The sequence below is a fragment of the Theobroma cacao genome, chromosome 4 (genome assembly GCF_053813885.1).
Source record: "Theobroma cacao isolate CCN51 chromosome 4, ASM5381388v1, whole genome shotgun sequence".
Classification (NCBI taxonomy): Eukaryota; Viridiplantae; Streptophyta; class Magnoliopsida; order Malvales; family Malvaceae; genus Theobroma; species Theobroma cacao.
Window position 1 is genome coordinate 24,264,060 of NC_142642.1, and position 72,089 is coordinate 24,336,148.

Consider the following 72,089-nt stretch of genomic DNA (forward strand, 5'->3'; position numbering starts at 1 on the left):
GGAGACTCCATATTTGACTATCACTCTTTTATTTATTATTAATTCTTTTTAAATAAATATGAAAAATAATAAAATAAGAGTTATTATTTAATAAGAAGTTTTATTTTATCAAGAATTCTAAATGATAATTAAAAAATTAAATTATTATTCTTTAATTTTAATTTTGATAATTATGGAGCATGTTCGATGCATCCGTAACTCTAAATGGATGGTCAAGATTGATTCAAAGGTATTTGATTTTGATTAAACCTTTGAGGCAAGAGTTTTAATAAAAAGAGAAGAGATTAGAAGAAAACAAACGTACATACTTTTTCTTGAAAATGTTTCAGCCGTCACTTCTCTCCTCCTCCTCCAAAACTTTGCCGAATCTTTCTTTCTCTCTCCCATTCTTGATTGAATTTTTTTGAAAGAAAATAGCCTTTAATTTTTAAAAGAAAAGAGAGACAAAATCAATTGTCATCTTGTAATCTTGCATTCCACACCTTGTCTACTCAAGGTTCAAGTTGAAAGCATTCTTGAAAAATAAGTAATAAACTTGTTTGATCGAGAAATCATTCATTGGTTTAGTAGTGTCCAAAATAAGAATCTCAAAATAAAAAGTATGTTTTTTTCTTACTTAATAGATTTTTATATTTTTAGAATGTGATTATGTTACTTACAATAAGAATGATGTGTATTTCCGCTTGTGAAATTGTATTGCTTGCTTCTTTTATGAAAGAAATTTTTTTGAAATTCATGATTTACACAATCACATCAATTCACTAAGATCTAAATCCAACATAAAGTGATTTTAGCCTAGTATTGTAAAGCAAGACGGTTTGATGAAGCCAAAAAAACAGTTTTCCAAATGGTTAAAAATGGTTTCATTGAACTTTCTTCCTTAGAGGATCCACTTTCCAAAGCATTTGTAGTGTTGGGACTTGATCCATTAGCTGTAAAGTTGAGAAGGGAAAACAATGTGGGATTTCCCATCGTAGAATTTTTCGATGATCTTGGAAATGGACTCTATTTGGATACAGACGTGGGTGAGTATGAGAAAAAGTAAGCAAGGTTCTTAAGGATTCTATAAGACTTGATTTTAATTCTCTTATAATGAATGAATGTAGTTCTAGAAATTTTGTAAATGCATTGGGGTTTGTAAATGAAATGATTCTATAGGGACAAGAACTGTCTATTTCTATCTTTATAGCATTTTTGAAGGGGCTTGGTGCCTCCCATTCTCATAGCAAGGCAGGTGCCAATCTTTTTGAAAAAATGCCCAAGTTCGTGAATCAGTTGGATCGAGAGACGCTAAATATGCTCGTCCAAGCATTCTGCTAAATAGGATTAGCTTACAATGGGATAAGTTTATTTTGTCAAATGCTTCAAAAGGACTTAATAGTCAACAGTGAGACTTACACTGCTGTACTTAAAGGATTATTTAAGAAAGGAATCTTGAGTGACCTTCATGGGTTCTGGAATGTTGCTCGAAATAGCAAGTGGTTCTTAGCATTGGAGGATTGCGATGCTCTTTTCAAATGTCTCTATCATTAGGACATGCTGAAAGAGGCACTGAAACTTTTTGAAGGCATGCTGGTCTCTTACCCTCAATCAAAGTTAAAAGTTTTCCATATCTTCCTCGAGAATCTGTGCATCTCTGGTTTTACAAGCATTGCACATGTGAAGGTAGAAAAACTTCCAAGGAAGGTTGGATTTTGAATCATATGGCTTATAGCCAACTTGTAAGAGGGCCATGTGCTGAGAAAAAAAATTCAAGTGCCATTAGAGTTTTGGACATTATGTTAGGCTGAGGAGTTAGTCCCATTCCTAGATGTTTCTTTGACACTAATTCCTCCCTTGTTTAGAGCTGACAAATTTGAAGAGGCTATCACAATGGGAAAGATTAGTTTGAGAGAGCAATCTACATTTTCTTCTGTCCAGAGTGCTTTACTTAAAGGATTTTGTATGAAAGGGAAGCTTAGAGAAGCAAGACTTCTGTTTCAAGATATGTCATCAGAGGGTTTGTTTGTAAATGCTAATATTTATGGTATGCTGGTTCAAGGGTGTTGCCAAGCTAACAATTTGAGATTATTTGAAGAGTTACTTGGTGTCATGATAAGGAAAAATATATGCCTTTCAATCTCTAGTTATGGTAGTTGAGTGTGCTTAATGTTTTCTGTTGGAAGGTAGTTCTCCGTATTAAGCCTGAAGGAGTTTATGCTAGGACAAAGCCAATCTGACAGCCTAATAATTTATAATATTCTTTTTATTCTATCTTCTCTTAGTTGGAAATATTTTGGCTGTGAATAAAGTTTTAAATGAATTGCAAGGGAAGGAATTGCTACCTAATGAAGCCACTTATGACTTTTTTGTGTATGGATTTTCCAAGTGCAAAGAGATGTCAAGTTCTGTGCACTATTTGTTTACTATGATTTCCAAGGGACTTAAGCTAAGTAATCGCAGCTTAAGAATAGTAACAAGCCACTTGTGTGATATTGGGGATCTTGAAAAAGCTTTGGAGTTAAGTCAAGAAATGGAATCAAGAGGCTAGCTTCATGGTTCATTTCTTCAATACAGAATTGCTGGAAGCCTCCCGTCTCATGGTAATCCTAAAAAAGTAGAAAGTTTTTTGGGAAGAATGTTAGATAAAAGTCTTTTACTAAATACAATCAATTATGATAATCTGATTAAGCAGTTTTGTTTTTATGAGAGACTGAACAAGGCAGTTGATTTTCTAAACATAATGTTGAAGAGGGGAAATCTTCCAGATTCCACCAGTTATGATTCTATTATCCATGGTTTTTGTGCATGCAATAAATTGACCCGAGCTATGGACTTCCATTATGAGATGCTGAATTGGGATCTTAAGCCAAGTATCAATACATGAGACATGTTTGTCCGTTAAAGTTTCCAAGATGGATGTACTGTGGAAGCAGAAACTACTGATTTCTAGGGCTCAATTAGGACAAACTCCAACCGGAGAGATGTACACCTCTGTAATCAATAGGTATCACTCTAAAAATAATCTCAAGAAAGCATCAGAGCTAATGCAAATGATGCAACAAAGCAATTATAAGCAGGAATTTAACACACACTAGTCTCTTATAAGCAATTTAAGCAATTTTAAAGACAATAAGAACAACAGCTGGGGTTTTCTATCAAGGTTTCTCTCTATAAGTGGATTTACTTGGAAAAATCATTTCGAGACCGGACAACAATAAGGCAGCAATATAAAGATTGGACTTGTAAGTTAACAAATGGATCTTTTTGTACAATTTAAATGAAAGGTTTGTACTTTTGCATACTCAATGTATGCTGGTTTAGTTATCTTTAACTTGTCTATATGTATACACCTTAAAATTTTGAACTATACTCAATGGGAAAAAGAAAACAAAAATGAGATTCCTATAGATGTTTCATTTTACCTTGCCTGTGCTCAATTCTTCTTCAATGTGCATCATAAAGCATTTGTGATTCCTATTTAGTCTTATCCAATCATTTACAGTTTTGACATTAAAAAGGAGTATTTAACTGGTAAAGTTTCTTTAGTCGTATGTTATTGGAGAGTTATCTGGTTTTGGGTTTAAAGTAACAAGGCCAAAGAGAAAAAGACCATGGTCATCCTTTTCTTGGATTGATCTTGTAAAGTTAACTATAGTTGGGCTAACTTAATATCTACCTATAAGTAAAAGGAAGTCCCAATGAAGCTCTCACATTTGACCACGTTTTTAACCACCTTGAGTATCACGTCTTGGGTGTTTCTAACTGATATGTGGTGGTGGGAACAGTTAACAAAGCTTCCATCATCAGTAATTTCTTTGACGTGTTTTGCATTGATTATAGGTAAAATAAACTCACATCATGGGGTGGAGTTTGGTTTTTCCTATGACCCAACAAAGCATCAATTCTGCATATTGTAGATACTAGATTTTGGTTAATATTGTTACTCTAAAGAATTATGTTACAACATAATATTATATAGAGAACAACCAGAACAAGTGAAGTGTTACTTCACGTAGAATAACTAGAACAAGTGAAGCGTTACTTCACGCAGAACAAGTGAAGCGCTACTTCACGCAGAACAAGTGAAGCGCTACTTCAAGTATTACTTAAAGCAGAACAATTAGAAAAAGTAAAGTATTACTCCATATAGAATAACTAATACAAGTAGAACAACCACTTTGAATAGAATAACCGTTTCACTTGGATGACAGTGAAAGTAACTCAGAATAAGTGACAGGGTTCATGGGTTACTTTCATCTTGGGATGTTTCAGAGAGTTTGGCTTGGTGGCTGAGATATGAAGGTAGTTAAGAGGTCTTCCTCTTAACCCTTTCCTGAAGTACAAGTGTTTCACCCTCTTATCTTGTTCTCGTATACTTATTCATGTACAGCTTATTCTCTTGTACCTATTCTCATACAGCTTCTTCTCTCGTACCTATTCTTGTACACCTCTTTTCTATTACCTTTACTTGAGAACAAGTCTTACTACATTCAATTACAGTAACGGTTACTTACATTAATATTCTTCATAATAATGTCATTCATTAGGCGCATTAAAGCCTATTCTTATGTAACCGTCACTTTTAACACTATATATAGAGCCTCACAATTCATTTGAAAGGAGTCTTTTTTCCCTCTCCAAGCTAACACATTCTCAACCTAAATTCTCTCTCTCTAAATTCTCTCTCTAATTATCTTGTACTCTCTAAGTCTCTTTAATTCTTTTCTTATTGTCTTCCACCTGTCACAGCACTTAGTACTTCAGGAACTGCTTCAATCTTCCTCTCTGCCTCCTCTGGCACATCCTTTTACTTGTTTGCAATACTTCCTCTCCCTATCACAAGAACCCCCTTTACACATATAAATCCAATGTGCTGATGTCCCCACTATTTTTCAACACTTATTTTTTATATAAAACAAATATCCTATATTTTTCACCAAATAAATACTAATCTTCTTTGACGTATTTAGGTCAAAGCTTGGATTTCACATGAATAAATTTGGTTTGTGTTTTTTTTTTTTTTTTTTGCATTTGAAGGGAACAAAATATGCATGGGATTATGTCTTGGGAACGAAAAAGCTTTCAGCTTTAGGTCAGACGTTCAGTTTGGGAAAGAAAAAGTTTTTAACCTTGGGTTAGACATAGGTTTATGTGTTGCTCTATCTTGGTTTTCCAATTTTTTGCCCAAGTATTATAGTCACATGTGTGCAATGGTTTTAGTCCACATGGGTATTTTCAAAAGTAGTTTTTTTTTTTTTTTTGTGGATATGTATGCTTGATGGTTTCGCTCATTGGGAAGTAGTTTCAACCGATTTCCTTTGTATAGTCCGATATGTGGGTGGTGGAAATTGGAGCTTTGTTTGTTTTCAGCCACTCGATGAAGTATCATTTTTTTCCAATTATTTCATCTGTTTTGTCCCTCGATTTTGTCCATTTGGGTGAGATTATTTTTGGCTTTTTCAAAGTTTTCTTCCATCGTTTTTTGCTTTCAATTGTTTGATCTTACCTTATTTGCTCAACTCTTCATGCTTTTTTCCGTTCTTTACAGGGTTGTTTATGGTTTCTTTTTTCTTCAGCTCACGGTGGTTTTGCCTTCAAAGGTCATTCTTTGCCGCTTCTATTGTTAATAGATTTTCGTTTTGTGTGTATTTGAAACTGAAATGTGAGTAAATTGTTTTGTTGTGTTTTGAGTTTATTAGTTTGTGTTTGAAAACAACAGATTGTTTATGTGTGTATTTGAAACTAAAGTATGAATAAATTAGTTTTGTGTGTTTTGAGTTTACTAATTTGTGTTTGGAAATGACAAATTCTAATTGTGCTTCTTAAGATTTGGTTTTCTTTTCTTTTTTGGGCTTGAGGAGTTTGCTAGTTTGTGCTTATCTAAGATCCTGTCTTAGTTTGTAAACAAGAAGGATAAAGATTTTTTTTTTCTATTCTTTTTTGGACTTAGGGAGGGAATGGGAGAAATAATCTGCTCAATTTGTCTTTAAAATCTATGTTAATCTTGACTGATGTATTCATTATTTTAGAAAATCTAAAACATTAGAACTAGCAAAGATATCTAATTATCCAAGATTCTGTCTCAGTTTTATAGATCAAGGATAGAAACCCAGTCCAAATCCTTTCCAAAACATTTGGTTAGGCTCGTAAAAATATATATTGTAATATGGAATCAAATTTTTTACTGTGTTATTTGTCCTAAGGCTAGTAAAAATGTGTATTGCAATATGGAATCAAATTATTAATATAGTTTGCATATTGATTTTCTTTTTGTTTTTATTTAATCCAGCCTTTTAAATTTAATTATTATTATCTTATACATTAACGATGGAATTTATATAATTATGTCAACTTCAGTCTATATATTTAGTTGAGAAAGAAGGTTTAAGATAACACTTAGATCTCTATTATTAATATAGTTTGCAGATTGATTTCCTTTTTTTTTTAGTTTTCTTTCTAAGAAAATATATTATCTATAGTAATAATAAAATTTAATTTAATATTTATAATTCTTTTTAGAGAAGTTTAAAGTTCAAATCTTTTAGTTGCGAAAATCTTTATATAAAAAAATAAAATTTATTATATATTTTAAGGATGACAAAACCCAATTCAACCTTTAAATTTTGTACCAATTTGTCCATTTAAAATGTTTATTTTAAAAAAGCAAAGGTTGGTGATATATTTTATTTCGTAAGCCAACTCCACCCACTAATACTACCATTTTGTATTTTTTTGTTTTTCTTAAACTATTTGATTTTAAATACCCTTTATATGTATATACTTAGAGACTTAGTTGATTTGTAGAGCAACAATTGGAATAAATATTTAAAGGTCTTAGGTTAAATTGTGATTGTGGTTGATTTGGTGTGTATCTGGGATCGAAAAGAATAGTAACATAGAGCGTTTTGATGGCAAAGTCAAAATTGTGCTCAATTCTACCAATGTACTTCATCATTAAATTTGTTGCATGCCTGTTATGTATACCATTGACAAATGAATAAATATTTTAAAACCAAACCCAGCCTGATTGTACTAACTAGTTATATGGTTGACTAGTATCAAATAATGCACTGTTTAGATTAAATTGGTAAAGAAGTGCTATTTTTTTTATGTAATTTTTATCGTTTTGTTTACTATTATTTTTTCATTTTCTTACTTATTTTTTATGCTCTTTTCATGTGAAGAAGATTTGAATTAAAAGGTTGCTTATCTAGGTGAGTTTTGACGTTAGTTAATTTTTTTAGTTGTTTTTTATTTTTCATGAATTATTTTGTTTTGAGGATAATTTTTTGCATGCCTGTAGTTGATAAGAAGTCTAGAAATTTAATTGCCATCTATATTTTAGAAGCTTTTTTTTTCTCAAGGTTGTATAGTTTATGGGATGACAGTAACATGGCTTTTATTTATGTTTAGAGTATGAACTACATTTTTCTTAGTAAGGTAGGAATAAATGTATAGACTTTTAATGCACATTGACTATAGGATGCAAAACAAAGTCCCAAAATGGCATGGAGAGCACAATAGGTAAAATATTTGAAAAGCTGCACATATAAAATTTTCAATTTTTTTATCATAAACTATTGGTATAGATGTAGTACAAGATTATTACTTGCATCAAATTTTACATGAATCAATATTTACATGCAAGTATCTACAATTTAAACTTCTCAAACATGCCAATAAAAGATTTATAATTCAAATATTATATATATTATGCGACAAATTATACATAGACATAAATTTCAAGATTATTTTTAATGATCAATCATTGTCTTAAAGTTTTTCATCCTTAAAATTGATGAGAAATATCTACAAACATTAAAAAAAATTATATATGAATTCTTGACAATCGACATAAACTTCCACTTTATAGAACTTTTCCTTCTTGAAAATGGAAGTTCTTCCAACATTAGGTTCGGCCTAGATTTGCTTTTTCTCTTGACCCAATTGGTTTAAGCCCAAGAAATGAAGAGACAATTAAAAAATAAAACACAATAATAAAACATTGTAATCATCTCAAAATAATAAAAAAAATTCAAATATAATATGAAAATTTGTTAATAAAATTGAAACACCAAGAAAATTTTTTAAAAAAATTATCAATACTTTAAAATAATTATCTTTGATTTATTACTACTATTATTATTTATAATTTTTTAATTTACAATTATTTTTTCTTATTATTATTATTATTAATATTATCATTATTTACAAGATTTTTCTACTAAATATCATTGATTTGTAGTACTGCTACAATTACAAGCATAATGATACAGTTTAAATCATTATACTTGATATCCTTGATCTGTAATACTACACTTTAAAGTCTAATGCTTGATATCCTTGATCTGGGGTACTATGCTTCCAAGCATAATAGATGATATCCTTAATATTGCTTAATTATATCATTGATTTGTAGCACTATGTTTTCAAGTATAATGCTTGATATCCTTAATCTGAGGTGTTATAGTTCCAATTATAATACTTGATATCTTGATATGTCATGATATCTACTTGATATCCACTGCGTAATTAATTATCCTTGATCCGTAGTGCTATTATTCCAAGCAAAGTGCCCAATACCCTTGATCTAGAGTTTCATGGTTCAGGAATGGCTCAATAACCTCAAAGGTCTAAAGCGAAATATTCAAATGAAGCCTTTTTTTTTTTAAATTAAGAAAAAGAATTTTATTCTTTTGGCTTTTTGAAATGCAAAATTTTTAATTAAACTTTTATAATGAAGTTATTCTAATATTTCTTTAATAATTTGTGATTCATTAATAATTTCTGATTAATTATTTTTTTATTTGAAAAAATTTTATCAAGTGCTCTTTTTGATATTGTATTAAACTTTCAATTTTTCTTTTTTTTAAGCTTTGAATAACCAAATTCATATTTTCTATTTGACATATTCAAATATTTATTTTGAAGTACAAAAAATATTTAGCTATTATAATTATCTTATACTTTTTAAATGGCTACTATAGAATTAATAATCAAAATTTCTAATTCAAATAAATCAACTATCATATAAAAATAAACACAATATAATAATATAATGTAAACCATAAATGAGGCTCACGACTTTATGAAGATTATAACATAATAAACTTCTTACGTATTTTTTGGAGAAAAATTAAAGTTAAAGGAAGAAAGAAGAATTCAAAAGTGGATATTATAAATTGAAAAAAAAATTGGTTTTATATATAGGAAAGAAATAGCTGTTGAAAATATTAAATATATATTACCATTAGTTAAGTAGAAATAGGTGAGCAAAAAATAGCTGTTGAAAATATTAAATTCATATTACTGTTAGTTGATTGGAAATAGGAGAAATAGGTAAGAAAAAAATAACTGTTGAAGATTATTAAATAGATATTATCGTTAGTTTATTGGAAATAGGAGACATAGTTGAGAATTAATAAATTGGGAAGTGATAAAAAATGAAGATTTATTAGGCACATAATTAGGAAAATGAGAGAATATGTCATTTTATTAATTATCTTTAACTTTTATATGTTTTTAATAGGAAATGAGATAATTAATTGAGAATTAAAAGAGATGTGAAAACACTACAACAAATTTAACTTAAGACAACACTTTTTTAAAATGTGCTACTAAAAATATTATTTATAACACTTTTTTTATGCTTTTTAAACATTTTTGTAGATATAACTTCACTATATAAATTTTTATATGTATTATGAATAAAATGTAACCATAAGAATTGCATACATTAGCAAAAGCTGCACTTTTTTATATTACTACTAAATGTGAAAAAAGTGAAGTTAAAAGCTTAAATAGCAGCACTTTTTAAAATTTTACTATACAAAAAAAATATGTCGTATAAAAAAATGTGATTAAAACTCAATTTTGTTTTAGTGAAATGAGAGAAAATAAATATTTATTTGGTATGAGAGAATAAGTAAATATTTTATTAATTATCTTAATTTTTATATATTTTTAATATAATTAATTATATTATTATTATAAAAAATGGGACCTCTCCAAATTTAGAGCCTAAAACCCTTACTTGGGTGGCCTTACCCAAGGGCTAGCCCTACTATGGTTGCAAGCCCAACATCAGTTACAATATTATAAAATTATCTTATTCTCGTGTAATCTTATTATGCCGATCTAATTTTAACCAATAAATTATATATATTGTCTGAACACATCGCGCGGGTATCACTCTAATTTCATATAAAGCCTAACGCCTTTTTTTTTTTTTTCTTTTTGGGTTGTGAGGTTGGTTACTATATTATTTAACTCAATCCACCTTAAAGACCTGCTCAAAGAACACTTCCCACTTCCTTTTTTGTTCAAGCTAGGAAATTGGAAATTGTAGCAGGGATATACCATTTTACCTTGGAGAGTGGACACTTTCAAAATTACATAAAAAAAATTACTCTTTTTAATTATCTTAATTGATCTCATTTTAAGTAGACTTGACAATTCATGTTTTTGTATTTTAATTGTGTCGGCATAATTAAGACACGAAATATGATAAAATTAAATACAAACACGACATGAATACTTATTTGTGTCAGCATCCTAAACACGTATATAGATATGTTTAACAAATGTGTAACACAACATGACAAGATTATCACGTTTATTAAACGTGTTAGGATTTTTTATACAATATAACACAATTAAACGATTAACATAATATTTTCCTAATAAGATTAACATGTTTAACACGATTAATTTAAAATATTTATTATTAAATATAATTTTATTATTCAAATTTAAAATCAATAATTATAAAAACAATTATAACAAAATAATAATAACATCAAATATAATAAAATTTAATATAAACAACATACATAAAATTTATTATTATACTAATAAAATCCATCATTAACATTAAAAGTGTCATTTAAACATGATAATACAATTAATTAAGAGTGTTTTGAATGTATTAACCATGTCTGACAAAGTTGAGACACGAAATTTGTCACTACCCGGTACTCCCCTCAAGCCCGTGACAACTGCCTCAGTGTCCCGGTAGACACTCATTACCCGGAATGTCAACCCGAAACCCCGCAAAGCTTAATATCAGTTTCTCATTTTCCCTGTGAGCAACTGTTGCCAAATATCCTATTCTAAAAGATTTTAAACTGTTTTCAACTTAAAACAAATAAAATAATAATTTTCTTCCCACATGGGTATTTTGGTCATTTTTTTCAAAAATTTCGAAACTAGCTAAAATATAGAATACAAGTACAAAACACATAATTCATGATTAAAAATAAGTTTTAAAGTCTAAAATCTTCATTTAAAACGAAATTACGATTATTTGGATAAAATAATAAAATAAAAGAAATATTAAGTAAAATATTATATTTTCTTATAAAACAATATTTATAGAGTTATACGTAAATAATTTTTATAGCGTAAAAACTAAAAAATTCATACATACTGTAATACAGTAAGTCAGAGTATTTAATTTAATTTACAATAAGAAGTGGACCCCCCGAATAAATAAAAGTAAAGAGGATTGTGAACCTACAGTTTGGAAAATGCAATTCCAACGATAGTCCTCGATGAGATCAGCTATCTATAACCTATTCTGAATCTGAAATGGGTGGAAAGGAGAGTGGTGAGATTTTATAATCCTAGTGAGTAAACAAACATCATTCAAAAGATCTAAAGTCGAGTAAAATGAGACTATTAAAATATTTCATCTAAATATGTTTTTCATAACATAAATACTCATTTTATTTAAATAATCAACATGGCTTATGAGTATTTTAAAAGCTTGGCTCCTGCCAAAATCATTCTCGGGGATACCTTGGCCGAGGTGAAATGCCCCATACTTTGATATGGTGATAAATAAAGTTGATTGAATGCGAATTGAGGCATAATAAGGAACTTTGGAATCCAAAAAGACAAGATAAAATTTTTAAAATAAAATAATATTTTATTAATAAAATAATATTAAAATATTAATATTTAGCCGGATGTTGAAATCAGACATGAAGAAGGATCATATGGTTGATTCAAGTAGGGGAAAAGATGTCAAGCCTGACTCTATAAAATACTTGTCATGACATACATGTGATGGATAGCATGTTTGCATGCTAGAAGAGTCCCGAAAAAAATTTACAAAAGTCAGTATTATACCTAGAGGTACAACAAAGTTGATTTAAGCCTCGAACTAGATCAAATAGAGAATTTAAGATGAAATTAAGAATATTTAAGTCTCAGAATGGTTTAATATGGTAATTTGGAGTTCGATGATCAATTTGGAGTCAAACCGGAATTTTCACTATCTAGGGGTAAAATGGTCATTTGCCAACTAAGGACAAAATGGAAATTTTTAGAAAAGATTTTTGAACCCATTTGACTTATTAGAGTATGATTTGAGGATTAAGAAGTGAAAAAAATTTATTCTTGGTATTTTTCAGAGCATAGGGGCAAAATGATAATTTTACCACCCTAGGGGCAAAATAGTAATTTTCCACCACCAGGACATTTGTCCAGCACATGGTTTTCCCTTATTCTCATTTTGACCATTGACTAATTGTGTGGTGGAGATAAAAAGGATTAAAATTTTTAAAGTTTTAAAAACGGGCCAATGACATGATGCCACGTGTCATGCCTTTATTAATTTATTATTTTCCTTTTTAAAAGGCACAAAAATCAGCCCATCTTCCACCCCATGGCCGGCCAAACCAGCAAGAAGAGAGAGAAAATAAAAACAAAACCCTAGAGAGAGAAAATCAAAGAAAAAGTGTGAATTTTCAAGGAAATTAAATGAAAAATGTGAGATTTTTTCTATTAAGCTTGAGTTTTCTTATTCCCAAGCATTTCTCCTTATTTTCCATGATTAAATTGCATGTTTTCATGGTGATTTAATGGCTGGTCATATGGGTCTAGAGAGAGAAAATTGTTGGATTGATTTGATTTTGATATATGTTAGTGTTTAGTGTTAGTTTAGCATGTTAGTAAACAAAATATGTAGAAAAACATTCATTTTTCCCATTACCTAGCCTTAGCTGAATTTTCAAGTCAATGGTGAGGAAGAATGTGATGTTATTTTAGGTTATTTGATTATGAAATCATGGTTTTTGATATGGGAATTAATGAATTATGGAAAGAAAATCAAGTAGGAAAAATTGTGACAATGATGCACCATTTTTGCCGAATTTTTCCAAGAAGGAATATGAATGTGGCTTTGCTGATTTTTGGGTTATTTGGCTGGACATTGGTGATTTGAAGCATTAGAAAAAGAAATGGGATCAATTGGAGCTAAATTGGATGCGTATTTCAATTTATCGGGTAAAAGATCGAAATAGGTCAATACGGTGTTTAGGCAAAATTTAGACCTTTTGCATTTCATACCATGCATTAGTGATCTAAATTAGTTATTTCAATTTAAGGGCAACGTAGTAAATTCTTTGATTTTATACTGTGTCAAGGTGGTGTGCCCTTCGACAAAGGTAAGGAAATTACGCCTGGGGATCACTAAGCTGAGTATACCCGAAATTTGAACTTTTGAAATATGTGAGTAAACCTATTATCGTCTGAATTATCTAAAGTAGTTTTTATTCAATTTTGTGATTTGTGAAAATTATTTTAAATGATGAATTTCATGTTTTATGAGAAAAATATGAATTTATAAAATAAATAGAATTATAAAATAAATTGAAATTTTTATAAATTGATTTGAAAATAGAATGTTGGATTTGAAAATTTGAGTAATTGGAGACCATGTGATTTATTGTAAATTATGATTTGAATTAAATGGCTTGTGATAAATTGGCATGATTGGCTGAATTTATACTTGTGTTGAAAAATATGAACTGTCTATTTTGCCTTTATAAATTGGTTAGTAATGTAATTGCCATGCTATGCCATCGAGATTTGATCAATCGGTGGATTAAAGATTAACTACTGCAGTGGCGGGGTTCCGTGGATCAGCCTATTAGAGGGGCACGGTAAACTCTTTTATATTCTCACCTCGGTCGTAGAGGAACGTAGGGTATCTCCTGAGGTGGGCTTTTTGAGTGCACTTCACATTAACCACCACTTGAAGTGAGACTCAGTCAACGCCAAGGAACGGCTGTTTTTTTTTTAAATAAAAACAAGTTTTATGATTATATAAAATTTTTCACAGCCTTGGCGGACTCGGTTAGGTACCCTTGGTCCAGGTGTCCCCAAGTACAGGATTTGGCAAGAACCAAGTTTTGAGAAATTCACGAGCCATATTAATTATTTGGTTGAAATGAATATTCGTGTTGTGAAAAATTTGCTGAAATGAATTATTTTTAATTGTCTCCCTTTACTCGCCTTTAGATTATTTAGATGGTGTTTGTTTACTCACTAAGATTTTATAATCTCACTCTTTTTTTATCCTATCATTTCAGGCCGAGTTAGCTTGTAGATAGCAGACATCGTCGAGAACTATAATTGGCCATACTACTTCAAAAACTATAGGTTTACTGTCTTCACTACTTTTGTTCATTTGTGGGCCCACGTAGCACTGTAAATTAAATTTCATACTTTGCTTTTCCATATTATAGTTTGTATAAATATATTTAACTTTACGCTACTAAAAATCATTTCCAGAACACTCTATAAATATTAATTTGTAAAAAAAAACTAGAATATTTTGTCGAATATTTTTATTTTATTTAAATGGTTATAATTCCATTTTAAATCACATTTTAGACATTCAAATTTAATTTCGATTTCGAAATATGCATTTCTCGCTTAAGTACTACATTTTGGTCGAATTTGAAATTTTTGACGAAAAATGACCAAAATGCCCTTGTGAAGTGAAATTTATTTTTTCACTGTTTTAGATCAAAAAAAGGCTTAAAAGCCTCTAAAATACGACATTTGGTAACGATTAACCACAAAGGAGATAAGAAACTGATATGAAAGCCTTGCGAGGACTCAATATGGTATTCGGGGGATGAGTGCCTATCGAGACATCGCAGCGGTTGTCACGGACTCAAGGATGGTTTCGAATCGTGACACGAGGCATTTAACCGAGTCCGCCAAGGCTGTTAAAAATTTCGTATATACGTAAACAAATTATTAGTTTGAAAAACACAATCGTTCCTTAGCGTTAGCGGAGTTCATCATAAAGAGGTAGTTCGGCGTGACGTGAACTCTATCCATACCTCAGAAGATACCCTACGCACGTCTCCGATCGAGGTACATATATATATATATATATATATATATATATATATATTCGGATTTCGTGCCCCTCTAATACGCTGGTCCACAGAATCCGCCTACCGCAGCAAGCTAAACCCACCATACAATAAAATTTTGACAGCATGACAAGGCTAATATTTTACTACCCAGCCTGCAAGGTAAAATAAAACAATTCATACAATTCATAAAACACAGCCCAGCCAGTCATGCCAACACAATAACAATAAAACCTAAGCTATCAATTTCCAATCATAAATTTACAACATACCGGTGGTCTCCAATTACTCTATTTTCAAAATCGTTATTTCGTTTCAAGACAATTTATAAAATCTTTTCATTTAAACATATTTTTGTTTATAAAACCTAAAATTTGCCATTTAACTCATTTTCATAAAATTTCACCAAAACCGAGTTAAAAGATACTTTAGATAATTAAAATGATGATAAGGTTACTCGCAATGTCTAGAATGGAGATTTTCGAAGTACTCAGATTACTGGTCTTTGGGTGCAATTTCCTTGCTTTTATCGGAGGACTCACCACCTTAACATAGTATAAAATCGAGAAACTTACTTCATTGGTACTAAATTGAATTTAAACTAAGTTAGACTACTAATGCATGATATGAAATGCAAAGTGCACTGGTAACCATCTAATCCCCGGTATTGGCCTAATTCGACTTATCACCCGATTAATTGCTAACACGTCCAATTTAATCCCAAATTACTCCATTTCTTTTCTAATGCCTCAATTCACCAAACATTATTCAAATAACACTAATTTCAGCATCAAAACTGTAAAACCTGACCCTATAAACACATGTCATGACATACATGCACTGAGTAGCATGTTATTACTCTAGAAAAGCACTTAAGAATAAACGAAACCCGATATTGTACCTAACAGTACACTTAAATTGATTTAACCTCGAACTAGTTCAAATAGGAATTGTAGGATGAAATTTAATATTTTGTAGTCAAGGAATGACTAAAAATGATTGTTCGGAGTTCGAGGGTTCATTAGGGGTAAAATCGAAAATTTTGATGTTCAGGGGCAAAAGTCTTCATTTTGCCACCTAAGATAATAATTTGATCAGGGAGTGAAATTTTTGACCAAGATTAAATATTTGGAGTATAATTTAATGATAGGAAGTGAAAAAGTTTAATTCTGGTGGTTTCTGGAGTGTAGGGAAAAAATCGTAATTTTGTCACCCACGGATAAAATTTGAGATTTTGAGAGAATTTAGATCAAATTTGACAAATTTGAGAATGGTATGAGTATAACGGATAAAAAACATGTTATTATAATCTTGCAATGAGAGCAACCGAGAATGCTAACTGAGATTCATAGTTTCCTTAGCTTAGCTGGTTATTACCGGAGATTTGTTCAGGGATTATTTTTTATAGCAGCTCCTCTGACTCGTTTGACTCGTAAAGGAGTTAAGTATGAGTGGGATGATGTTTGTGAGAATCGATTTCAGGAGCTAAAGAACCGGTTAACCTCCGCTCCCGTCTTAACACTTCTTGTTAATGGAAAAGAATTTGTGGTATACAGTGATGCATCTAAGTTGGGATTAGGGTGCGTATTGATGCAAGATGAAAAAGTAATAGCTTATGCTTCCCGACAGTTGAAGAAGCACGAGACAAATTACTCTACTCATGACTTGGAGTTAGCAGCAGTAGTCTTCGCATTGAAGATTTGGAGACATTATTTATATGGTGAGCGTTGTCAGATTTTTACTGATCATAAAAGCTTGAAATATTTGCTCACCCAGAAAGAGCTTAATTTGAGACAGAGACGATGGTTGTAGTTGATTAAGAATTACGACTTGGTGATTGATTATCATCCGGGAAAGGCAAATGTAGTAGCAGATGCCTTAAGTCGTAAATCCTCATCGTCGTTAGCAACACTTCGGAGTTCTTATTTTCCGATGTTACCTGAGATGAAATCTCTAGAGATCTAGTTAAATAATGGTGAGGATGGAACCCTACTTGCTAGTTTCGTTGTGAGACCTTCATTGTTGAATCGGATCAGAGAATTGCAAAAATCTGATGATTGGTTGAAATAGGAAGTTCAAAAGCTGCAAGATGGAGAAACTAGTGAGTTTAGACTCAACGATGATGGTACTTTGATGCTTAGAGACCGAATTTGTGTCCCTAAGGATGATCAGTTGAGACAAGCTATTTTGGAGGAAGCTCATTCTTCAGCCTATGCTTTACATCCCGGAAGCACCAAGATGTATCGGACTATTAAAGAAAGTTATTAGTGGCCGGGTATGAAACGAGACATAGCAGAGTTTGTAGCGAAATGTCTCACATGCCAACAGATCAAGGCAGAGCATCAAAAACCGTTAGGTACTCTTCAACCTTTACCGATTTCGGAATGAATGTGGGAACACGTGACTATGGATTTTGTTTTGGGACTATCGCGGACACAGAGAGGAAAGGATGCAATCTGGGTGATCGTAGATCGATTGACTAAGTCCGCTCACTTGCTAGATGTCCATAGTACATACTCTATTGAGAAGCTAGCTCAGCTCTATATAGATGAAATTGTGAGGCTACATGGAGTTCCCGTTTCTATAGTGTCAGACCGAGATCCTCGATTCACTTCTCGATTCTGGCCGAAATTTCAAGAAGCTTTTGAAACCAAATTGAAATTTAGCACTGCTTTTCACGCACAGACGAATGGTCAGTCAGAGAAGACTATCCATGTCACGACCCGGAACTCCCCATCGGGCCCGTGACAACCGTCGCGAGGCCTCGACAAACATTCTTCACCTCGAATGCCGATTGAAACCTCGCAAGGCTTAGCATCAACTTCCGCATCTCCCCAGTGAGCAACAGTTATTAAATCTCGTATTTCAAAAAAATCATAAGTCATTTTCAAATAAGAACAATAAAATATTATTTTCTGGTTCACAGGGGTATTTTCGTAATTTTTCGTCAAAAATCTCAAAACTTGCTAAAAATGTAGTAGGTAAGCAGAAATATATATTTAATGATTTAAAAACAATTAAGTATCTAAAACGTTCATTTGAAAGTAAATTGTTGACAACTAGTACTATTCAAAAATAATAAATAAGATATTCTATTTTCTCATAAAATAAATTTTTATAGAAATATTCGTAAATAATTTTTCGCACATGAAAGTAAAATAAAAATTGTATGAATAGAAATACAAATAACCAAAATATAAGTTTTGATCTGCACTGACACGTGGGCTCCAATTGACCAAGAGGATGTAAGACTGTGAACTCTTACTTTTTATAATGCAGTTCTGAGCTTAGTTCTCGTCCTACTCGACTATCTACAAACTGTCCTGAGCCTGAAAAATGTATAGGAAGAAGAGGTGAGATTTTATAATCCCAGTGAGTAAACAGATACCATCTAAACTATCTAAAGTCGAGTAAATGGAGACAATTAAAATAAATCATCATACTGTAATTTCATTACCATTCAACTCATTTCAACCAAATAAAATCAATCCATAAAAATCGAGTAATCAACTTGGCTTATGAATTTCTTAAAACTTTAGCTCGTGCCAAAACTCATACTCGGTGATACCTTGCGCAGGGCATCTAACCGAGTCCGCCAAGGCTGTTAAAATTTTGTGTACACTTAAAATATATTTTTGTTTGAAAAAAAATACAGCCGTTCCTTGGCGTTGGCTGAGTTCCCCTTCACGTGGTGGTTTGGCGTGAAGTGAACCCTAAGCTATACCCTAGGAGATACCCTACGCGCCTCTCCATTCGAGGTAATAATATAATGGAGTTTACCGTGCCCCTCTAATAGGCTGGTCCACGGAACCCCCTCTGCAGTAAATAATTAATATATAATCCACCAATCAATAAAATTCATTCTAGCATGTCATGGCAATTTATCACAACCTAGCCTCTCAAGGCTGAATACACAGTATAAATAATTATAACACCAAAATCAGTTTAGCCATTCATGCTCATTTATTGTCATAAGCCATTCAATTCAGAACCATAAATTTGCAACACAAACTAACAGTCTCCAATTACTCTATTTTCAAAACTAATATTCGATTTTTCAGAAAATTTATAGAATCATTTTATAAAATCACAATTTCTCTTAAAACATAGCAATTTACCATTTAAACCCATTTTTCATAAAATCACACAGTTGTATAAAACTACTCTAGATAATTAAGACGATAATAAGTTCACTCACAATGTCTAGAATGCAGACTTTCGAAGCACTCTGTCTACTGGTCCTCGGATGCAATTTCCTTGCCTTTATTGGAGGACTCACCACCTTGACACAATACAAAATCGAGAATTTCACTAAGTTGGTACTAAATCAAAATTAAACTAATTTGGACTACCAATGCATGATATGGAATGCAAAAATGCACTGGTAACTATCTAAATCCGGTATTAGCCTAATTCGTCTTATCACCCGATTAAATTCCTAACGGGTTCGTTTAAACTCCAATTTAATTCTTTTCAGTTTCTATACCTCAATTGCACCCAAATTAACTTAATGTCCCTCAGTGTGATGCAAATTATCAGTCCCAACAGCAAATTACGAAAATACCCCTAGTGGGTAAAAATTCGTATTTTTGCTCCGAAAATTCCCATTATATTTCTAGGCTCATAATTCATTATTCCTTAACCAATTCTCCTAGAATAAAATCAAACTCATCCTCACTCACTACATGGTAAATTCAGCCATTAATGGTTGGAGGAGAAAATAAATTATTTTCTTGTTGTTTTGTTTCTAAATATGCTAAACTAACTAAAAACACTAACATAAATTAAAATCAAATAAATCCAACAACTTTCTCTCTCCTAACCCATTTTTTCAGAATTGAATTCATCATGAAAACATGTAATTTAATCATGGAAAATAAAGAGAAATGCTTGGGAATAAGAAAACTCAAGCTTAATAGAAAAAATCTCACCTTTTTCACTTAATTTCCTTGAAAATTCACACTTTTTCTTTGATTTTCTCTCTCTAGGGTTTTGTTTTCTCCTTTCTCTCTCTTGTTTCTTGCTTGGCCGAATGTTGAAGAAGAAGAATGGGTGGGCTGATTTTTTTTATGCCTTTTTATTGTTTAATGAAATAATATTATTTTATTCATATTTTAAATATTTTATTAATTCATTTTTTTTTCTAGCCATCCACTTGTCCTATTTTTTTCACCATGCATTCCCTTTGACTTATCCAAGTCTTAAGTGAAATTTCCAGATTTTTCCAAAGTTTTGGTGGAGCAAATTTTTCAAAATTACACTTTTGCCCCCGAACTTTTCAAAATTTACATTTTTGCCCCAAAAATTGAAAATTTGCCATAATGCATAATTTGCACTCCTCATACTCATTTCACACTCCAAATAATTAAATTTGATCAAAATCCTTTCAAAAATTAAATTTTCGATTTCGGATGGCAAAATTACCATTTTACCCTTTTTCTCCAAATTATACCGAAATTAAAATTTTTCACTTCTAAACCTCAAATCTTACTCCAATAAGTCAAATGGGGCCAAAAATCTTTTCTAAAAATTTCCATTTTGTCCTTAGCTGGCAAATGACCATTTTGCCCCTAAATAGCGAAAAGTTCGGTTTGTCTTCAAATTGATCCTCGAACTTCGAATCACCATATTAAACCATTCTGGGACTTTAAAATTCTTAATTTCATCGTAAATTCTCTATTTGATCTAGTTCGAGGTTTAACTCAACTTTGTTGTACCTCTAGGTACAATACCAACTTTTGTAAATTTTTTTTTCGGGACTCTCTTAGCATGCAAACATGCTATCCATCACGTGTATGTCATGACAAATATTTTTATAGAGTCGCGCTTGTCATCTTCTCCCCCACTTGGATCCACCATATGATCCTTCTTCTTGACTGATTTCGACATCCGATTAAATATTAATATTTTAAAAATTTTATCTTGTCTCCTTGGTACTTGAAATACCTTATTATGCCTCACTTGACTTCTGAATTGCCTTTTATCTCACAAATTCTCCTCTGATAAAATTATTATTATTTTATTGTTATTTTCTCACTTGCGAAATATTTTATCCTAAACTACTCCTTTCGTCTTTTATCACTTTTAAACATTTTAATTGACCTCAATTTGCATTCGATCAACTTTATTTATCATTATATCAAAGTATGGGGTATTTCAATCCAGACCTTGGAGGATATGTTACGAGCTTGTGTCATTGACTTTATTGGGAGTTGGGACAGACATTTGCCATTGGTGGAATTTGCTTACAACAATAGCTTTCAGTCTAGCATTGGTATGGCACCATACGAAGCTTTATATGGAAGAAAATGTCGTACTCCACTTTGTTGGGATGAAGTGGGTGAAAGGAAGTTAGTTAGTGTGGAATTGATCGAGCTAACTAATGACAAGATCAAGGTTATACGAGAGAGGCTAAAGGTAGCCCAGGATAGGCAGAAGAGCTATGCAAATAAACGGAGAAAAGACTTGGAGTTTGAGATCGATGATAGAGTTTTTCTTAAGGTTTCTCCTTGAAAAGGTAATAATCTAAATACTTTGTGGTATTAAGTTTTATTTGATTATATTATTGTGGTAAATTATGGTGTTTTATTGGATAATGAAAGGTGTGATTCGATTTGCGAAGAGGGGAAAGCTCAACTCGAGATATATTGGACCATTCCGAATCATTGAAAGGATTGGGCCAGTGGCTTACAGACTTGAATTACCCCCGGAGTTAGATCGGATCCATAATGTCTTCCACGTCTCGATGTTGAAAAAGTATGTTCCCGATCCTTCCCACATTCTAGAGACACCACCGATTGAACTGCATGAAGATTTGAAATTCGAGGTGCAGCCGGTATGTATTCTAGATCGAAAGGATCAAGTGCTGAGGAACAAGAGCATTCCAATGGTGAAAGTATTGTGGAAGAATGCTCGAATGGAAAAAATGACATGGGAAGTAAAGCATCAAATGAGGAACCAATACCCGCATCTATTTGTAGAATCTAGTAAGTGAAATTTTGAGGCCAAAATTTTATTTTTAAGGGGGGTAGAGTTGTAAAACCTGACCCTATAAACACATGTCATGACATACATGCACTAAGTAGCATGTTATTACGCTAGAAAAGCACCTAAGAATAGACGAAACCCGATATTGTACCTAATGGTACACTTAAATTGATTTAACCTCGAACTAGTTCAAATAGGAATTGTAGGATGAAATTTAATATTTTATAGTCAATGAATGACTAAAAATGATTATTCGGAGTTCAAGGGTTCATTAGGGGTAAAATCGAAAATTTTGATGTTCAGGGGCAAAAGTCGTCATTTTACCACCTAAGATAATAATTTGATCATGGAGTGAAATTTTTGACCAAGATTAACTATTTGGAGTATAATTTAATGATAGGAAGTGAAAAAGTTTAATTCTGGTGATTTCTGAAGTGTAAGGGTAAAATCGTAATTTTACCACCCGCGGACAAAATTTGAGATTTTGAGAGAATTTAGATCAAATTTGACAAATTTGAGAATGGTATGAGTATAAGGGATGAAAAATATGTCTATGGGCAATTTTTCAGTTTTTTGGGTAAAAATATAATTTTTCACTTTTACGAGGGCAAAAGTATAAATTTTAAAAAATTACTCCACCGAGACTTTGGATAAGTCTGAGAATTTTATCTAAGCCATGGATATGTGGGACAAGTGTATGGTGAAAATTTGGAAACAAATGGATGAAATTTTAAAAATGGGCCAATGGGAAAGTGACACATGGCATTTTTTTAATGATATAATATTATTTTAATGAAAAGTCAGCCCATTTAAACCCCATTTTAAGTGCTGGCCGGCCATAAGGAAGAACAAGAGAGGAAATAGAGAGGAAAGGAAGGAAAAAAAGAAAAACCAAAGAGAAACAAGAAAATTCAAAGGGGAATTCGCGATTTTCGACCGTTTACGCGTCTAACGGTAAGATTTTTCGACTTTAGCTTAATTTCTACCTTTCCTAAGCCTTTATTTCCATTTAGCATGCTTGAGGAGAGAGATCAAAAAGTGATATCAAGGGCTGGATGAAATTCTAGGGGAGAGATTTTGGAATTTTTAGGTTTTGATTTTTAGTTAAATTGGTAGTTTTAGTTAGTTAAATGTGTATAGAAATTAAATTGGGCAAGAAAGCATGAAATTTTCACAATACCCACCCTTGGCTGAATCTGCAATGAGGTACAATGATGATGATCTGAAATTTATTCTAAGAGAAATGAAGAGAAAATGATGAAAAATGATTAAATGTGATAAAAAAACAAAGTAGAAAATTTACCGAGTTAATGTCCCATTTTTGGCCGAATTTTCCAAGGAAGGGAGTGAGCTGATTTTGTTGTTTTTAGAAGGTTATTGGCTGATATTTAATGGTTAAAAATGTTGGAGAAAGAATGGGATGATTTAGAGCTAAAATGGAGCGCATTAGCAATTTATCGGGCAAAGTGCCAAAAATAGGTTAATACCGCGTTTAAGCCGTTTTAGGCTATTGCATTTCATACCATGCATTAGTATAGGATTTAAGTTAATTATATAGTGATTTAGCATCAATGTGATGAATTGTGTAAATTTTTGTAATGTGTCTAGGATGAGAGCCTTCCGGAAAAGGCAAAGAAGTCGTACCCGACGAGTAGTGATCGGGGTGCTTAGAAAGCTTTTAGTTTGTATAAACGGTGAGTAAACTTATTATTATTGTAAATTATCTAGAGTTATTTTTAAATGCCCTCTATGTATTTTATGAAATGAGAACGAGATTAAAACGGGATTTTTGATGTTTTAGGAATAAATGTGACAAATAAAAATATATTATATTGATTATGAAATTGAGTAATTGGAGACTGCAAATTGACTTGAAAAATATATATTTTCCTACGAATGGCTTATGAGAAATGAGTATATGTGGCTATATTTTGTGAGTGCATTGGGAAATTTATATAAGTTGTTTATACTATGCAGGCTAGATAAATAAATAAAAGTCACGTTATATTGTCGAAATTTTATTAAAATTGATGGGTTAGTCACTACAGTGACGGGTTTCCGTAGACTGCCTATTAGAGGGGCACGGTAAACCCAGTTATATAGTTACTCCGATTGTAGAGGCGAGGAGGGTAACTCTCGGGGTAGTATTAGAGCTCACTTCACGTCGAACCCCCACGTGAATGTGTAACTCGGCCAACGCCAAGAGACGGCTTGTTTTAAAAATAAAAATGTGTTTCACGTGTGAATATTTTAACACCCTTGGCGGACTCTGTTAGATGCCTCGGCCAAGGTATCCCCGATGATTAGTTTTGGCTTGAGCCTTATTTTAATAAAAGACATAAGCCTTAACAACTGTTTTGGTAAATTAAAAATATTTTATGGTTTAAGAAATAAATTGGAAACATTATGAAATGGGTTGAAATTTGTTGTTTAAACTTACCTCCATTTTACTCGCCTTTAGATATTTATGATAATGTCTGTTTACTCATTGGGATTGCAAAATCTCACCCAACTCCTTTCCACCCATTTCAGGTTCAGTATAGACTGTAGATAGCTGATCTCATCGAGGACTACCATTGGATCTGTATTTTCCAAATTGTAGGTTCACAGTCCTCTTTACTTTTGTTTATTCGGGGGCCCTCTTGTTATTGTAAATTAAATTAAATATTTTGACTTACTGTATTTCAATATGTATAAATTTATTTAGCTTTTACGCTATAAAAATTATTCACGTATAACTCTATAAATATTATTTTATAAGAAAATAGAATATTTCCCTTAATATTTATTTTATTTTCTTATTATATTCAAATAACCGTAATTTCGTTTTAAATGAAGATTTTAGACTTTTAAACTCAATTTGAATATGAATTATGTGTTTTTTACTTGTATATTACGTTTTAGCCAGTTTCGAAATTTTTTAGAAAAAATGACCAAAATACCCTTGTGTGGCGAAAAATTTATTTTGATTGTTTTTTATCTAAAATAGTGTATATTCTCTAAAAACTCAATATTTAACAACGATTGCTCACAGGAAAGGAAAGAAATTGATATGTAAGCCTTGCGGGGTTTCGATTGGCATTTCGGATAATGAGTGTCAATCGGGACGTCGCGGCGATTGTCATGGGCCTGAGAGAGGTTCCGAGTTGTGACAAAAACCTTCCCATTTTTTCATGGAAAAATTCAGCCATTACAATGCACTAACACTATGATTTTTCCTACTTAATTTTCTCACCATTATTCAAAATTTTCTAAGCCATTTCTCTTGAAATAATAACCATCCATCACCCACACACATCAAGGAAGATTCGGCCAATGAAGATTCATGGGGAAAATGGATTCTTTTCTTATTGTTTTGCTTCTAAATATGCTAAACTAACTTAAAACACTAACATATCTTAAAATCAATTCAATCCAACATCTTTCTCTCTCCATACCCATTTTGATCAGCCATGAATTCATCATGAAAACATGTAATTTAACCATGAAAATAAGGAGAAATGCTTAAGGAAAATAGATTTCAAGTTTAAATTGAAAAATCTTACCTTTTTAACTTATTTTCCTTGATTTTCCACACTTTTTCTCTTGAAATCCTCCACCTAGGTTTTGTTCTTGTTTTTCCTTTCTTTCCTTTTGTCTTGGCCGAATATGGAGAAGAAGAATGGGATAAATATGGGCTGATTTTTATAGAAAATAATAAAATATCCTTACTTAACACGTGGCATGTTTCTATTGATCCATTTTTAAAACTTTAAAAATTTTAAACCTTTTATCTCCACCACATGATTAGTCAAAGGTCAAAATGAGGATAAGGGAAGACCATGTGCTGGACAAATGTCCTGGTGGTGGACAATTACTGTTTTGCCCCTAGGGTGGTAAAATTACCATTTTACCCCTATGCTCCGAAAAATACAAAGATTAAAATTTTGCACTTCTCAACCTCAAATTATGTTCTAAATAGTCAATCTTGATCAATTTTAGTCAAAAATTTCATCCAACACTCACAGCTTAACTTCGGGTGGTAAAATGACTATTTTGCTCCTAGGTTATGAAAAATCTAGTTTGACTCCAAATTGATCCTCGAGCTCCGAATCACCATATTAAATCATTCTTAGACTGTAAAATTTTTAATTTCACCTAAAATCTCTATTCGATCTAGTTCGAGGCTTAAATCAACTTTGTTGTACCTCTAGGTATAATACCGACTTTTGTAAATTTTTCGGGACTCTCCTAGCACACAAACATGTTATCCATCACACGTATGTCATGACAAGTATTTTATAAAGTCGGGCTTTACAAAATTTTCATGTCTTAACCATTTCGACACAATTAAGGCATGAAATATGATAAGGCTAAATCCAAACTTATTTAACTCCGTGTCTTCTTGTGTCGTGTCAAAAATTGTCAGATCTAATTTGAAGTCTCAAGTTTGAATCAATTATTCATATATTCCGTAGAATGAAGTATTATAGCACATATATAATATTTGCATATATCATATTGATGGAGATCTACCTACGCACTAGTATCAATTCACCCAACAATAATATCAAAGACTAATCTTTTTTTTTTTCTTTTGGGAGTAAATACATATTGCTTTTTCTTTCTTTTTTTATTTCTTTTCTAACCAAGAAAAAAATTGGGAAAAAATGAAGAAAATGAAGGGGGGATGCATGATGATTTTATAAAGGGGAAAGGAAGAAGTGGATTGGTTCAATTATATCAAACCAATACCAACTCAAACGCGTCTCTCACACTGCTGCTGTACATTCAACTGCCCCAAAGTTCCAGGACTTTCCCTTTCCGTATCCCTGGGGCAAGGAGATTCTACATATTTTGCTCTTCTCTTTGCTATTTTTGTCCTTACGTCTCTTTTCCATTTGGGGCCTGTGGTTTGGTTGAGTTCGGATAGAAGCAACGACCTCACAATTTGATCTTAAATATATGAATTACAGAGCTAGTACGACAGCTGGTACTTAAAAAAATCCTTACCCTTTAGCTTTAGTAAGTACGGTCATGCTGCACCTTACCCTTTAGCTTTAGTAAGTACGGTCATGTTGCACCTTACCCTTTAGCTTTAGTAAGTACGGTCATGTTGCATAGCACAACATCTCACATGCCTCCAGCCTTGATGATGACCACTTAACAAAACCAACTCTTTTGACTATTTTGCATGGTGCTGCCTCATTTCAAGACTTGCTTGTATAAATACCTTAGCCATATATGTTCCATCTTCATCAACTTCAACCCTGAATACTTTGAAATCCCTAAGTTGACAGCAAGTTATTATTTTCAACTAAAAAAAAACATGAAGGCAGGAGGTACTGAGCTTGGGGAGGGGGGGAAGAGTTCTACCTCAAGAAGTGGAGTGAACAAAGGTGTATCTATACTGGACTTTATTTTCAGGATACTGGCATTTATTGGTACCCTGGGGAGTGCAATTGCCATGGTGACTACTAACGAAACGCTACCTTTCTTTACGCGGTTTTTTCAGTTTAGGGCTGAGTATGATGACCTACCAACGTTCACGTAGGTTTCCTGGTCATTGGCTTGTTTATATTCATCACAATATTTGTTGGAAGTGTATTAAACTTCTGCCTCTTGTGACAGGTTCTTTGTGGTTGCCAATGCCATTGTAAGTGGCTATCTGCTGCTTTCTCTCCCTTTTTCAATCTTCCACATCGTAAGGAGCAGTGCACAAAGGACTAGGATGATCCTGATCTTCTTTGACATGGTAATTTGCAGCTTGAAGGAATCATGGTGCATTTCCAAAACAATCATACTTAATTCAATGAAAAAAGCGCTAATTGTAGATATATTAGTCATTGTCAAAATACGGGCACCATTGTAGTTGGCATATTAAGACAAGCCTAAATGAAAACGTACACAGAATTAAACTTTTGAACTAGTCAAGTTGATTACCATATTCTAATGGAAAGAATTTTACGGCCATGTAGGTGATGCTGGCTCTTTTAACGGCAGGAGCTTCTGCAGCAGCAGCTATTGTGTACTTAGCACATAAGGGCAATGCCAGGGTAAATTGGCTTGCCATCTGTCAGCAATTCAACTCCTTCTGCCAGCGTACTTCTGGCTCTTTGATTGGATCCTTTGCAGGAATCATCCTCCTCGCACTGCTGATTATGTTATTGGGTGTGGCCCTTGCTCGACGTCCTTAGACCATTGTTCATTTTGACAATGCACTTATCCTGGATATATATATGATGTGCACATGTATGTTTCTTTTCTGTTATCTTGTGTTTGCAAGAGTGTAACTGCGAACTAAAATGATCTGTGCATCGTCTTGTCTGTAATCTTCGGATCAATTAATTTTCAGTAAATTACTTTTAATCATTAAAAATCATTTGAACCACTCTGATTGCTCAATTGTTTCGCGCTTTTGCAGAACATAAGGAATTTTCTGAATTTGAGGGTGAGAATATTGCACTCATAATATTAGTTGTTGCTTGTTCATTGTCAGATTTACTGCTTGCACATCCTTCTTACAATGCAAGTAATATCAAGGGCGCTGGTAATATTTCCCCAAGTAAACTCAGTAAAATTACTAAAAGGTCAAAGCACATCTCCAGAGTGGAGTGTAGCAACCAACTAATATTTCTTCCAGCGAACTGTACAAATACTTTCTAACTAGTCATATGCAGGGGCGGAGCCTCCTTATGGGATAGGGGCACCAAAATTTTAAAATTTTTTTACATGCTATATAAACTTTTTTAATTTTTTTATAAATTTTCTTAATGGCCTCTCTAAAATAATTTTTTATTTAATAATTAATACAAATAAAGAATAACAAAATAATTTCATATGCTTAACTCAATTTTTAAATTTTTTTATTTTTCTTTCAATCTATATTATTATTAGTTATTTATTTTTATTCTATTTACTTATATGTTTTAAATCTGTACAGATTTTCTTTCACAGATTTCTACAAACCATCAGCCATCAATCCTATTCTTTTTCTTTTTTTTTATTATGTCATATATGGATTCTATTTTCTATTTATCATGTTCTTCTTTTTTCTATTATGTGGATTTTATTTTCTATAATTTTAATCTTTAAAAATAAATAAATTATTATGTAATTATCAAATATAAGTTGTAATGTTGTATTGTTGCTTAGAATTTCATCAATATATCATTTTTTATTTAGAATAATCAATGCATTCTAGCATGTATGTTGCAAACTTTAAATAACAAAAATATATATACAATTTGATAGAATGAAATAGCTGTATTTCTTTCAATACAATTTTATTTATTATATATTTTTAATGGCTCTCAAAATATTTTTTCTACTTAATAATTTGTTTTATTCTTCAAACTGTTTGATAAAATTAGAGTCATTATGGTTGGCATATTACTAGTTAAGCCTAGTAAATAAATTCTAAACTAATATGTTAAGCCTATCAAATTAAAAATAAAAAATAAAAGTGAGACTACTAATCTAAACCCATTAAGTTTTAATATAAATCTAAGCTTATCATAACATATTATATCTTAACAATCCAACCTAATAGCCTATTATAACATATTATATCTCAATAGTTCAACTCAATAACTCAATATGTTAATTAGCAATTTAAGAGGCAAATAAAAAATAAGAGGAGTGCTAGAACAAACAAAGTAAAGAGGAAATTCATTTGAATTTGAAAAATTGTTTTCTCTTCCACTCTTGCACGCAAAGGGTGAGAAGACTCTTTTTATAGTTCCATTCAATCATATATATAAATGACACCATCATTATTGTTAATGTGCATTTTTTTGCATGTCCAATGTCTTTTGAATTTTATTTAATCTTTTAGATGATTGATAATTGAATTATATATAAAGTTATCTTTAACTGTTTAGTATCTAGCATTGAGGCGTTGTGAAGACACTTGGGCATTGTAAAAGACACGAATCGTGGCGAGGATAAAAACCCTACTAAGGTGAATCACCAATCTTGGCAATGTTGAAAACCCCACTAAAGTGAAAAAATAGCCAAAATCTCACTTTGATTGGCTAGGCCAAAGATACTAAAAACCTCTTACTCCTTTGAAAATAGCCTAGAGAAAATAAACACTCCTGCTTAATAAAATATTCTTTATTTGTTCTCAACTTCAATGTCTCATAACTAAGCCTAAGAGTCCTATTTATAGTATTATAGGCTCACATCCTAATAAAACTTTACTTCGAGTTGCCTAATACAACTAGAGTAATTAACAAGAGATTTAAATTAAATAAGTGTTTTATTCCTAAATAAAACATGACTAGCCTAAAGTACTAGTACAAGTAAACTAAATAAAAGGAAGAATTCTATTGTACCTATAATTCCTAAATAATAATAATAATATAATAATATACTACTGTATCATTCTCTCTAGGCTGAAGAAAAATTTATTTTCAAAATTCGTGTCTTTTTCATGTTCTTCATAGTAAGGAGAGAGATCAGCTACATTGAAAGTTGCAGAAACTTCATAATCTCCAAGAATTTTGATCTTATGAGCATTCTTATTAATATGTTCCAAGACTCGGAATGGTCCATCAGCTCGATGAGATAATTTTGTACAAGACTTAGGAAAACATTCTTTCCTTAAATGAATCCACACTAAGTCTTCTTTTTTAAAACTAGTTGGTTTTTTGTGATTGTTGGCTTGCTTTTAGTATCTGTCAATCTGACAAATAGTCTTTTCTTGAACTTCTTCATGAAGTTTCTTGATTTGTTTTGCACATTCTTTAGCATCAACGTTAAATTCACAAGTAGTTGGTAATACAAGAAAGTCCAAAGGACTAATAGAGCATTTTCCATACACTACTTCGAATGGACATCTTCCAATGGTTAGGCTCACAAAATTATTATAAGACAATTCTGCTTTTGCTAACACAAGATCCCATTGACAAATGCGTTTACCCACAAAGCTTCTCAATAAGTTTCCCAAACTTTTGTTGACCCATTTTGTTTGACCGTCCTTGGATAAGGGTGAAGATACTTCATTCTTCTTAAAAACTAATGAGAGATATAAGAGACTTGACTCACGATAAGCTTTGTTTAAGCCAGACATAATGATGAGTGTTTTATCTTCCTCTTGTCTCTTTGGTCGATCTTCTAGCTTTAGTGAAGTCAACATAAGTTTTACTCCATCTCTAATGAAGGAATAAGTCTTCTTGTATACATCATGATGAGCTCGACAATCATATTGCCATGGCCGTCCCAACAACAGGTGGCATGCATCCATTAGGATAACATCGCACCAAACTTCATCTTTAAGTAATGCTTCGTTACCTTAACTTCATTTCCTTTCCTCAACCATTGTAGTTTATAAGGATGAGGATGTACTTTAGTTGGAAGTTTCAACTTTTTCACCATGCAGTTGCAACAACATTCTCACAACTTCCACTATCAATAATGACAATGCAAACCTTTCCTCAGGATGTGTACCTTGTACAGCATATGTTGTGACGAAGCCAACTTTCACCTTCAGTCATCATACAATGTTAAGGTTACGACAAACAATATGAGCTTTTCCATGATCGGTAGAAACTTCTTCTATCTCATCGTTGTTGAAATTTTCTAGTTCATTCTTTACTTATTTCATGCTAGGCTCTTTCATGCTAGGTTCTTTCGTGCTAGGTTCTTCCATAATTTCTTCTTCTACTAACGAGATAATTCTTCGATTTGGATAATCAAAAGCAATATGCCCAAATCCTTGGCATTTGAAGCACTTCTTGTTGACATTAGAAGCACGAGTAGAAGTAGTCTTTTTATTATTATTGTTTGAAGTTTTAGAAGAGTTTACCTTTGGAGGTGGAATAGTTGTTGAACTTTGTCTCTCACTATTTGAAGTGGAATCTTTTTGTCTCGATGAACTCACTAAACCTTTCCATAATTGTTGTTTCTCAACCTTTAATGCTAATATGATGACATCATTTAAGTTCCAATATGGTTGTAGTTGAATAACATCTACAATTTCAATATTGAAACCTCCAAGATAATGAGCTACAGTTTACTCTTCAGGTTCATGGACATCGCACTTCATGTGAAGTTATTCGAACTTCACTGTATCATTGTTTTTTGCCTCAAGTTATGAAATTTGATAAAAATTTCTTGTTGATAATGCTCAAGAAGGAACTTACATTTGAGTTCTCAACGCATCTTATCCCATATTCTAATCTTGTTGCGACCTTCTCTTTCTGGTTATTATTTGAGATTTTTCCCACCAAATAATGGTGTGCTTCTTCAATTTAATTGCAACAAGCTTCACACATTTTTTATCGAGAATATCTTTGATCTTGAAAACTCTTGCCACTGTATAGAGCCAATCAAGGAGGTCATCAGGGTGAAGTCTTCCTTCAAACTCAAGAATGTTGACTTTGATTCCCAAGTCTCTGGTAGTAACAGTTCTCAGTCGCCGCATAGGTACTTCTTCATCAATGGACGAATTTTGATAGAATGGGTTGGTATCATCCTCTTCATCACTAGAGCTACTATTGTTGATTTGAGCAGCATCACGTCTTGTAAATTGCTCTTATAATTCTTGAATTAGCGACATAGTTCTTGAATCTCAATTTAGTGATCATCTCTTTGATGATTTTGACATCTTGGCAGCATTTTATTGTATGGTGATGATGATGTGGTGATGTAGAAAAAGATGATGATATAACTATAAAACAATAAAAGAAATAGAATTACTCGAACAAGGAGAGTCAAAACCCAATAGCGAACCTGAACTACGCAACGAACAATGATCTTCCCGCTTTGATACCAAACTGACGTTAGGGCATTGTGAAAGACATCAATCGTGACGATGTTAGAAACCCCACTAAGGTGAATCACCAATCTTGGTAAAGTTAAAAATCTCACTAAAGTGAAAAATAACCAAAATCCCACTTTGATTGGCTAGACCAAAGAAACTAAAAACCTCTTACTCTTTTGAAAAAAATTTAGAGAAAATAAACACTACTACTTAAAAAAATATTCTTTATTAATTCTCAACTTCAATGTCTCATGACTAAGCCTAAGTGTCCTATTTATAGTATTATAGGCCTACATCCAAATAAAACTATATTGCAAGTTATCTAATACAATTAGAATAGTTAACAAGAGATTTAAACAAAATAAGTGTTCTATTCCTAAATAGAACATGACTAGCTTAAAGTCTTAGTACAAGTAAATTAAATAAATAAAAAAATTTTATAATATCTATAATTCTTAAATAATAATAATTTAACAATATACTCCTGTATCAATGTCTCTTTCTGTTTAATCCCTTTAAAAAATGCTCTAGCTCTATCATGGATGACATGAGATAAAGTAAGAGGCTCTCATAGGCAAACCACTGAATAAATTTGAACAAATAATAATAATTAAAAAAAAAAGCAATTGGAGGACATAAAACAAGATCATATCATCAGCCATGCACGTGTAATCTATAATAACCCATCTTGCTTGTTCAGTTTTTATGACATTTGGTCTAAACAATTACAAACCATGTTGTTTCCTTTGGGGGTGATCATCAATGGGAACTATTATGCCCAAGTAAAACTTGAAGACGTTAAGCAGTTTCTCAGTACTTAATCATGGCACGAGATTCTTTGGTCTTAAATTTATCTTGGATTTCGAATCAAACAAAAAATGCATGAGAGCTTTTTCTTCAGCTTCCAAAAGGCTACAACCAGGCTCTTTAGTTACCCCAGAGTCATCCATCATCTTCCTTACCTTCTCCACTCCATCCCACTCACCTTTTGAAGCATATATATTGGAAAGTAATACATAGTCTCCACTCTGTTCCCTTCTCATCTTGAGTAGTCTCTCATTTGCACGCCTTCCCAACTCAACATTTCCATGAATTCTACAAGCCCCAAGCAGAGTCCTCCAAATAATGGCATTAGGTTCAATCTCCATCGAGTCTATGAGTTTGAATGCTTCATCCAATTGCCCAGCACGCCCTAGCATATCCACCATACACCCATAATGCCTAATATTTGGCTCGATATTATAGCCATCTCTCATAAGCTTGAAATATTGATGACCCTCATTTACTTTCCCAGCATGACTGCAAGCAACGAAGACCCCAACAAAAGTGATCTCATTTGGCCTGACTTTTGACCTTTGCATCTCAGTAAACAGCTTAATTGATTCCTCCGCATGGCCATGAAAAGCCAATCCTCCTATTACTGAATTCCATGTTGACACATCTTTTTCTCTCATCTCTCGAAAAACTTCTAGCGCCCTCTCAATGCTGCCGCACTTTGCATACATATCTACAAGTGCATTCCCAAGCAAAACATTAAAGTTTCTCGAGCCCATCTCTGAAAGAGACCAATGTATCCTTGTCCCAACTTGTAAATCTCCCAAATCTGCACATGCATTCAACAAACTCAACATGGTAACCTCATCTGGCCTCTCCCCTGCGTTCTTCATCTCCTCAAACATCTTCAACGCCTTCTCACATTCCCCACAAATAACATACCCTGCAATCATAGCATTCCAAGTCACAACATCCTTTTTTGGAACTTCATTAAAAAGCTTCCTTGCACTATCCATCTCCCCTCTTTTCACATATCCCGTGATCATAACATTCCAAGAAACTAAATCCTTCACCGGCATCTCATCAAAATACCTCCTTGCCACATCAAGTTCCCCCCTTTTCGCATAGCCTGAAGTCAAAGCTGACCAAGGAACAACATCCCTTTTGGCTGAAGCGTCAAAAAGCTCACTTGCAACACTCAGGTCTCCACAATTAGCATGAAAATATATAAGGGTATTCCTCAAAAAACTATTCCCTATAAACCCCATTTTCAAAGCCTTCCCTTGAATCCCAAACCCCATTTTTCTCCAACACAGCTTAGTACAAGCTTTAAGAACAAAAGGAAAGGTAAAGTTATCTGGCTCAACGCCGCATTTCGCCATCTGGGTATATCTTAAAACGGCGTTTAAAGGGTTTTGGCTCTGAGCTGAGCCTCTTATAATTGTGTTCCACATGAAGTTATCTGGGTGGGAAATTCTATCGAACAATTCATGAGCATAACTCAAACCACCTGACATCCCAACGGCGGCTTGGAAAATGAGTTCTCTTAAGGCGGATGGGTTGGAATTGAAGCCTTTGGTGATGAGGGAAGCATGGATTTGTTTCAAGGAACGGAGGTTTGTGCATTGTGACCAAAAGGTCGCTGATGACCGTTGGTTGCGGTTGAGGCTCCCGTCGCTTGGTCGTTTTCTTATCATTTACATGTTTTTGAAGTTATGAACGACATAAGAAGTGTAGAGCACTTTCCCACGTCTTCCTTGTTTTAAAATTCAATGAAATAAACTAAACTAACATTTTATATTCATATTTTAAAATAAGTTTATATTTAATTTATTGTAAGTTTAGATTCTATACATTATCATTGAAATCAAATATTGTCACTTGTTAATAAATAAATTTAAAAATTGAGAATCCTAAAAATAAATATTCATAATTTTAAAAATATTTATTTTGAAATATTTTTAAACTTTTATCTACACATATATGAGATAATACTATGTGGTTCAAAGATAGAGTATAAATATTATAACCTAGCAGTAATTATATAATTAGTCCATATACTTTGACAAAGTAATAGATTTAATTCATGTATAATAATTTGTAAACGTTGAGTTTCTATAATTTTTGAAATTAACAATGTCAATCCAATTATTAACAATATTAATTTTTTTTGTTATTTATTATGATATGATTTTTTTTACTGATGTGACATTAAATATGATTATTTATTAAAGATGATGTGATATTTTTTATTAATTTTACAACTTTAAATTATGAACTATAGAAATTCAATTATTCTCTGTCTCATAACATTCTTTTCGTAAATCCTATAAACCTATTTGTACTTTTGATTTATTTTGTTTTCAATCTTATTTAAAACCATTAGCTCTTATTGGATGATTTCACGTCTACACTTATAAGATACATGTTAATGTTTGGTCATGCCATATCAATACTATTACTACATCATTCATGAAATGTAACTTCATCATTGCCATATTATCAAATTCAATGTTATATCAACAAGAAAATACCACGTTAACACAACAAAACGCTATATCAATATAAATAATAGAAAATTTTTAACATATTAGACTGACATTGTTAATTTTGAAAAGTATAAAGATTTAATTTTTACAAATTATTGTATAGGGATTAAATTCACTATTTTGATAAAGTACATGACTAATTGCATACTTTTAATATTTTTTTTGTTTTAAAAATATACAAAAGTCTTACACTAATGCATATGAGGTTTATATTTGATACATTCAAATTGTATAATGCCTATAGTATAAAAGATGAACCAAATGTTGTTACTTTTTTAATAAATAAATAAATTTAAAAGTTGAAAATTGTCAAAAATAAATTCTTATAATTAAAAATATTTATACTAAAAGATTTTTTAACTTTTATTTTAACACATTTATGATATGACACTTTTGTGATTAAATGTTAGTGTGTAGATACGCCTATCCACCGGTAGATAGATAGCAATTTAAAAAGAAAAATGTTAGTGTGTAGATACTATATATTAACAGTATATCAAATATAAACCCAATTTTATAATTTTTTTTTGGAAACTATAAGCCTAAAAATTTCCATGTTTATTGCATTTTTAATTAAAGGATAGGACTATCAATTTATGTGTACTACTTAATATTTAATGACAAGGAAATAGTAATTATATATATATATATATATATATATATATATATCATTAGAAATAACAATTTAGCTTAGATAAATGCACAATTACTTTTTATATATTTAAGAAAAATATTATTATTAAGTAATGGTCACAAATCTGACAATTTTAATAATTTGTGATATCCGAATTTGTTAAATATAAAGCTAACATGGTAATAAGAGTTTATATAATAATTACCTTTTAAAAAAAGAGTTTATATAATAATTTCTTTTTAACGAGTTAACAAGATTATATTAATTTTTTTATTTAAGATTTGATTTTTTTTCCTCCTTCAACTGTAAATGAATTGATATTCTCTTTGTAAGCACACACACACACACACACACACCAATTCTCTCCTAGCAGGTTTATCTTTTTTCCGAAAATAAACTTTTCAATTTACTTTTTAACAATAATTTTTCAAACATAGATGTCTAAGTCTCTAGACTTTAGAACCCTACAAAAATTAAGTTCTGGTGGCCACAACTGATCCAAGTAGGCCCAATGAAAATATACCATCACAAATTAGAAAGCACCATGCTTCAAAATTCAAACCCATAATTATTATGTGTTGGTTGAAACTTGAATTGATTTCATCGTTAGGATACTTTTTTGCAATTTACTTGCTCTTGGATCGTCATTTATAAGTTTTAGTACCCCAAAAAAAATATACTAAAACAAAGCATATGTAAGATTTCATGATATAGCTTTAGATCATGAACTTAGCAAGTGGTCCAAACCTCACCTGTATTAGTAAAGATCAACTTCATGCTACTGTAGAATTATTTGATACTTGAATTTGAAGAAATTAATACTAATACATAGACCTTTGATGTGTCTTTACGTGCTCTTGTCCATGAAATCCTAGGACCAAACCAAGAAAGAAAAAAGAAAACGATGAAATAATATATGTTGTTTTTTTCTTTTTTATAAATGCAATTATATACCTCTTACTTTAATTACGCACCCTTGTATTGTATTTTTTGTTCTTTACACAGGTTATAAGTGATCTACACTCATCTTATCTTGTAGGCACTATGCTTACCCGAAATATTATATAAAGATAATATCATATTTAGCTTTTGTAGTTTAGAAAAATGTTTATAATGTCGTACATGTATTATACAAGGGTTCAATATGATATCTGAACTTTTATTCTGACTATTGATATATCTTAACGTCTAACACCATTAAAAAAATATGATTATGTGTCATTAATCTAAATGTATCATGTGACTAAACAAATGCAAAATCACATTGTAGGTCACTAACTACGATAAACACATGGCAAACACTTACCATAATTTTATTCGTTAAAATAATTTAATTTTATTTTTTAAAAAAATAAAAAATAAAATCTTAAAAAGTAATTTTTTATTTTTTGAAAAGAATTTTTTCTGTTTTTTCCTTCTCTCTCCTCCCTTTCCTCCATCTCTCTCGATCCCTACCTAATGGTCGGAATCAACCATTATCTGATCGACTCATGCTAAATAAGGCGAATCCAATATCAGAATAGTCAGAATGGCTTCAAATCATGTTGAAAATGGGATCGGACTATTAGGTGGTGGTTGAGAGAAAAAATGAAAAAAAGAAAAAGAATTTTTTTAAAAAAAAATTCATTTTTTTTTCAAAAAAATAATTTTTTTAGAATTTTGGCTTTTGAATTTTTCAAAAATCAAATTTTAGATTTTTTTGAAAAAAAAAAACAGAAAGAGAAATTTTAAGTTTTTTATTTTCAAAAAATAAAAATTTAATCTTAAAAATTTTATTTTTTATTTTTCAAAAAATAAAAATTTATTTTCTAAACCTTTTGATTTTTTTTCCTTTTCAAAATATAAAAAAATGTTTTTAATTTTTGTTCATTTATTAATTTTGTAAAAACATAAAAATTTAAAATATTTTAAAAAATGGAGTTATGCCACGTTCCTATCCTAATAGGAACCAAAAAATGATGTAGAATTTCATGTTTTAGTTAGTCCATTTGACACATAAGGTTGGCAGATGTTAGGCCATATTGGTAGATGAAATGAAAATTTGGATACTAATATTCAATATGTTTTTAGTTAATGGACCACATTAGATATTTTCTTATACTATAAGGGTCAAAAGTGTAATTATCCCTATTTTATATATATATAGTTGCAAAATATTCCTTTTCATATAAACATATAAGTGAAAAAAAATTACTTGCACCTTTACATATGTAAAATGCCTTAAAAATTCAAACTATTTTCATAAATGCTTGTATACAATGGAGAAACAGTATAGACATTTGAGGGAAATAATAAAAAATTAAAAAATATAATCCTCTGAATAATCTAAATATAAGGCATAAAAATCTTTACTCTTGAAATTTGTATTATTTACATACAAAAAATATCATATTTCTATCTCCATTCCTTAAATTTTGGATCATTTAGTAAACCTTAATCTCTAATTATTGAGCCTAAGAGCTTTCTTTGTCAATATAAAAATTTTGATGACTACCCTTAAGCTGTCTATGAAATAATGATAAATCTTTTAAAAAAAATAAATAAGGAAGGTTTACTAAAGGAAGTAAGAGAGCTCTACTAGCCAGCTAGCTAATTAGGCGGTGTTTAAATAAAATCAAAAGGTATAATATTTTTTAAAAAAATTAAATTATATATGAAAATTTAAATAAAATTTTATTTTTTAATTATATTTAATAATTTTTATATTTTTATTTTAAATCAAATTTATTATTAATAATTCATTAAATGTTACTTGTCATATTATATTACGTAATATTGACGTGATATGTTACACGTTATAATAAATGATGATGTGACATAATAATTTGATGTAATGACATAGTCATGTGTTATTTTTATTATTTACGTCAACATCATATCAATATCATATGAATATAAAATATAAAATAATATTTTAATTAATAATAATTAATAAATTATTAATAATAAAAGTTTATTTAATTTAAAATAAAAATATAAAAATTTATTAAATGTAATAAAAATAAAAATTTATTTAAAACTTTTAAAATAATTAAGAGATATTTTCAAACATTATGCTAAAGTATCCAATCCTATTCTAAACCTTCCTTTCATCTACCGAAGAAGGTTTGATCAAACAATCTAGAAACTTCAATCCTATCCATGCCATTCACATTGCAATTAGACAAATGATCAAATCATTATTTTAAGAAAAAAAATTTAGGAATTGGGTTGTTATAAAATAAACCAACCAGGATCTACCATCTTTCTGCCTCTCTCTAGGCCTCTCATATCACACTGCAGTTGGTTGCAACTTCCACCTTCTGGGTTTTTGTTTCTTTTGTTTTTTTTTTTCAATCCTTAGACCGTATATACGTTGCTATCAGGCATCCTAAAGAATAATATTTATTATATTTTAATAAACTTGAGATAAATTTAGCAATATTAAAACTCCATTATTTATATTATCCTTGGAAGATATTGAGCCTCCTATTGGTTTTTGCATTGACTATGACAAATGATGTTCCTATTGGCATATTGTTTAGTAGTCAGAAAGTAAGGTCATTGCTCTCAATTCTCTGCTTTTTTTTAGGAATTAATTCTCTGCTTTTATTACTGTTCTCAAGCCATATGATGTTGCCATTTTTCTAATTATCTAATTATTGAGACTAAGATATTTAATATATTAATTATTGTTGTTAGACAATATCATATGCTAATCACTGTATCAATTTGCTTCATTTCTGTCAAACACTACTGGAATAAAGTTATAAATTAGAATGAGCAATAAAGTATTTCCACCTTTAGTTAAACATCTCAAAAGAATCCCTCTAAAGCACGCCTAATATGCTTGTAAACAGTGATTAACCATCTAATCATTTGGGACTTTTTTTAACTAAGTTTTCAACATCCCCTGAATCCGAGACAAACAAACGGTTGGTTTGTTTACAATTAAGTCCAAATTGTCAATCCTAATCTCCACATTATTGTTTAATCATATGACCATCCTAATTATTGGCCCGTAATTGACAGTTTTGTAATGGACAATTATATGTAACATGCATGATTGTTATCAATAATTTGTTTGAAATTGAATTTTAATCAATCTAAAATCTCCTTAATTATATACTTGTAAACGAAGATTAACCATCTAATAAATAAAAGGTAATTTGAACTATGTTTTGACCATGCTTTTAAATCCAAGACCAATTCTAAGTATTGATTTATTGCACTAATTTTAAATTACCAAGTATAATCTTATAAACTTTATTAATCAATCAAGCAAGCAAGCCTTACTTATCTGTTTTAACGACAAGTTGATTCAAAATAAACAATTATAGCACGTATGAACGCTTCTAAGAAAGTGTTTGAAAATAAATGTGAATCACTTTGAAAATTATTAATATAACTCGTACAATTGGATAATAGTTTTTTAATGCAAAACGTGTTTGAAAAATTATCAATTTAAAACCGTTTCAAAATTTGAAGTTAAAGATTATTCAAACAAGTGCAATGCTGCTAATCACATAATTAAAATGCTTATCCTTTATACAAGTTGTCAAGGAAAAACAAACCATATTTGGCGAACTCATTGCCCACATTGTTAAAGTCAAGAGCAAGCTTGCAAATGTTGATAGCTACAAACTTAGATTATATAGGCTAGCCTAACCCTAATTTCTTTACATTATAGTTTATCTTAACACTTCTCCACCACACATGTTCTGCCACGTGTTTGCCTCCTGTCCTAACCTCATGTCGGAACAGAGGAAGCAGGGGCCCAGATGCCAACTCAGCACTGGCGTTAAATGGTCAAACCCCACTTAGAATTTGGGTTTGGTATTTACTTTTCACTTGGCCAATCACGGCTCTCCACGTGTAGGTTTGGTTAAAAAACCGTCGGCAATGGCGGCATAGTCCACGGTCCTTTATTCACATCTTACGTGGCAGATATCAAACATTGACTGCCTGATAAAATCTCAGCCGTCGGATCTAGCAAGTTCCCCTGATGGATGAAATTCCTAAAATTAGCTTAACTATGCCACGCGCACTTTGAAAGGATTTAATTTTGTTTCTTGAAAAGGAAATGAGTTCTACTTTGAGTGGGAAAACGAATGTTAGTCATAGTTGGCTACTGTTACTTTCCAATTCCTATTTCCTAGAATGTACTCGTCAATTTGATGTTGGCATAAATAACGCAAGGGTATTTTAGTCTTTTAGTGCAGACAAAATTCACCAGGTCGTAAGCTTTAGGTACTTAAAGATGGGAAAGATTTTAGTGTAAAGTACAGTCTGTGAAACTGATTCTGAGAACAACACATCACAACAATGTGCAGTTACGTGCAATTAATATGGCTATAATTAGTTGGTTTAATTCAAATGTAATTGGTCATTATAATGTACTATTGATGAAGTTATAATCGCTTGAAAAATGACCGTAATATGATGGTTTTATACTTGAGTAAAGTCATCCACTGCACATAAAAATAAAAAAACCCAAACTTGTTTTCCAAGAGAAGAAGACAATTTGTTTAGTTCCTTTTAGAATTGATTTCCCAAATGGTATTGGGTCATGTCGGAATTTCAAGCTCTTTTCAAGTGAACTGTGATTAAAAGAGTTTATCTCTTAGACGAATCTCTCAATTCTACGTTTGGAATAGTACTATTGCCATAAAAATAAAAACGATTAGAGATATCCAAAATTTTCCAACGCTTTGGTCACAAGAACAAAAATTCAATTTGTTTGGTTCATTCGTGACAAGTGCCACAAAAAATACCGCAACCTAATTATTTGACTGTTAAGAAAAACCGGGCACATTGCTTCTAATGCGCATGCCTTTTGTCTTAGGTGCAGTATCAACACAGCTTAAATGCATTTGAGGTTGTTGTTTTTTTCGTCCTTTTGTTTATCAAAAACAAATCCAAATTACTAATCAGAATTATTTTGTTTTTATTTGACAACAAAAATTCTTTATCAAAAAATATTATACTATTTATGTTAGAGTTTTAAACAGTTAATGATGCTAATAATTCATTAATTTTTTTTCTACAATTTTATAACGAGTGAGGTCAAAGATTTCAAATCAAAGTGAATTTAAATATGACATTATTTTAAAAATTTTTTTGAATCCGTTCCTGCCAAGTGTCAAGAAAACTCAAGATATGGTGCAAGTTTTGTAATCTTCTACTATAATACGATTGGACAACAGATCAACGTGTATAAAGTAGCACTCAGAGCTGGATTTGAATCCATTTTCAAATAAAAGAAAAGAGAAAAAGTAAGTACTAAAATTTGGAACTAGGGACAAAATGGTAATCTCGATTAGTAGATAGGGCGACTTTTGTTCATTTTTAGATAGTTGGGATGGGGCTTTGGTGATCTTTCACACGTGTAAACAATTAATTCACAGTCATGGTAATAATATTCCTGTTTTAGACTATCATCGAAGGCAGAGGTAAAGGGAAACAACTTTGGTTTTTCTGTGGATTGGTTTTCTATTGAACAGTAGATGACTTTGGTTAAACAGATAACAACTAATAGAGACTTTGAATCCAACACAAATTGTTTTCTGTTTTACCAAATGATTATATTTACTACAAAACTTTCAACTAGGATTAATTCATTATGCTCCTCAAACAAAAAAAAAATGTCAGATTCACATGCACTAAATATAAGTGATATATGTTTCTATGTTCCTGGTCAAAATGAAGAAGAAAAACTATTACAGAAAAGTTAAGGGAGTGCCGAAAGCTTGAAACTATCCACCTGGTGCCTTATAACCCACGCTTCTCTCTCCCTCAAAAACCTGTATTTAGGGGCTTCTGTTCCTCACAGCACTTTCTTTTCTTCTTAACACCACCACCTTTTCATTTCTCCAGTCCAAGCTTTTCTCTTCGTGTCTTCCTCTCTTTTTCTCTTCCTTTAGGCACTTTCTTGCTTTCACTCTCTTCTTTCTTAGGGCTTTGAATTGCTTTTTAGTGTGGGTTTTCTTCGTTTTCTTCTTGTTGCAAGGATTGGTGACCTTTTAGAAGTACAAACTTGAAAGTTCGTGAAGCTTTTAGGTCTATGACTATTAGTTCTAATATTCAAGGTTTTCAAAGATTTTTGTGGTTTGGGTGTTGAATTGGCCTCTAGGGAGTTTCTTTTTCTCTTTTTTTCTTAGAATGGAAAACATTTCTAGCTTTAGAAAGGAAGATGAGCAAATGGAATTGCCTCCAGGATTTCGATTCCACCCTACTGATGAAGAGTTGATAACTCACTATCTTTCCCAAAAGGTCCTGAATAGCTGTTTCTGTGCTATAGCTATTGGTGAGGTTGATTTGAACAAGTGTGAGCCTTGGGATTTGCCTTGTAAGTCTCCAGTCTCCCAAGTCATATTCTCTCTGTTTTTCTCTGTTTAATAAGGTGATTATTGATTTGATCACAGAATATATTCTAAATTTATGCTTTGTGTTTGTTCAAAACAAGGGAAAGCCAAAATGGGTGAAAAAGAATGGTATTTTTTCTGTGTTAGAGACAGAAAGTACCCTACTGGTTTGAGAACAAACAGGGCTACCGAAGCCGGTTATTGGAAAGCAACAGGCAAAGATAAAGAGATTTTCAAGGCTAAAACACTTGTTGGAATGAAGAAAACTTTGGTTTTCTATAGAGGGAGAGCACCAAAAGGAGAGAAAACCAATTGGGTCATGCACGAATATCGTTTAGAAGGAAAATATTCAATATACAATCTCCCCAAAACAGCCAAGGTAAAAATCACTGCTCTGTTTTTCTCTGTTTGCTCGGGTTTCACTCTTTATCTTGGTAATGTTCCTGACTCTTCTTTCCTTATTGCTTTGCAGAACGAGTGGGTTATCTGTAGAGTATTCCAAAAGAGTCCTGGTGGCAAAAAAACACATATTTCAGGATTTTCAAGGTTGAGTTCCTACGGGAACGATTTGCCTCCTTCAGTATTGCCTCCATTAATGGATTCTTCACCACACAACAGCGAAACAAGAACTGGTGCTGGCGAGACATCTCACGTGACCTGCTTCTCCGATCCCATGGAGGACCAGAAAACACCGGAGGAAATTATTGATAGCTTCAACACTTCTCTTTTAGCTTCTTCATCTTCCTCTGATATATCCCCTACTTCAATTCTTTTGTCAAAAACCTTCCTGCCAAGCTCTGCATACACCAACCAAATTATTCCAAACATTGGGAACTTGCAATACTCAGATTCTTTTTGGATGCAAGACCAGTCCATATTGAAAATGTTACTTGAAAGTCCTAGAGTGAACTCGAGGCAGAATTCGAAAGCTGAGTTCTCCCAGGATTCAGTCGTATCGAACCCTGAAATGATTCAAGATCCTTCATGTTCTGCAGGACCAGCAGACCTTGGTTGCCTTTGGAGTTATAAGATTTGAAAGATTGAAAAATCTAAACAAGAGTTAAAAAAGAACTAAGAGTTTCAAGAATATTGTCACGAAATTTATGTGTGTATAGGTTGTTTGCTTCACCATAGTAGGAAAGCAAAGAAAATGCATGTCCTGTAAGTAGTTATACTTTTGATCGCCAATTCACTATTATGTCATGGCTTCTTTACCGTCAAATTTCTTTTATGACAAAAATATTGTAATTCTAGCCATGTAAAATATAGTGCATAAGCTTGATTTATTTATTTCGAATGTGTTGAAAAAATTTTAACAGTGCCTTGGCTTTTATGATTTGAAATTTTAATGTCTTGAAACTAAGAAGATTTGGAGTTTAAGAATCTGATAACCCAATTATTACGTGTTAAGGCTTGCTCTTTTTGGTAGATTAGTTAGCAACTCTCTCTGAATTATGTCGCATGTTAGGCCACCAACCAAGAGTTCATCAATGATTAAGAATAAATGATAAAATGCTATAGAATATAGCGTGTCATCCAAAGAATTTTACAGCCCTTGAACCGTTCCTTAGAACAAATATTTTGCTGACTTGGTATTATTTGAAAATTTGGCATGATTGTACTTAGCTATTCAGGTCAATCAAATCAGTTAACAGCTTTCATTGTGTCTCATTAACATCTTTCCCTAGTTCACCTCCCACCGCAAGAAAAGTGTCCCGATTTAAAAGAGCCAATAAGTCCTCATAATATTCCTTCATGTATGCAACCTCTAACCTCATGACCTTGCAAGACACGTGCTAAAAAGTTTGAACAATGGCCTTTTGCTGTGTGTGTGGTTTGAGAAGGGGGATTAACCAGGGTTGGCTTCCTGCAAAAATTTGAAGTTGTTGTGGACATTTAAAGCGATACTTTCTGTCTGAGAAGAAGATATCTTGGTCTGATATAGTTGGAAAACCTTCCAATTCAGAGGTTGGTACAGCATATTGATTAGACTTCCGATGGGTGAAGTGGGACTAGTCAGTAGGGTGCCCTATGGCAATCCTAATCACTGCTTTGTACCCTATCTAGTTAGGTATCCAATGTATCTAAAATGTCAAAAGTTTTACTTTTTTTACAAAGCAAAAAAGGATAAGAGAAGATGACCAACTGTGTTCTGAATGTGTTAACCTGTACTCATCAAAGAACCAATGCCAGAAAAGTTTTAAATGTAGAGATTCTACTGAGAGAGTACCAGCAACAGTTGCATATCCATTATTCTGCAATACTGCTCCAGGGTCCAGGCTCTAATTGCTGCGTGAGAATGCACTTGATTGCTCATTGTTTAATAGAAGAAGAGGGTTTTGAAGTTTGAAAAGTGAAAAGCTAACAGCTGCACCAAAATGAGTAAAACATGAGTATCATGTTAACAGTAAATTCTCTTAAAAAAGTCTTCAGTGCAAGCACTCAGAATTTGTCATATCATATTGCATGGGACCGACTTTGTTGTAACCAATACCCCCTGAAATGTTATTGTCAGTACTTTTTCCTAGGAAGTAATTCAATAGTTCAACATAGACATTCTACGATACTTGCAAGGCAGACCATAGTGAGTGATGTCTATTATGAGAAGAAACAAACAAAAGAAACGTACATACAGCTAAAGGTTTTGTGGAATCCATTTTTTTTTCCCTCTTGCAGGTGATCTCTTATCACCACTTTCTTTAGTCTTCTTCATTTCCCCCTTCGTTTGCACACTATATATCACTCTGACAAAATAAATGTGAGAATATAGCATTTGAAGAACTTTGCTACAGCCACTTCTAATCGATGTGCTAATTAATATTTTATAAAAAAATAAATAAATTTTGAGTTCGAATCAAAAGGACGGATGAAAAATGAATAAAAAGACAAAAGAAGATTATTTCGTTGTTACATAAGCTAGTTGATGGAAAGAACATTACAGCAACAGCTAACCTAATGAGAACAATCTCTTTGTCCATGCCTTGACCCAGTAACAATCTCAAGTCAAACAATTCAAATAATATTCTTAGAATACTGCATAAATTATCTGTGGAGGATATAATAGATTCTCAATTAACCCACATGATTAGATCCCTTAATTCCTACAGTTTAAGCCTTGCACGTAATGATTTTCACCATCTAATGGGAAACCAAGATTTCTAGTTTCTTAATCGTTTTACTAATTAAGTGGATAACTTTTATTTGGGGTACTCATATTCAATCTTTGTCAATTAGTGGGAGGAACAGACAAAAATTTCAGCATTTAAGTTTGGGGACCCTTGCTCAACTAGGTACTTGAATAAGCCCGGTGTTGTTTGTTTTGTCCATTATTGTTTCATCGGATAATGCTTTTATTTTAACTCTACCACAAAATAAGCTTAAAACGATGGTTTTTGTTCTATTCAACTAAATATTTTTGTTGCATTAAAAGAGAGATAACTTTGTCCGGTAATAATAGCTTTATTTTGTTTGTTAACACGGAGCACCATTTGGTACAATTATTTTTTTGTACATGATATAGAATATGCCATATCAGCATGAATTTATCACATAAGTACACTTGGTATAGATAATGAAAAATTTTAATAATGTTAATGATTAGATTGACATAGACAATTTTAAAAAGTACATTATACTCAATTTTTATAAATTATTAAATAAAAAAAAATTCACTACTTCAACCGATAATTACATAATTTAACCTTATTCTCTCTCATATTGATTAAAACTTTGCGAAATTGGTCCAAACCCAGGTAGATATTAATTCTAACAAATATATTTGACATGAAATCCGGTTTGTCTTTTTATTTTTGTGGTTAGTAAAGATAGTTAAGTTCACTAACTAGACAGTGCAAACCAAAGCAAAAACCGAACTTTGGAGTTTCATGTTCAAGAAACTCCAAAGTTGTGGGGTAGGAAATTGGGCAAAGTGAGGTGGGAAAACTATATAGTTAGGCAAGATTGAACAAGAAGGAGAACCACACTAAATGGTTGAAACGTGGCACGTGGGTCTGAGCCTCCCTCCTTGTTGACACCATGTTTTCAGGTTTTGCTTGCATCACCATTTTCATTGCCTCCGTTTATCAGTTATCTTCGATTACTCTACGCACGTCATGTTTTTGTACTCTAGTGGCATTTATTTAGCATTAAATTTAAAATCATTTAATTTTTTTAAAATATTTTATTTTAATCATCGAATTTTAAAAAAAAAGTTTAGATCACTAATATTTATAAATATTATTGATTTCATCAATTGATTGTAGGATTGTTAACAGGTAGGGTACTCGTTAATTTCGAAGCACCCGAATTCTAATCTTATAAAAAATCAAATATCCGAATCTTATTAACTATCAGAATAATTTTAAAAATTATTATCTTAACTTTAACTCTAATACATTCGCATTATCCTCTAATTACCCTAATCCCGTTTAAAAACCCAATTAGATAAAAAAAATTATTAAATGTTCTTCATGAGTATCCAATTACCCAAACCCGAACCTCAACTTGTATCCATATACAATAATATTTCTCTTACATATTTCATATATGTAAAACCTGACCTTATAAAATATTTGTCATGACATACATGTGATGGATAGCATGTTTGCATACTAGAAGAGTCCCGAAAAATTTACAAAAATCGGTATTGTACCTAGAGGTACAACAAAGTTGATTTAAGCCTCGAATTAGATCAAATAGAGACTTTAGGGTGAAATTGAAAATTTTAAAGTCTCAGAATGATTTAATATGGTGATTCGGAGTTCGAGGATCAATTTGGAATCAAATCGAAAATTTCACTATCCAAGGGTAAAATGGTAATTTTACCATTCGAGGACAAAAACAGGAAAATTTTCAAAGATTTTGATCACATTTGACTTATTGGAGTATGATTTGAGGTTGATAAGTGAAAAATTGTAATCCCGACATTTTTCGGAGCATAGGGGTAAATTGGTAATTTTGCCACCCTAAGGGCAAAGTTGTAATTTTCCACCACCAGGACATTTGTCCAGCACATGGTCTTCCCTTATCCTCATTTTGACCTTTGACTAATCACGTGGTGGAGATAAAAGGTTTAAAATTTTTAAAGTTTTAAAAATGGACCAATAGAAACATACCATGTGTCAAGGTTAGAATATTTTATTATTTTCTATAAAAATCAACCTAGAAACCCCTCATTTCTCTCCAAATATTCGGCCACACCAAGAACAAAGGGAAAAAGGAAGAGAACAAACCCTAGGTGGGGAATTTGAAGACAAAAAGTGTGGAAAATCAAGGAAAATAAGTGAAAAAGGTAAGATTTTTCAATTTAAATTTGAAATCTATTTTCCTTAAGCATTTCTCCTTATTTTTCATGGTTAAATTACATATTTTCATGATGAATTCATGGCTAGTCAAAATGGGTATGGAGAGAGAAAGATGTTGGATTGATTTGATTTTAAGTTATGTTAGTGTTTTTAGTTAGTTTATCATATTTAGAAGCAAAACAACAAGAAAAGAATCCATTTTTTCCATGAATCTTCATTGGCCGAATATTCCTTGATATGAGTGAGAGATCGATTGTTATTATTTCAAGAGAAATGGCTTAGAAAATGATGAATAATGGTGAGAAAATTAAGTAGGAAAAATCACGGTATTAGTGCACTGTAATGGCCGAATTTTTCCATGAAAAAATGGGAAGGTTTTGATGCTGAAATTGGTGCTATTTGAATAATGTTTGGTGAATTGAGGTATTAGAAAAGAAATGGAGTAATTTGGGATTAAATTAGACATGTTAGTAATTTAATCGGGTGATAATACGAAGGCTAAAACCGGATTTAGATAGTTACCAGTACATTTTTGCATTCCATATCATGTATTAGTAGTCTAAATTAGTTTAATTTCAATTTAGTACCAATGTGGTGAATTTCTCGAATTTGTACTGTGTTAAAGTGGTGAGTCCTCCGAAAAAGGTAAGGGAATTGCACTCGAGGATCAGTAATCTGAGTACTTCGAAAATCCCCATTCTAAACATTGTGAGTAACCTTACCATTATTTTAATTATCTAAAGTATGTTTTTAGTCGGTTTTAGTGAAATTTTATGAAAATAAGTTTAAATGATAAATCTTTGTGTTTTACAAACAAAATGTGTTTATATAAAAAGATTTTATAAATTGTTTTGAAATTGAATAATGATTTTGAAAAATAGAGTAATTAGAGACCACCGGTATGTTGTAAATTTATGATTGGAAATTGATAGCTTATGTTACATTGTTATTATGTTGGCATGACTAGCTGGGCTGTGTTTTATGAATTGTACGAATTGTTTTATTTTATCCTTGTAGACTGGGTAGTAAAATATTAGCCCTGTCATGCTGTAAAAATTTTATTGTATGGTGGGTTTAGCTTGCTGCAGTAGGCGGATTCTGTAGACCAGCTTATTAGAGGGGCACATAATCCGGATATATATATATATGTACCTCGGTCGGAGAGGCGCGTAGGGTATTTCCTGAGGTATGGATAGAAATCACGTCACGTCGAACCACATCGTGATGATGAATCTCGCTAACGCCAAGGAACGGCTGTGTTTTTCAAACTAATAATTTGTTTACGTGTATACAAAATTTTTAACAGCCTTGGTGGACTCGGTTAGATGCCTCGGTCAAGGTATCCCTGAGAATGATTTTGGTAGGAGCCAAGCTTTTAAAATACTCATAAGCCATCTTGATTATTTAAATGAAATGAGTATTTATGTTATGAAAAATATATTTAGATGAAATGTTTTAATAGTCTCATTTTACTCGACTTTAGATCTTTTAAATGATGTTTGTTTACTCACTGGGATTATAAAATCTCACCACTCTCCTTTCCTTCAATTTCAGGTTCAGAATAGGTTGTAAATAGCTGATTTCATCGATGACTACCGTTGGAATTGCATTTTCCAAACTATAGGTTCACAATCCTCTTTACTTTTGTTTATTTGGGAAGCCCACTTGTTATTGTAAATTAAATTAAATACTCTGACTTACTGTATTACAGTATGTATGAATTTATTTAACTTTTACGCTACAAAAATTATTTACGTATAACTCTATAAATATTGTTTTATAAGAAAATAGAATATTTTACTTAATATTTCTTTTATTTTCTTATTATATCCAAATAATCGAAATTTCATTTTAAATGAAGATTTTAGACTTTAAAACTCATTTTTGATTATGAATTATGTGTTTTGTACTCGTTTACTACATTTTTAGCAGATTTCGAGATTTTTGAGAAAAAATGACCAAAATGCCCCTGTGAGGAAAATTTTATTTTTCTATTGTTTTGAATTGAAAATAGTTTATAATCTCTCAAAACATGATTTTAGTGACTAACACTCATAGGGAAAGCGAGAAAAACTGATGTTAAGTCTTGCGAGGTTTCGATTGACATTTCAAGTAATGAATGTCTATCGGGATGTCGCGGCGGTTATCACGGGCTCGATAGGAGTTCCGGGTCGTGACAATATAATTAACTACTAATTAAATTAATAAAAACATAAATAATAAAATTTAAATTTAAATAATCAAAAACTAGAAATTGTGATTATAAATGAACATAATATATAATATAAATCAATATTATTTTATTGTTTAGTAATTATTAACTTATATAATAGTAATTATATTATTTGTAAATGAACATAATATATAATATAAAGTGTATGTATTAATAGACATAACAAGTTATAAACTATAAAGTGTGTACATATATATATATATATATATTATAATTAATAATTTTATAAGTTATAATTTTTATAATGTTAACATAAATAAAAAGTAAATATATTTATATTTAAAGTATATATATATTAAAAGTATTTTAATGTATATATATCATAATAATTATATTTCTTATAAATGAATCCAATATATATAAAGTACAGATATTAAAAGACATTATAAGTTAATTAATAATCATAGTTTAAAATTTCAAAAAAAATTAATAATCATAGTTTCATTAATTAATTTAGTTAATTATATGAGTTTGTCCTTAATTACATGAAATTAAAAAAAAGAAGCTAAGTTTCAAAACTATTTTAATCTCACAACTTCTTTTTGGATAATTAAGTTTATATATCATAAGGTTATATAAATAAAGGTATATATATTATAGTTAATAATTTTATTAGTTATAATTTTTGCAATGTTAACACAATATAGAAAGTAAATATGTTTATATTTAAAGTGTATATATATACACACACACACACACTAAAAGTATTTTACTATATGTATAATGGTAATTATATTATTTATAAATGAACCCAATATATATAAAGTAAATATATTAAAAGACATTACAAGGTAACTAATAATCATAGTTTTATAAATTAATTTAATTAATTATAAGAGTTTGTCCCTAATTACATGATATTAAAATAAATAACTAGGTCTAAAAGCTATTCTAATCTCACAACTTCTCTTGAGGTTTGTGTATTATAAATTTATACAAACAAAGGTTTATATATTATAATTAATAATTTTACAGGTTATAATTTTTGTAGTGTTAATATAAAGTAGAATGTAAATATATTTATATTTAAAGTATATATATACTAAAAGTATTAGTATATAATAATATAATATAATAATTATATTTCTTATAAATGAACCCAATATATATATATATATAATGTATATATTAAAAAACATTCAAAGTTAATTAATAATCATAATTTAATGAATTAATTTAATTAACTATATAAGTTTGTCTTTAATTACATGAAATTAAAAATATAGTTAAATTTCAAAACTATTTTAATCTCAAAGACTCTTTTTAAGTATATATATTACAAGTTATAATTTTTGTAATGTCAACACAAAATGAAAAAGTAAGTATATTTATATTTAAAGTATATATATAATAGTAGTTATATTCCTTTGTAATATGATATGATATTTATATTATTTAAACATAATTATTATCTAACAAATTTTAATTTAAATATATTAATATCATTACATTAATAATTTGAGTAACCGTACTTTTTAATATATTTGTTAGCTTTTAATATATATCTTAATGTTGATTATTTTTAATTTAATCATTTAAATAATAAAAAAAATATATAAATGAGTATTGAGATCATGTTCGGGACAGGTACCTGCGTAACCCAATACGAGTAGTGAAATCATTACCCGAACTGGTCCCAAGCCCCCATTATAGGGTACCTTAACCCTATATAATCTGATCAGGGTACGTGCAGGTATCTTATAATAGAGTACACATTGCCATCCCTACTTAATTGTTAAAAGATGACCAATTTTCTACATGACATTTTATGTCACCATCCATTTCAATTGCTTTTGTCATATGATCATGTATATGTGGCAACAAAAATTTAAAAAGGAATGAATTAAAAAAACAAGTAATTAAGATTTCTTTTTTGTTCACATAGTTATAGTAGCTCACGAGAAATCTCACATGGAGACAGGGGTGGATGGTAGCATAATTATGGGGTTGTGGCCTCCTAAAATTTTTAAAATATTTTATTAATTAAATATTTTTTATTAATGGCTTATTCAAAATAATTTCTTAATTTAATAATTAATATAAATAAAAAATAATAAAATGACCTTGCAACCTTTTTAACTTTACCCTAAAGTAGCTTTTGATACTTTACAATGCAATGTGATTACAAGTAATATGATTATAAGTAATGTAATTGCAGAAAATATAACATTACAGTGTTTGGTATATAAGCAAAGTAATGATTAAAATGCAAGAAAGATAACATTGTAACATTTGGTTTACAAGTACTTTGCTGGTAATGTAATGTAAATTTTCAGAACTACTCCTATTTATTAAAATATATGTTTAATATACTTGTGTTTTTTATTATTAATTTTTATATAATATCATTTCTTAAATATATTTTTAATGCCATATTTTATTTTTATTTTTTATTCTAGTCTTATATATTTTGTTTTCACTTCTTAATATAATTTTCTATATTATATATTATTTTAATTTCTTTTTCTTTTAAAAGAAAATATAAATTTTATTGACTACTAAGAATAATAAAAAGACATCCTCGAAATCTATATAAAAAAATTGTAACATTATAAAATGTTTTTAACAAAGTAACAAAGTTAAAGGGTAAAAATATCTTAAAAACATTACAGAGTGCAATGTAATCTGATTGTATTAGTTTTGGATTGCAATCACATATTGTATTGCAATCTTACATTGTAGTAGTTTATTGCAAAACAAACATTATAATGTAATTTAATTAGGTAAATTATAAAGAATGTGTTCTCACTTCTCTCGTACCAAACGTTACTTAAGGTTTGTTTAGTATAGTGCAAATGAGAGATATTCTTGTAATTTAATTGGGTGTAATCACTTTATAATGTTTGATCTGTGTAAAATGAATGGTAAAGTGATTCCATTGCAGTATCATTGCAATGAAAGAAGGGAATCTCATTTCCTTCCCTCACAGAGGGAAAGTAACTTTCCCTTCAAAGGGAAAGATATATTATTTTTCTCAAATTGTCCACCCCGACCCTTTTTTATTTATTCCTCCTTTTCTTCTTATTACAAATTGTAGAACCCTAGCCGCTTACTAGCATATTACTATCTAATTTCACCTCTGTGTGATTGATAGGTTCTTATGGATTGTTTCTTTTTGTGAATGAAGTTAATTAGATGTACAAGCCCATGAGTTGAACTCTCTGTAGAGGAGAGAGGGTCGCCATTTGAATATGGTGATGGCAGCAAGGAGGAAGGAGAAAAGAAAAAGAAAAAAAAGAAGAAGAGCCCATCACTAAAAAGCAAGGAGGAAATAGAGAAAAATAAAGAGAAAATTGTGAAAAATAACCTTCCTTGATAAGGCCATTTAAAAAACAACTATTAAAACAAATTTAACTGTTTTTAACCATATTTATCCATGACTTGAGAAAAATATCCTTGAACTATTTCAAATAAATTAAACCATTTATCACATTTTCTTCCCATTTGTGCTTCCGATTTCTCTCTCTCACCATCAAACTCTCTCTAATTTTATCGACTTCTCTTTGCAACATTCATCTGCTATGCTCCTAATTTCTCTTTCTTACGCTTTCAGATTTTTTTCTTTCGCGCTTTCAAAACACCAAGCGATGGTTTTGATGTGCTTGAGGTAGGTGATTATTTGAGGAATTTGATTTTTAAGTATTTTGGATAAAACTAAAACAATAGATGTCACAACCCGAAATTCCCATCGAGCCCGTGACAACCGCCGCAATGTCTCGATTGGCATTCATTATCCAGAATGCCAACCGAAACCTCGCAAGACTTTCGCATCAGTTTTGCTTCTCCCTTGTGAGCAACAGTTATTAAATACCATGTTTTAAAGAAATATAGACCAATTTCAAATAAAAAATAATCAAAAAATAATTTCTACTACACAAGGGTATTTTAGTCATTTTACCCAAAATTTTCGAACCCTAGTAAAATATGATATACGAGTAATAAGCATCCATTTCATGTCTAAAAATAAGTTTCGTTGTTTAATTCATCAATTTAAAATGAAATTATAGCTATTCAAATTAAATAAAAATATTAAATAAAATATTCTATTTTCTTATAAAATAATATTTATAGAACTCTGCGTAAATAATTTTTGTAGCGTAAAAGCAAAATAAATTTATACATATAGTGGCACACGCAGCCAGGTATACAAAATATTTTACAATGACATGTGGGCTCTCAAAATAAACATATATGTACAAGACTATAGACTTGCGATTTCTAAGGGTGCAAACCCAAAAGCAAACCCTCGACATAATCAGCTGTCTACAGACTGCTTTGAGCCTGAAATGGGTGAAAAGAAGGGGTGAGTTTTTATAAACCCAGTGAGTAAGCAAATTTCATCTATAACATCTAAAGTCGAGTAAATGGAGACAATTTAAAACATCTCATCATAATATGATTCATAACATCAAATCTCATTTCAACCCATATAAATCAATTTCATTTCATCAAAATCAACAAGGCTTATGATTCTCTTAAAACTTGACTCGTGCCAAAAACTTACACTCGGTGACACCTTGCGTCGGGACATCCAATCGAGTTCGCCAAGGTTGTTAAAATAACATATGAGTATAAAACTCATTTTTTTTACATTTCAAAGCACAGCCATTCCTTGGCGTTGGCTGAGTTTCACCCTCACGTGGTGTTTCGGCGTGAGGTGAACTCTAACTTTACCTTAGGAGATACCCTCCGTGCCTCTCGTACTAAGGTAAAATATAACGGGATTTACCGTGCCCCTCTCATAGGCTGGTCCACGAAAACCTGCCCACTGCAGTAAGCTAAATACATAACCCACCAAATCAATAAAATTTCGGCAGTATAACATGGCTAATGTAGTACTATCCAACCTGTCAATGTAAGACAAAACAATTTATGTAATTCACAAACCACAATCTCAGCCATTCATGCTAGCACAATTTCATAAGCCATCAATTCAAATTATGTATATATATATATAATACGAATGTATAGCCTCCACTTACTCTATTTCAAAAATCAACATTTAGTTTTAGAATAATTTAAAATCTCATTCATTTAACTAACGTTTAAAATGTAAAACATAATAATTTGCAAATTAAGTGTCTTATTCTTTAAAATCTTAAAACAAGTATAAACCATTTTAGATAATTAAGATGAATATCTGATTACTCATAATAGCAGGAGTTTGGAGTACTCATATTCTTGGTCCTCGGGCACAATATCTTTACCCTTATCAAATGGCTCACCAGCTATACATAATACACGACACGTAATTCAATATATTTGTACCAAACTATTATAAAACTATTTCAGGCTCTATATGAATGCATGACATTGAACGAGAATTGTCCGAATAATCACTTAAAGACGATGTTCTACGTGGGTTCAATTATGATCGGACTGAATTGGCATTCGACCTAACTCGTACTATGCCTTGTTTAATTAGCCAAAACATCCAATTCAACTCCAAATATCTTCATTACACTCCCAATAATCTAATACACCAAAGCATTACAATGAACTTGATTTTTGACTAACTTCATCATTTTTCGAAATTCATTCCGATTCTGAACTAACATACTAATCAATGTCTACACAGTCTTGTAAATCCATATATATCATTAGGAATCAAATCCAAGTCCATTTACTATGATTTTCTCATTTTCCATCAAGCCATTTTCTAAAGAAACTATATTTTTCAATAACAGGTTTCGATATCCAACACCATAATTCATCAATTCCTAGCTAAATAACATGAAATACAACCAAATCCATCATCAACATGCCCTATAAAAAATTTGGCCAAATGAGGGTGGTTGAAGAACATGTGATTTTCTTGCTTGTTTTTCCTTCCAAACATCACAAAATGACTAAAAATACTAGGATATTATGAAATCTAGCAAAATTCATCACCAAAACTTCTCTCTCTAGATTTGGCCAGTAAAGGTTCCCTCTTGAAAACTTGAATTTCAGTCATGGAGAATGAAAAAGAATGCATGGGAAAGGTAAATCACAAGCTAAAATTAAAAAATCTTACCTTTACTTGCTTGATTCCTTGAAATCCAACAATTTCTCTTGAATTTTTCCTTCCTAGGGTTTGTTCTTCTCTTTTTCTCTTTGTTCCCTTGCTTGGCCGGCGATAAGAGTGAAATGGGAGAAGTGTGTGCTGCTTTTTTAGAGGGAATTATAAAAGGATTAAAATTTGCCACGTGTCACTATGTAATTGGTCCATGCTTAAAGCTTAACAATTAAGCAGTTCATTCTTACCACATATAATCCCATAATTATCCAAAGTATAAAGTGATAATAGGTGAAATTCATGGGCTTGACAAGTGTCATGGTGGTGTAAAATTTCAATTACGTCATCATGGACACGTCAAATGACCGTTTTGCCTTTATACTAAAAAAATGTCAGAATTGAAATTTTTCATTCCACAATTTCAAATTATGCTCCAAATAGTCAAACTTGGTTAAAAATCTCATCCAACATTCCAATTTTGCCCTTGGATGGTAAAATGACCATTATGCCCCTACGTTATGAAAATTCTTGATTGACTCCAAATCAATCTTCGAACTCCGAATCACTATATTAAGACATTCTAAAATTCAATAACTCTCAAATACATCGTAAAATCTTTATTTGGCCTAGTTCGAGGCTTTAATCAACTTAATTGTACCACTAGGTACAATACCAACTTTTAACGATTTTTCGATACATTCACTTATGCATACATTCTATCAAGCACATGAATGACATGACAAGTATATCATAGAGTAAGTCTTGACAATAGAAATGATCACAAATGTTTGAAATAGTTTTTAATTGGATCAATTCAGGACCTAGACACTAATAAGCTCAAGAATTTAAATTTATAAATTTAGGTTTTCAAAGAAAATTTTTTTTTTTTTAGTTGAAATAGATGTTTTAGATAAGAAAATTTGTGTTTTGATTTATGAGAATATGTTAGAAACTCTTTAATCGTTGTGAAATTGTTAAAACAACAAAAAGAAATGAAGAGAGTTGATAAGATTTGAAGTTTTGTTTCGTAAGTAATAACAACATTTTAGACATTAAAGTGTAACAAAATATTTTTGAACATGACGTGTAACAAAAATATTTTTTTCAACATGGTGTGTAACAACAATTTTTTTTTTCAACATGGAGTGTAACAACCTTTTTTATCTATGATATGTTACATGTTTTTGTGTATGGTGTGTAACAACAATATTTTTTTTCAACATGGCATGTAACAACCTTTTTTAATCATGGTGTGTAACATGTTTTTGTACATAACGTGTAACAACAGTAATATTTTTTCAACATGGCATGTAACAACCTTTTTTAACCATTGTATGTAACATGTTTCTGTACATGGCATGTAACAACCTTTTTTAATTATGACGTGTAACACGTTTTTGTACATGGCGCGTAATATCATGGTGTGTATTTTCATTAAGAATAATTTTGTTCAACTTGGTTAAAAATAGTTAAAATTATAAAGAGAACTATTTTTGAAAACATCTTACCTTTAAGAGTTATTTTTAAAAATACTCCAAAAATAAAAGAAAGAAAAGAAAGGAAGAAGAACCCATCACCAGAAAGCAACAAGGAAGGAGAGAAAAAAAAAAGGAAGAGCCCATTGGAAGGACGATGGGTGCAAGAAGAAATAAGAGAAAAAAATGAAAGAAAGAAAAAAAATGGTAGATTGTGTGACAACTTAACTAATTAACTAATACTTTTATAAAATAATTTAAATTAATTATTTTATTTAAAAAATTTAACCAATTTATTAAAAATAAATATTTTATAATTTTACATATTTTAATATTTAAAATATTATTATTCAAATATTATATTATTTTTTTCATGCTATTATTTATTATTTTAAGAAATATAGTTGAAAATAATTAAAAACTTACATTAAAAAAAAAGTAGGTTGTTCAACTTTCTATTTTCATACATAAGGATAATTTTGTAAATTTATCCTACATTCTTAGTAAGATGCTTCTAAACCAAACACTACAATGTAATCACATTCTTTACAATCATCACTTTCCCATGTTATACCAAACGCTACAAGGTTATCTTCTCCACAATCACATTCATAGCAATTACATTACCGGCAATCATATTCCCAATAAAATACCAAATGTAACCTAGCTCGTAAGTTTTTTCACACCTCTTTCTCTCTTTCTCTTCTCTTTTATCCTTTCATTTTTACTTAACTCTCTTCTAACTCACCACTAAAACACACTTAATTTTAGCAGAGATTTATGAGTTTATTAGCTTGAACAAGGAAGGACATGGACCACTTACCACTATTGTTCAAAATTAAAGAGAGGTACGATTTTCTTTTGTCTTCTTCTTTCTGTTATTATTATTTGTTTATTTTTTTCATCTCTATTCTATTTACTCATATGTTTAAAGCTTTGTATAAATTTTATTTTATAAATTTCTATGAACCATCAACCATGTTTTTCTTTCTTTTTTGTTGTATGAGTTCTATCTTCTATTGCCATGTCTTTCTTTTTTTTTGTTATACGGATTTTATTTTTTATGATTTTAGTTTTTAAAAATTAAAAAATTATTATGTAATTTTCAAATATAAGTTACAGTGTTGCATAGTTAGCTGTTGCTTAAAATTTCATGAATATATAATGTTTTTATATTAATCCTGTTTGATAAATTAATTCACCTTATTTTAACTCTTCCGATTTCGATAACAACTATAAAGAGAGCCATTTCAACAATGAAAATTATGAAAATAAGACTTTGAAATAAAATAAATGATGAGTTTCTTTTATGTACTTTAGTTGTTTATATTGAGAAAGACATTAATAACCTTTTCAATACAGAGTTAATAATTAAAGAATTTGAATATAAAAAACATCGTCGAGTATAACTTTTTTAAAAAATTATTGTAAATTTTCTTTTCTTATTCTTTTTTATTTACATGTTATATAAAATTATTATTTATTATGAATTTTTTGATTATTGGTTAAGTTTAACATATTAGTTTTAAAAATTTTTATTTTTTATTCTTCTTCATCTTTAGCCTCCAACAAAAGTTGGCTAGCTTTGCCCCTACATGGAATTTTGTTTTCTTTTATTGATCAAAAGTAAAAAATATAACAATTAATAACAATGTTGATTAAGGAATTATTTTTCAAAGTTGAATCGAGATAGAAAGTTTTGAAAAATTAAGTGATAGAAAAAAGTAATCTAATTTAATTTTAGTAGCATTATTGAAGAAAAGATTAAGACAGAATATATTTGAAGCTGGAACTTTCGAAAAATAGAGTTTAATGCTAATTACTAAATTTCATCTTAGTAGGTAACTTAGAGTTAATCGATATATACGTAGTTCATGCTTGCTGGTCTTTCTTTGTGGCAACAATCCTTTCTCCAACATCATCACATCGGAGTTACTCCGTCATGCTTGCCAGTGCTCTTATATAAGGAACCTAGCCGGCTGGGCTTGTAGACTTGGTTCATAAAGTTATTTGCCTTACTCTAATAAGCAAAGAAAACAAATAACTCCTTTAGAATGGACACAATTATTTACAAGACATTCAAGGTTAGTAAAGTTCTCTCGAGATATGTTATAATAATGTTAAGAATGAATGACAATTGAATGGCTTTTGATCAAGTAATTCTATTATTGGATACGGTACGGTCAAGCTTATCTGTGCTTCTCTCTTACTAGAAAATATGCTAAGTCCCTTTTCAACACATAATTATTTGTAATCTTCATGCATGTCTTTCCTAGTTCTCGGACTAAATTATGTGGAACCCTTTTTTTTTTTGAGTGTTTGCAAGCTAATTATGGAAAAGTTGGGGAGTTCTATCTTTTTTAGTTTTTCATGCAAAATGCACTGAACCTCTCTCTCTTTTGCTGTGATATCATTGTCGGGTACAAGGCTAGGTGGCAGTCATTTTTGAATGATAAGGCTTCACTGTTTTTCTATATATCCACATCATGTTAGAAATTGATTCTTGACTGCTAAATCCACCATTGTTTATAGTAAGAATTGCACTGCGGTTAAAATTTTGGTCAACTTCTTTTTTTTCATTTTACTTGGCTCCTGTTTCCACATGAGTAGTACCTTGTAATAAAGTTGAGTCGGTTTTAGTTGACTAGGGTAACTATAATGATCATGACTTGTACTGCCAGAAAATGTCTCAAGCTTGACTGAGTGAATCTGGGGTTAATTCGTGAAATGTCTTGCATATCAAGCTGAGGAGAAAAACTTGTCTGTACTGATCATGCTATTGTCATAACATTCATCCTCAGAGGATGATTTCAAGTGCCAGTTCAGAAAACATGAAGCTCCGTCTACCCATTATTATGATCAGCTCATCATCTGTATTATATATGCTTTTTCCCACTATTGCTGCTAAAACATTCAAGCAAAAATCCTTTCACTCTTCTTATTGGTTAACTTGAGTTGTTTGTTGCAGTTGCTTGCATTGATACGAATGTTACTTTCTTTAGCCAACTCTGAGAAACCAGCAACAACTGCTGTATCACCTTTTTTTTTTGAAAGGCAACTGCTGTATCACCTTACAGTGAGTTACAAAAAGGGAGGAAGCTGTCTCTACTTTGCTAACTCCTTTTGCAAAGCTTTCTATACCTCCTCCCTTCAGCCTCAGAATATCTAGAAAAAAGTATGGTGTGGGCTCGCTCCTCCTCCTAAGGTTGATATTCTTTTGTTGGCAAGTTATCAGGGGTAAGGTGGTTGTTAACGCAGAGTTACTGAAAAGAGGTCTTTTGGTCATGAATTCTACCTTATGTCCCTTCTGCAACAATGATATTGAAATTATTCTGCACTTATTCTTCCATTACACTTTCTCATGAAACATTTGGATGTGTTGCAATCTATGGGAAGTGCAATAGATTGCTCCTAGAGAAGCCTATTCTTTCTTTTTATCTTGGCAATCTTCCTCTCCTCAATCTCATCGTGATGGAATTTGAAAAATGCTTTTTACGTCATTCTTTGGTCTATATAACTCTTTAGAAATGAAATTGTTTTTAGAGGAAAGCATATTGATCAAATGCAACATCTTGATATACCATCGAAGTTCGTCTTGCTTAATGGTGTAAAGATAAATGAGTCGTCGTGACTTCTTCCATGAATGACTTTTGCCTAAATACTCAATAAATTTATGCTGGATGTGTTCGATTCAAACTCAGTCATTTCGATTTGTTGGCCCTGTCCTTTTTTGGGCTTTTTGAAACTCAATGTTGATGGATCTACAATAAAAAATTCAAGTTCTGATGCAATTGGTGGTTTAGTATGTGCCCACGATGGTTTCATTAAAAGGGGGTTTTCTAAGTCTATTGTCATAGAGTATTCTAACTATATGCCGGCTTATGGCTATTAAGAAGGGTTTTTTTTTTTTTTTTTCATCTCTTCTCCCTAAGTTTTTTCTCACTTTTTATTAGTTTTTTTGAGAGAAAGGTGATTTTTATTAAAAATGCATCAAAAGGTAATTACAATATGACAAACAACATATCAGATCTTGCTAAAGCCCTTCATATTATAATAAACCCTTACAAAAATTCCCTATTGCATGAAAGAAGGGTCTCATTAAAAACCTTTTTCAGGGAAAAACCCAATGAAACAAAAACCATGCTATAGGAAAAAAGAGTACCCTTCCTAACATCCACTCCTTATAACCTAGACATGCTTATCCCCACCATCCGAAACATGACCAATTACATGAAATTTCCATCTATCATTATTGTCCTTCGAGCTTGAATCGGCACTTCATTAAGATCTTTCCATACGACTTGATCTTCATCTAACGTTTTCACCGACTTGGCAATTGCATGAGCAGCCATATTAGCCTCCCTTTTGCAGTGAACAATGGAGTGATAATCCAATCTCTGCATTAGCACTATGCAATCGTCTACTACATGACCCATACCTCCATTATAGTTCTTTTCCTTCACCCAGCCAACAGCTTGTTTACAATCTAGTTCTATCTGATTCACATTTATATTTTCTCGATTACAAACTAGCAAAGACCAGACCAGTGATCCCAATTCAGCCTCCGTTACACTTGAGTCCTGAGTAAACCTTTTGGCTCCTACTAGGATTAAGTCCCCATTCGAATTCTTGACAATAAAGCTTGCTCCTCCTCCTTGTTTCCATGTATCTCAAAAACAGCAGCATTGGTGTTCAATCGCCATCCATTTGGCCGCCTCCACAGTCTTCCATATTCCACGTCTTCTACCCCACGTTGGCCACTTGAATAATTGGCATTACGGTATTGTGAAATCATTTCATGACCCAACTTTACAACAGCTTTCGGGTCCAATCTTACTTGCTTGAAAATCAAAGAATTCCAAGCCTTCCAAATTGACCACATAACACAAATAATTTTCTCTAAAGTTCTCCTTTCCAACTTGTTGAGTTAAAGCCTTAAACCAGTCCACCATTGAGAGAAAACTTTCAGATATCTCTCTAAAACCCCATTTAGATGTAAGCCATACTGCCCTCGCGAATTGGCAATTGCACAGCAGTGAGAATCCGGTTTCCAGATCAGAACAACAAGATGGACAATTTAACTCCACATTTATCTTCCTTTGTACCAGCACTGCTCATGTAAGGAGTCCACCATTTAACGCTCTCCATGCAAAACATTATGATTTTCCTTGGAACAACCAAGCTCCACAATTTCCTCCATATGGTATTGGTATGGACAGATGAGCTAGCACCATCCGAACCCAACAAACTGGAGCATAGTAATCTGTACCCTAATTTTACCGTATAAACACTGTGTTTACTATCAAACCAGATTTGACGATCACCAGGCTGCCTTGTACTTAACGATAAAGACATAATTAGCCTACTTTCATATGGTGGAAAGCAAGCCTTTATTTTGTTTTCATTCCAAGTCATGAGATTTATATCTATAAATTCACCGACTGTTGTCAAATTATCTACTGTATCTTCACACACAAGGACCAGTCCAGGGGTTTCATATGGGATCCAACTATCCTTTCTTGCCAGTATGTCTCTTCCATTCACAACTCTCCAAAAAGAGCCTCTACTATTAGCTATCTAAGTTTGTCCTATACTAAACCATAAATAACTCGGATTAGAGCCAATTGAAGCCTCCACAAAATTAACTCTAGGGAAATATCGTGCCTTAAGCACTTTATATGCTAGAGTAGCCTTGTCACAGCCCAAATTCCAGGATATGATCGGCGCATGAGTCCAATGGGCATAGCCCACTAAGACTAAGCAAGCCTATTTATGCAATCCCAATAATCATTCCAAACCATCATTTCTCAAACCCATATTATAATTCTCAACTAAAAATATTTCAATAACATTTTATAATAACCCAATACTCACAATTGTATTATGCTAACATAGTATCACTCATTTGCCACCTTACAGTGGCTTCAGTAATCAAATATACATATATGATTTTTCTAACATGAATCTGAGTAGTCTACATTACTTATATGTATACACAATCATACGACTCTTGACCGTCAGTGGAGTGACCGTGGGTGAAGGTATAGCTATTGAGATGCCACAGTACCTACCAAGAAGGCGAGCATATGTGTGTGACTCAATCTAGGTCCCAATTGCCTCCAAATTTGAAAACATGAAGTTTAAAAACATGAGTATAAAACTCAGTGAGTGAACAAGAAGGGAACAAGCAACAACAAGGAAAAATTTAAAATCATGATGCACTTGTTTTAAAACAATGCAATTTAGTTCCAATCATATTAAAAACCCCTCATCAAGCCCTTAAATGATTAATCATTTGAAAATCATGAACCTATACATATCGAACCATTTGAAGAATGAAAGCTTCAATGATACGCAAGCAAGTCAAATACGACAACGAATCTTCACTGCAGAGGAAAGGCATTCTCGCTGCAACAGCGAGAATGCCTTTCCGCTACAGCGACGTTGGGATTAAGTTATTAGCTGAATGAGGGTTTCTCACTAAACCTCCTTGATTTAAACTTAACTCATTTAGTCCTTAATGTTGGAAGTCCATGATCAAGTATGGTAGCAAAGAAGTGAAAAATAAGGTAGCAATTGGACAAGATAGGAGACAAAACAAAAAGTTTTTCGCTGCAGCGAGATTGAATCTCGTTGCAGCAAAATTGTGACCCAGAAACAAAAAGTTTCTCACTACAGCGAGAATGAATTTCGCTGCAGCGAAATTGTGACCCAGAAATAGAAAGTTTCTCGCTGTAGCAGAATGAATTTCATTGCAGCGAGAAGCTACAGTGTCATTCTCGCTGCAACGAAAATGCATTCTCGCTGCAGCGAGTTTCCAGCCAGTCTACCCCTTCAAAACTCGAGAGTTTCTCGCTATAGCGAGAAACAGAGTACCAAGAAAAAAGTTTTCCTTCACTCAATAAAAGACTATCCTGCTAAACCAACAAAATCAACATAAAACACATGCAAATTCTCAAAGTGCAATGTATCAAATTTCACACATATGTCAATCATATATCATATTCATGAGCTTTCATTTCATAAGTATAGATATGCATAATTACATAGATAAACATCAATATCATCATAATCACACCCGACTCATGCACATCCCCCCACATCGTGCACATAGCCGACACCATCGTGTGCATCCCCCCACATCGTGCACAATTAGTGCCATCATGTACATCCCCCCACATCGTGCACACGGGCACTATCATCATCCATCTTTCACGCCACCATCATCACCGACATGTGCATCCCCCACATCGTGCACACACACGGTTACAGTCATTATACACAATATCACTCATCATGCACAACACACGTATATATTTATCATCATAATGCAATAGTGCATGAATCCATAGCAATCACATATCACCATATAAAACCATTTAGCAAAAGCTTGTTCCCAAGGCACTTATTTTTACGAAAAACTTGATAATTCATTCAAATGTGTGGCAAACACATTATATTCCCAAAACAAGTTTTGAAGGCAGTTCACTCATCGGTATATTGTTGAGCCTTTAAATGAATTTAATTCCCCTAATTGTCCAAATGAGATGATGGGGCTTCTTTGGAACCTACCATCACATTAACATTACCATTATGTTAATTCACATACTATAAACCCTAAAAGCTATCTCTCAACTAGCTTTCAATTGTCATTTTAAATGGCTATCTATGTTCACTATTGTAATCACTAAAAAATGAATGAATATACTCAACAATAAAACAGCTCATAATCCTAATTACTAGCCATTATTCACAACTAAAAATCAAGCTTGGTTCGTCACTCACCCTAGGGTTTCTTTGTAGTTGAATTCTCTTCCAATAGCTTCCAAGCAAATTGTGTAATTCTCTCTTTCTCTCTCTAAAACGCCCAACTAGTGAGAGAAAGTATGAAAATAAGATTTTTCAAGGGTTTTAAGGAGAGAGAGTGGAAGAATACAAGTGTTCTAGTCATAAGGGCACAAAGGTATGAAAACTAGAGCTAGATAGAGAAAATCATGCAAGCTCCATATCAAGCTTCCATGGAGGTTGGAAGCAACGTGAGATGGAAAAAGAAGAAGAAGACAAGTTCTTGGAAATTTAAGAAGCTGTTGGAAAATTGGGGAAGATATTTATAGCCCAAGCTTATCCATTCCCTTGAAATTACCAAATTACCCCTATACCAATTAGCTTATTCTCCTCTAATCTTTTATGCACTCTTTTTATTCTTTTGACACTGGGACAAGGTCCATAATGGTCTAGACATGCTCGAGTTTACGAAACTTAAAAATTTTGACCCAAGGAAAAAAATGACCATTTTGCCCCTATGGTGAAAATTATTGAAACTTCTAGTTTTCTTCGTGTTTTTATCATTACACATTATTTATTCAGTCTTATGCCTATTTAGACCTTAAAATATCATAAAACCTTCTTTTGGGAGCTTTTTAGAGGAAATGACGAAACTACCTTTGGCCTTTGTTATTGCGTCTATGTGTAGTTATGAGCCTATAGGGGTTGAGGCTCACAAGGCTTTCTTGTTTGAAATCTCCAACCTTGTTTTGCTAGCATCGCCAAATTAAAATTTCTAAAATTTTTGGTGGCCCTCAACCCCATTCCACCTGAATGCTTTGAGGTGCACATGGTTCTCCAATTTTTCCAATGAATTTTATGATCTTTTTCATTGCCTCCCCATTAGAATTAAGCTATGGTTGAATCGATATCTTTACATAGATTGTCTGGTAATTTTAAGCAACTCATTACATATTGTTAGCTTTAATAGCTTCAAAATGATTAGAGTTTTGATATGACAAAAATGATCAAAATTTCTTGTCTAAGTGATCCTTGAATGCGTTTGATGTGCTTTTATGTTTCCTTACTTGATTAACATTTGAACTTGTAATTGAAGTTGTTTTGTGAAAAGAAATACTTTTATACATTTTAAACCTCAAGTTCAAGCAAGAGGAATACTTAGACAAGCTTTTGGAAGCTCAAGAATCGATTCCAATAGTTAAGAAGTTTATTCTTGCAAGTTTGGGTGCATAAAGAACCAATATCTGGAAAGAAAAGAATTGATTCTAGCTCAAGAAGAACTGAAATCTGGGGAGACAATAATCAAATCTTAAACAAAAAGAACTGACTTCTCTGACACAAAGAACTAACTTCTTAGGAATGAAGAATCAATTCTTTGAAAGCATAAAGCTCCAAACTTTATGAATGACATGAAGAACCCACAACTCAAGAATAAAGAATTGATTCTCAAACTCCAAAAGTAGCTATTAGACACGAAAAAGACAAGAACAATAACTAGTTTCTTTATCAAATTATCCCTAATGCCTATAAACCTTTGTTCAAGTATAAGAGGGACTTTTCCAACACATTTTGGAGAGAGAAGAGTTGAGAAAAGGATCATTTGATCAAGAATCAAACGAGATGAAGTAGCAGAGGAAAAAGAGAGAAAAACCAAACTAGAGCAGGCCATTCATATTCTTAAAAAAGCTAGTGAGCTACCTCGTGGTTCAAAGTCTTTGTGCTTTCACTCACATCTTTTGTAATCATTCTTTAGCTTTACCAAACTCTTTGTCCATATACTTACTAAGTAAAACCCATATTCTAAAGGTATCATTTGCTTTAAGCTTGCAAGAGAGAAAGGTTATGCCTAAGCCTTCAAAAAGTAGTGCTGTCAAGAGGTTATACTTGATCCTTGAAAAGACAAAAGGTTACGCCTGATCCTTGAAAAAGCAATAGGTTATGCTTGCTCCTGTGAAAAGGCATTGTATGGGTTATGCTTGCTCCTATGAAAAGGCATTGTTGTTAAGGTTATACTTGAGCTTTGAAAAAGTATTTTTAATAGTGGATTACAAACTCCTTGGTGAGCCAAGGGAGAGGATGTATACATCTATGGAGATGGCCGAACTTCTAATAAATGTTTTGTGTCTTTTCTCTCTTTTCTTTACTCTTGAACTTATGCATATCCTCTTCATTCTTCATTGCTTCTTACTTGTGCATTTTACTTGGTTGTGAAGAGATTTGAGTATTTGGTTTTGAACTTGCTTTTTCTTTAACTTAGTTTTCCAATCACTTTTGACTCGCTTTGAAATACTTATGCTTTTTACCTTGGTTTGAAGAGTTTCGAAAATTTGCAATTACCTTGTTTTATTTGTTAATTTATTCTTCAAGTTGCTTTACACATTTGATTTATGAACTTCACTTTGAAAAGTTTTTGACAATCTATTTTCAACTTATTTGCTCATTTGGTTTCCAAATTGTTTTTGACATGTTTTAAAGTGAAAGCAACATTTGAGAATCTCCCTTCTTCTTGAGCTTGTGCTTTTATCATGAAAATGTTTAAGAAATTTAATTACAGCTCATTACTTATCATCTTTATAGTTAAGCATTTTTACTTTACTTTAAAGAGTATTGAAAATGTGTTTTTAGCCTGTTAGTTCATTTCTTTGGTTTATTCAAAAGCAAAAGCAAATTTGAGAAATTGTCATTAAGCTTTAATGTTTGATTTGTTAGAAAAAATTTTTGGAAATCCAATTCACCCCCCATTTTGGATATTTTCCTCATTATTATTGAGCTAATACATTCCTAACAATTGGTATAACAACTTTGGTCTTAAGTGTGCAGGTTTAACGACCTTTGAGTAAAGATCACTGTTAGCTCAAAGACATGGCCATGAACTTCATTATAGCAATTCTTTGGGACAAGGACAAAAATAGATGAGGAAGCAAGTGTGTTAGAGCAAAGAAGAACAAGCTAGTGAAGATTGAAAGCTCTCTTTACACACAAGGAAAAATAGGTGACCTTTATTACAAAAATCCTTTTTAGCTTTTAAATTCAAGAATTTTGCTTGATTGACAATTTTTTGCAATTGATCGATTTTAAAAATTATTTGCTCTCTTTGATTGAAAATTTTGGTTGTTCATTCATTAAGTGCATAATTCTTCTTTGAGCATTGTTGAGAAATCTTGATTATGTAAAATTGATTTCAATGTGATAATTGTTATAAATTGCATAAACTTGAAGGATGTATGAGTCCATAAGATTAAAACTATGTACTTATATTTTATATTGAATTTATTCTCTTCTTCCTTGAGCTTTAAATTGATTATATCTTTATTAAATGTGCTTGAGCTTTGAAGTTAATATACTTAGAATGCTTAAAGATAAGGGAGCTTTTATTAGTGTTTTACCAATTGATATAATGAGCTTTAAAATGAGTTTATCCCTCACAATTGAACTTGTGCTTATTTGCTTTTATAAAGGGAGAGCTTTCACTTTTATCTATCAATTGGTACTATTTTTGAATATTGGTGGTATAATGCTTATTGAATATCTTCTTCTAACAATTGATATATTCCTTATTATGGTTTTGCAAATTATGCTTATTGTGTTTCTACTTTCTTTTTTGATATAACCAAAAAGGAGAGGGATATTGAGAAAATTTGCATTTGGAAAAAGGAATATTTGATCTTGAAGTTTTGAACCTTGGAAACTATTTAGGGGGAGCACTTTACAAGCAAATTTTGCTCCAAATTTTTTTTCTTATTAAAAATGGAGAGATTGTTAGCTTTAATAGCTTAAAAAAGATTAGAGTTTTGACGTGACAAAAATGATCAAAATTTCTTATCTAAATGATCCTTGAATAGCTTGAGTGATCCTTGAATGCTTTTGATATGCTTTTATGTTTTCTTAATTGATTAACATTTGAACTTGCATTTGAAGTTCTTTTGTGAAAGGAAATGCTTTTATACACTTTGAATCTCAAGTTCAAGCAAGTGCAATTAATTGTTGAAAATAAAACATCAATCTTGCAAGATGGAATGCTTAGACAATCTTCTAGAAGCTCAAGAATCGATTTCAATAGTTAAGAAGTCGATTCTTGCAACTCTATGTGCATAAAGAACCAATATCTAGAAAGGAAAGAATTGATTCTCAATAAAAAAGAACTGATATTTGGAGAGACAAGAATCGATTATCAAATAAAAAGAACTAACTTCTCAGGAATGAAGAATCGATTCTTTGAAAGAAAAAATCTCCAAACTTTAAGAATGACATGAAGAATCGACACCTTAAGAATAAAGAATCGATTCTGAAACTCCATAAGTAGCGTTAAACACAAAAAAGACAAGAAAAATGACTAATTTCTCCACCAAATCATCCCTAACGGCTATAAACTTTTTCCAAGTATAAAAGGAACTTCTCTAACACATTTTGAAAAGAGAAAAGTTGAGAAAAAGATCTTTTGGTCAAGAATCAAATGAGATGAAGAAGAAGAGGAAAAAGGGAGAAAAACCTAGCTAAAGCAAGCCATTCGTATTCTTCTAAAAAGCTAGTGAGCTACCTTGTGCTTCAAAGTCTTTGTGCTTTCACTCACATTATTTGTAATCATTCTTTAGCTCTACCAAACTCTCCCTCCATGTACTTATTAAACAAAACCCACCTTTTATAGGTATCATTTGCTTTGAGCTTGTAAGAGAGAAAGGTTATGCCTAAGCCTTCAAAAAGCAGTGTTGTCAAGAGGTTACGCCTGATACTTGAAAAGGCAAGAGGTTACACCTGATCCTTGAAAGGCAAGGGGTTATGCTTGCTCTCGTGAAAAGGCATTGTATGGGTTATACTTGCACTTGTGAAATGGCATTGTTATAACGGTTATACTTGAGCTTTGAAAAAGTATTTTTCATAGTGGATTACAAACTCTTTGGTGAGCTAAGGGAGAGGATGTAGACACTTATAGAGAGGGCTGAACCTCTATAAATGATTTGTGTTTTTTCTCTTTCCTACTTACTCTTAAACATATGCATTTTCTTTTTACTCTACAACACTTTTTACGTGTGCATTTCACTTGGCTGTGAAGAGATTTGAACATTTGGTTTTGAACTTGTTTTTTCTTCAACTTAATCTTCTAAT

At 31.5% G+C, this 72,089-nt stretch overlaps 4 protein-coding genes and 1 long non-coding RNA gene across 5 annotated transcripts in view; 3 read left to right on the forward strand and 2 right to left on the reverse strand.

Annotated features, from left to right (window-relative positions):
- Nucleotides 1-3,200, forward strand: part of LOC18601550 (Pentatricopeptide repeat (PPR) superfamily protein) — an 18,019-nt gene extending 14,819 nt beyond the window's left edge. Inside the window, 6 exon segments of the mRNA XM_018119302.2 lie at nt 780-1,040; nt 1,043-1,675; nt 1,678-1,784; nt 1,786-2,244; nt 2,246-2,916; nt 2,918-3,200. Coding sequence (XP_017974791.2) covers nt 780-1,040; nt 1,043-1,675; nt 1,678-1,784; nt 1,786-2,244; nt 2,246-2,916; nt 2,918-3,200 — 2,414 coding nt within the window.
- Nucleotides 3,201-18,307: 15,107 nt separating this feature from the next.
- Nucleotides 18,308-20,211, reverse strand: LOC148763194 (uncharacterized). Its single transcript, XR_016025700.1, has 3 exons — nt 20,090-20,211; nt 19,357-19,440; nt 18,308-18,487 (listed from the first exon to the last, which is right to left on the reverse strand). It is a non-coding gene; the product is annotated as an uncharacterized LOC148763194 (long non-coding RNA).
- A 7,188-nt stretch (nt 20,212-27,399) lies between these two features.
- On the forward strand, nt 27,400-28,507 carry CASP5 (casparian strip membrane protein 3). The gene is made up of 3 exons (XM_007032531.3): nt 27,400-27,674; nt 27,756-27,879; nt 28,103-28,507. Exons 1-3 carry the CDS (start codon nt 27,454-27,456, stop codon nt 28,319-28,321), a joined length of 564 nt encoding a protein of 187 aa, XP_007032593.2. The 5' UTR covers nt 27,400-27,453; the 3' UTR covers nt 28,322-28,507.
- A 4,972-nt stretch (nt 28,508-33,479) lies between these two features.
- Nucleotides 33,480-35,410, reverse strand: LOC18601553 (Pentatricopeptide repeat (PPR) superfamily protein). The gene has a single exon (XM_018118828.2). It carries the CDS (start codon nt 35,361-35,363, stop codon nt 33,714-33,716), a length of 1,650 nt encoding a protein of 549 aa, XP_017974317.1. The 5' UTR covers nt 35,364-35,410; the 3' UTR covers nt 33,480-33,713.
- An 8,173-nt stretch (nt 35,411-43,583) lies between these two features.
- LOC18601554 (NAC domain-containing protein 92-like) lies at nt 43,584-45,558 on the forward strand. Its single transcript, XM_007032533.3, has 3 exons — nt 43,584-44,176; nt 44,294-44,571; nt 44,665-45,558. The coding sequence occupies exons 1-3, from the start codon at nt 43,990-43,992 to the stop codon at nt 45,226-45,228; spliced, it is 1,029 nt and encodes a 342-aa protein (XP_007032595.2). The 5' UTR covers nt 43,584-43,989; the 3' UTR covers nt 45,229-45,558.
- Nucleotides 45,559-72,089: the final 26,531 nt, after the last annotated feature.

Bases quoted from the DNA above. Each gene is read 5' to 3' on its own strand.
- LOC18601553 (XM_018118828.2), bottom strand. From the start codon at position 35,363: ATGATAAGAAAACGACCAAGCGACGGGAGCCTCAACCGCAACCAACGG.
- LOC18601554 (XM_007032533.3), top strand. From the start codon at position 43,990: ATGGAAAACATTTCTAGCTTTAGAAAGGAAGATGAGCAAATGGAATTG. The intron at 44,177-44,293 runs GTAAGTCTCCAG...GTTCAAAACAAG, and splicing joins TGAGCCTTGGGATTTGCCTT to GGAAAGCCAAAATGGGTGAA. The intron at 44,572-44,664 runs GTAAAAATCACT...ATTGCTTTGCAG, and splicing joins ATCTCCCCAAAACAGCCAAG to AACGAGTGGGTTATCTGTAG.
- CASP5 (XM_007032531.3), top strand. From the start codon at position 27,454: ATGAAGGCAGGAGGTACTGAGCTTGGGGAGGGGGGGAAGAGTTCTACC. The intron at 27,675-27,755 runs GTAGGTTTCCTG...CTCTTGTGACAG, and splicing joins GATGACCTACCAACGTTCAC to GTTCTTTGTGGTTGCCAATG. The intron at 27,880-28,102 runs GTAATTTGCAGC...ACGGCCATGTAG, and splicing joins TCCTGATCTTCTTTGACATG to GTGATGCTGGCTCTTTTAAC.